Raw genomic sequence first — 72,089 nt, 5'->3', positions numbered from 1 at the left:
CAAGGAGTTTGATTGGAGAGGAAAATGAGGTCTGTCAGGGACTTTTACATGACTCACAATTCAAAATCGCTTTTCCTTAAAAGTCAGTGCAGTCAGTTAGCATTCAGTGGGCCAGAGCTATGAGCATTTACTCTAGAGTATTCTAAGGGGTAAATCTCCACTAAAATCTACCTGCCACCACCAAATTCTGCCAGCACTATAAAACCACAGAGAACGTTTCTATTTAAGCAAATGGGGCCAAATCCCCAGTCTAGCACTGGTGGTTCAATTTTCCTACAGCATAATAAAGTTACATGTCCTCATCGTGACCCTTTTCCACAAAGTGAAATACGACTGAAATAAGTTTCCAGCAGTCTGGTTAACATGCCCTGTTTAGAGTCTGCTGAACCTGTCTAAGTCTAGAGATGAAGCCATTTACATTGCTGAAAAAGGTCAACATGTAAACTCTTCCATATATTTAAAATCTCAACTATATTGTAAACACCTCTTAGTCTCTTTGTTTCATAAGTATGGATCCTTTCCATCTCAGGGCCTCCCACATTCAGGAATCAGCTCACCAAAGGTACTTATTGCTCACTGACAGAATGTGAAAGTCATGCAAACATCTTCTCATTTTTTTTCTATTTCCCTAGTTCTTACCTTCTTCTTTTCTTCTCTTCCCCAATCCCCACCTACTATTCATATTATAAGTCTCTGGCCTTTTCCCTTATGGACAAAGCCTATCTAATTTCATAATTTAAATAGAAGCTGGTAGATGGTAGAATAAAAATAAAACCCCATGCCCCTCTGAATCACGATTACCAGGCATTATTACAATGTTGTCACAGACATGGATACAGAGTGCCTTTGAGCTGGCGTATTTCACATAACCCTCCACAGAGTCCTACAACTCCTCAGAGGTACTTCGGGAGTTCCACAGAAACCATCTGCCGATGAATAATAAAGAAACTAAGAATCATATCATTCCTTGCTTTTATCTGGGGCATTTATTAGAGTTCCTCCTAAATTACAATTGATTTTTTTTTAAGTACATGACTTAAGAAAAAGTTTGAAAACAGCTTACAGTCCAGCTTTCTCATTTTACAGATGGATAAACTGAGGCCCATAGGAGGCAAAGGAGCAGGGTGAAAGTAAGAAAGTTCCTCAGGTTCTATACAGCAAGACCACATGACAAGCAAAACTTTATAGATTGTAAGTGGCCTTGGATTAGAGCTGAGATCATAGCTTCACAGACTTTTACCATCTTGAGTCTGTGGGCATATAAATATCTTTTAGGCACTCTCTCCATGGCAACTCCCATGAAGCAGTCTAAAACTGAATTGACTGCTGTGAGGAGCTTTCATATATTCCTCAGAGCCTCACTTCCTGAACAACGTTAGTCAACAAACCCTGGTCTGTAATAGTGAAAGACTGAATATAGCCCAGACATCTATCCTTAGACAATGGAATATTTTACGGCAATAAAAAAGAATGATTCCTTATTTGCCGATGACATGATCTTATATAAGAAAATCCTGAAAAATCCACAACAAAGCTACTAGAGCTAATACATAAATTCAGCAAAGTGGCTGGGTACAATATCAACAGCCAAAAATCAACGGTGTTTCCATACATAAGCAGTGAACAACTGGAAGAAACAATCAAGAAAAAGATCCCATTCACAATGGCAACTAAAAAAATCAAATATCTAGGAAAAACTCTAACCAAGGATGTAAAGGACTTATATGTAGACAACTATAAAGCATGGCTAAAAGAAATCAAAGACTTAAATAAATGAAAGGACATTCCATGTTCATGGATTGGAAGACTAAATATTGTTAAGATGTCAATTCTACCCAAAGCAATTTACAGATTCAACACAATCCCAATCAAAATCCCAACAACCTTCTTTGCAGAAATGGAAAAGCCAAAGCCATTTTGAAAAAGAAGAATGAAGTTAAAGGACTCATACTTCCTGATCTTAAAATTTAATACAAAGCAACAATAATCAAAACAGCCTGGTACTGGCACAAGGACAGACACTTAGACCAGTGGAATCAAATTAAGAGCTCAGAAATCAACCTTCACATTTATGGCCAAATGATTTTTGACTAGGGAGAAAAGATCATTCAATTGGGAAAGAATAGTCTTTTCAACAAATAATTCTGGAAAAACTAGGTTTCCATTTGCAAAAGAATGAAGGAAGACTCCTACCTCACACCTTATAAAAAAATCAACTCAAAATGGATCAAAGACTGCGTGGTATATGAATATATCCCAATAAAATGAAGATTAAAAAAAAAAAAAAAAAAAAAAGACATAATGCTGAGCAAAATAAGCCAGGCACAAAAAGAGAGATATTGTATGTTACCACTAATGTGAATTCTGTGAAAAATGTACAATGTTTTATACTGTAGAATGTAGGGGACCTAGAGATACCAATTAGTGGAGGGGGAATGATAATCTAATAAGAACAGATAAACTATGGAGGGTAATCTCAATGTTATGGGAATGCTCAGGAATGATTATGGTTTATAAACTTTCTTGGATATAGTAAGATCATGTTGGAAGCAATAGAGTTATTTTAGGTTAAAAAAAAAAAAATGGATCAAAGACCTAAATAAATTTAAGAGTCAGAACTATCAAACTCCTAGAAGAAAATGTAGGGAAGCATCTTCAGGACCTTGTATTAGGCAATGGTTTCTTAGACTTTATACTCAGAGCACAAGCAACAACAACCATAAATAAATAAATAAATAAATAAATAAATAAATAAATAAATAGGCTTCATCAAAATTAAAAACTTTTGTGACTCAAAGGACTTTATCATGAAAGTAAAATGACAACCTACACAGTAGAAGAAAATATTTGGAAACCACATATTCAATAAAAGTTTAATATTCAGATTATATATAGAAATTCTTCAACTTAACAGCAAAAAGATAAACAACTGAATTTTTTAAATGGCTAGAGGACTTGAATAGACATCTTTCCAAAGAAGATACACAAATTGCCAAAAAGCACATGAAAAGATGCTCAACATTATTAGTCATCAGGGAAATGCAAATCAAAACCATAATGAGATAATATATCTCACCTATTACAATGGTTGCTATTTAAAAAACACAAAAATAACTACAAATGTTGGAAAGGATGAGGAGAAATAGGAACACTCATTCATTGCTAGTGGCAATGTAAAATGGTACAGTCGCTGTAGAAGACAGTTTGGCAGTTCCTAGGAAAGTTAAATATAGAACTTTATATTTATAAATGCCATATGACCCAGCAATCCCACTTCTAGGTATATACTCAAAAGAACTGAAAGCAGGAATTTGAGTGGATATTTGCACACCAATGTTCATAGAGACATTATTCACATTGCCAAAAGATGGGAGCAACCTAAGTGCCCATCAAGCAATGAATGGATAAACAAAATGTGATATATACACACAATGGAATATTATTCAGCCACAAAAAAGAATGAAGTTCTGACACACGCAACAACATGGATTAACCTTGAAGACATCATGTTGAGTGAAATAAGCCGTACACAAAAGGACAAATATTGCATGATCTCACTGATTTGAAACAATTACAATAAGCAAATGCTCAGAGTCAGAACCTAAAATATGGATTGCCAGGGCCCAGGATAGGAATAAGGGATACGGAATTAGGGCTTAAAATGTAGAGTTCCTGTTCAGAATGATGGCAATGTTTTGGTAAGGGATGGCAGTGATGGTGGCACAACCTTGTGAATGTAATTAATAGCACTGAAATACATATCTGAATGTGGATAAAAGGGGAAATGTTAGGTAATATATAGGGTAATAGAATAATTCAAAAAAAAAAAAAAGTCCATGAAACTCTTATCACTATACAAACAGTAAACTCTTAAGTTAAACCGTGGACTATATTAATTGTACAATTATAAAAATGTGCTTTCAGCAAGTGTAACAAATATACCACAACGATGCCTGGTGTTAATAATAGGGAGTATATGGGAATCCTGTACTTTACAAATGATTGTTCTGTTATCCTACAACTTCTCTATTAAAAAAAAAAAGGATGAGGAAGCACTTCAGGATAAAACTGAATTATCTCCAGGATATAATCATATTATACAAGTAAAACCAGGATGGTATATAATTTGTACATCCATAAAATATCTCTAGAAAGCTGTCAGGAGGGAAAATGGGTACCTGGTAGAAAGAGGTGGGAGATATTTCATCACAAACCTCTTTGTATCTTTTGATTGAATCATGTGACTGTATTCCCTAATTGAAAAATAAACAATTTTGTTTTAAATTTTAAAAATCCAGTTTCAAAATCTGCCTTGGGTTTTTGTTTTAGTATTTCCACTCTTTAAATCTATAATTTGTTTTCTCTTTACCCTCCATGGGTACCTCAATTTCCCTTCCTTAATAAAAAGAACCGTTTGTCCCTTCTTCATTTGATTTTATAGTAAACTTGCTTCTGGCTCTAAATTCCATTGCTCGAGTTCATAGTATCCAATAAAGTCAGGCATGGAAGATTGCTGCTTCCTGAGGTCTGAAAACACTCAGCTTTCGCATCTCTTTGGCTCCCCTACATCCTCCAGTCTAAGGCTGCCAAGTCCTTTCGGTGCCCTGTTCAAACGCCACCTGGTCCCACATTGGTCGTGCCTGAACCGTTCTCCCAGGCAATCGTTAAGGCCAGTGCTTCACATCCTTCCAACGCCCACTCAAAATGTATCCTTCAAGGTAAAACTTCCAAGAGCAACTGAGAATTTAAATTTATAATCACTCTCTCAGCAAAGACCTATTGTAGTTAAAATTTATTGTAGCTAAAATAGGTGCATTATATTCCAGCCTTTCAAGTGGAAGGTGTGGGGGAATCTCGCCCTGCAGTGCCCCCTACTGGTTGTTTTAAGAAGAGGCTAACAGGGAATGGAGGGAATGGCAGTGCCTTCTTAAGTGTTGCTGAGGGTAATAATGTAGGTGGTGGGTTGGTTGGTTGATGTTCCCCCCACATACCTTTCAAATTGAGTATCATTTTGGTACACATTCCATCCTGGTGACAAGTTTACAGAACTGTCTGTGAGTCACATTCTCGACAACTCAGTGTTAACAGAAGGGAGAGGGGCTTCAAACTTCAGGTGGATAATGTAAGACCTCTCTGGGGAGAGAATCAGCAGTAACTTGATTCTTCTTAAGAGCTTTGCTCCCAGCCCCAAACAGCACATAATGTGTGTTTCATCTGCCAAAAACCCTATCCTGAAATTCTCTGGCTGGGTCCCCCTCCCTCCACTGTGGATTTTCCTTTTCTTTCAACATGCAAATAACCCTGGGAGGGTTAGCTAAACTGGTTTTGCATTTGCTTTCACGTGCATTACTGTGAACCAAATTGGTTTTCTGTAACTAGTAGAAAGCAGCAACTTGATTTGGGGTAGCCGGGGCTAAGCAGGTTAGGACTCCTGTTAAGGAGTTTGAAGTGTGCAAGGAGAGTTCAGGGGTCTCAGGGTATCCAGGAAAAGCAAAAGGACCCTGAAGGAATTCTACCTCCAGTACTGTCCTTGTGAGCACTTAAGCAGAGTGTTCAGATGGGACTCTTCCCATAACAGCGTGTCAGCTCTGTCCCAAAGCTGAGACAACAAATGCCAAAGCCATCCAAGCAGGATTTGCAAGAGGGTGGCCCTAAAGTGGTTCTAGCAGTGGGAGCCTATCACCCACCCCTGGCAATATAAAAAAGAAATGTAAAAAATTCATTAGAAGAGGAAGAAGTTAGTAGTTGGGATTTTCCTCGAAGACAGTTGCTGGTATCCCCAAAATCCCTCTGCCATCATGGACAAGGAGAAGAGGGTGCTTCCCCCACCTTACACCAAGTAAGGGACTCTCTTCAAGAGAACAACTCAGAAAGTGTGTCATTCATTCTCTGGAGAATTGGTGGCTGACACCTGATTGTCCCTGAAGCGTTAAAGGTGAGAGACTGGCGGGGGTGTCCTGCCTGGTGGCAGAGACCGGACAACAAGGGGAACAGCCTACCTTTCCAGATTTTGGTGAGGTGACAATAGTCAGTTTTCCCATAGGGCAGCTACAAATCCCACGAAAAAGAGCCAGACTTGGGTTATCTTAAATGGACCCCTGGAGGAACAAGGTTACCCCAGCAGGCGGCAGATCACCAGGAGCCAAGGGCCAAGGGGAGAGACACAATGTATGGATGCAGAAGCCACTGCCCACATCAGGGGAACTGCAGGTGGTAGACCCTAGGGAGGGAGTCTCTGAGAGACCCAATGAAAGGACCCTTTCCCCCCAAGAGTAAGCACCAGTACTGCAGCATCCAACTCTCCCAGGTGCCCCGGTGCCAGGTTACAACTATCCTACCAAATAAGGACTTTCCTGCCCTTTCTCCTTCCCTCCAACAACCCTGAATAGCATTGTGAGTGGGGTGGGAGTAGAGGAACAAGATGGGGAAACAGAGGACCCAGCCATGACCTTGCCATCTCCACATGGGGAGAAAAGGAAAGGGGAAGGGAGGGGAGCGGAGGAAGAGAGGAAGGAGGAAGAAAGGGGAGAAAGGGAAGGACAGAAGGGTGGGAAGGAAAGTGAACCAGTTCAAAGCCAGTAATACAGAAAATAATTTTAAATTTGTAAAGGTCAGGGAAGAAGCTTAATTCTCATCCAATCTCCTGGGGTACTAAGGTCTCAGAGAGAGAACAGCAGCTTTTCTCTTTGCAACTCACATGTTCAGCCAAAGTAAAAAGTAGATCAATATGTCTTTACCTAAGCTTCATGGATGAAGATGTTGAGTCAGTTAGTGACAGGGAATTAACTCCACTTCCTTCAGCTTTCATTTTTGACTTCCCTTTCCGTAGGTGTTCTTTAAATATGAAGACAACAAAAAGAATCTTTTCTTTCTTTTAAAGCAGTCATCAACTGACAAAAAATAATAATAATAATAGGCCATATTAATGATAAAGGGCCAATACACTATTCACATGCCTTTGAGTCTGTGTGGATTATAAAGAATAATTAACTTTTTGACCTGGACTTTAGACTTCAAATAACGCAACCCAAGATAGTATAACATTTTCTAATAGCCATGTCACATTACCGAGTTATTTTGAATTTGAAGTCTACCTAACAGTCTCCATGTGAATTCCTAAACGGCTGGATTTCCACCTAGTCTATACCTGTACAATTGATTATTTGAACCAAATTGTGGGACTTTACATTTCTTCCTTTAGTCATTTTATACAATAAATATGCCAGGCACAAGACTCACAGTCAAAGAAACTTCTACTCGAGTGGGAAGGCAGTACTATATGAGAAGTGATGTAATAATAGAGATGAGAATCAAGTAAAAGTCCATTTTGCTAACTCTGGCTCATTCTTATAACCCATAGAAATCTTTTGCTTGTATTTTTCAGTGAATAACTATCCAATCCAGTTTTATCTTAACCACAAATTTAATAAACATGTTTTTATATTTTTGTCCAAACTGTTACATTTCAATAACATCAGCTGATACCTAAGAATCAAAGCTGGGTTTCACTGTTTACTGCAGTGAGTTGAATGGTGTCCTCCAAAAAGATCTGTCCACATCCTAACGTCCAGAAACTTTGAATGTGACCATATTTGGAAAAAGGTCTTTGCAGATGTAATTAATTAAGAATCTTGTGATGAGATGATCTTGGATTAACTGGGTGGGCCCTAAATCCACTGACACGTATCCTTATAAGAGACACCCAGAAGGGACACAGAGAGAAGATGGGAAGCCCATGTGAAGCCAAACAGAGAGACTGGCATGATGCAGCCATGAGCCAAGGAGAGCCTGGAGCCACCAGAAGCTGGAAGAGGCCAGGAAGTGTTCTCCACTAGAGTCTTGGGAGGGAGAGCAGCCCTGCTGGTAGCTTGATGTTGGACCTCTGGCATCAAAAAGACTGAGAGAGTCAATTCTGTTGTTTTAAGCCACCAAATTTATGGTAATTTGTTACAGCTGTCACAGGAAACTAAATTACTATATGTTTGACCGCTACCTGTTATGTGCCTCCTTGTTGCATACATTCGTAGAAGTTAGATATTGTGGTAGATAGACTTATGAACCCTGATTTAGATATGTTCTTAATCTTCATCCTCATTCCTATGGGTATGACCCCATTATAAATGGGCCCTTTTGAAGACATTATTTTTAGTTAAGGAGTGGCCAACTGAAATAGGGTGGGTCTTATTCCAGATTACTGAAGGCCTTATAAATACGAGAAAATAGAAGTCAGAGGGAACCTGGGAGGAAAAGGAGAGGACATCACCCTGTGATGGGAAAGTCAAAGAACCCCAAGGATTGTGGCAAGACAGCACCAGAATGCCACGGACCCTGGAAGAAAGCATGGTCTTGCCAACGCCTTGGTTTTGACTTCTGGCCTCTGAAACTGTGAGCCAGTAAATTCCCATTGTTTAAGCCAAACCATCGTGTGTTATTTGTCATAGCAACCTGGCAAACCGAGACAGATGTTGTATGGAAGGGACAGTCAAAGGAGTATATAGACCCCAAGGACACATTTTAACAGGCATGAACACAAAAATGAAACAAGCCTGAGGGGAGAAGCAGTGGGAGAATAAAGAGCTTCAGATTAAAGAGGAGAGCTGTGAATGGTAAGGGTTCTGACTTGAGTTCATCCAATGGGCAGCCCTAGGCTCTTGGACAAGGAACTGGTTTGATTAAAGTCATGTTTTTTAAAGTTTAAACTGGAAATAATGGGAGGTGGCTAAAGTCAAGAACACCATTTAGAAGACTGTTCCAAGAGTCCAGACCTCAGATCAGGCTGTTTCAGAGGAGGCATCAACAAAACATCGAGAATTTCAAGATGACATCCAGATGTCAAGCATCAAAGCTGGAATAAAAGGCAGTGTCTTTGTGCAAACTGGAAATATTGGAAAGAAAAGTTATCATGAATGGCAGCTTAACCAGAGCCAATTTAAACATCTGAGCAGCACCTTGTTGGTACGTGAGCAAATGGCCTCAATTTTCAATAACAGCTAGGGGGGTCGGAATCTAGTTCAGTATTCTAAGAAAATCTGTGCCCTTTTACTTAGTGATTTTCCATCTTGGCCATCCTGCCCCTCCCTTTGCAACAAGCCTCTCTTTGGGATTCTCAATAACTACGAAATAAGCCTAAACCGGGCATGAAAACAAGCTCTGATACATTCGGCCAGAGACTCAAAGGGCATCATCTAAACAAGAACCATGCAGCAGCTATAATGAAATTCAAGAAGTTGATAGTTGAGAAAATGTAATTTGCTCTGCCTCTCCAGTCATGAGATTTTCATCAGAACTTATATGGAGGGGGGTGGCATGTGAATGTCATTAAATCAGTAGATGTTTTAGCCCAGTGAAATGAAGAGCTGTTAGAAGAAACAGATAGTAGGCAAATGAGGAGGGAGGAGGCAGGCATGAGCACTACACATGTATATTTGTCAAATATATTTATTCTAGGGTAAACAACTTTTTACTGCAATTTTGCTAAAGGCCATTAAAGTAACAATGCAATGAAAGTTCTAGGATTGAATCAGACCCAAAACCAAGTCCAGCAGCTGGGACAGAACTGTATGGAGACCATACTAGAAGAGTAAATAGTATGAATCAAGATATAATGGGTTACTTCATTCCAGAAATGTTTACTGAGTGCCTGCTATGTGCTGGGCCCTATCCTAGATGCTGGGAATAAAGGTAAACACGAGAGTCAGTTCCCCAGCCCCTTAGGTGGCTTACCTAAAGCAACACAACTTCCCAATACAGTCAAAGAGATCCAAGTGTTGTTAGGTCCTACAGAGGTGAACAGGATGTGTGCTTAAAAAAATATTAATGAAATGTAAAGAATGAAAAGGAAATTCTAACCTCTGAAACTAATTTTAGTAGCATGAGTTTCGAGTGCTTTCAGAATTGGGTTTTTCCTCTCTAAAAGGAGTTCATGGATCTTTGTGATAAAGAAACTGCTCTATATATTGATTGTGGTCATAGTTACATAAATCTACTCATGATAATTGCATAGAACTATTTATACATACACACATGCAATACAGATATACACACACCCAAATAAGTGCATGTAAAGGTGATGAAATCTGAATAAGGTCTGTGGAATGTATGCATGTTAATTTCCTGGTTTTGATATTATAGTTATATAAGATGTCACCACTGGGGGAAACTGACAGAAGGATACAGAGGACCTTTCTGTACTATATATGCAGTTCCCCATGATCTATCATTATTGTGATGTAAAAAGTTTTTGAAAAAGGAATTTGAGAGTAAGTGCCATCATAACTTTTTTTTCTGACCCACCCAGGCCATAGATGGTGTGATTCTCCAGGGTTTTGAGGCTAGACACTTCCCTAAAGGAAGAAGGTTAAGGCACACAGCTCCCTCAGAGTCCTGGAAGTCAAGTCTCCTCCTTGGTGGCCCCTTTAACTATCTCCAAGATGTCCACACATAAAAGGCCATGGCCACCACCCGGACTCTGACTCAGGAAATTCCTCTGGAATGCCTTCCCATGCCCTACTTGGAGCTGCCTCACACATCACGCTTGGTTCTCAGTTCTCTTGGCTTCTCACCTTGGCTCCCTCTTGGCACTGATCTGGAACTTCATGGGGTCAGATCCAGGCATCATCCCTTGGAGCCTTTGTTCTGGTTTTATGATCATCTAGCAACAATCATCAATGATTTGTACTTCCAGGTGGATTTGCTCGCTGGGAGGGAGTGCACAGAAAAAATAACCAATATTTATTATCATAGTTATTACGTCTCTCATTGTAAGTAAATCAGTTTCCATTCTGGTTCAGCATGAGCTAAGTTAGTCCCTCGGTAGAGGAGAGTACTCACAACTCTGGAGCAAGACTGCCTAGGTTTAAATCCTGGCTCTCCCTTCCCGGCTCTGGGACTGTGCGTACTGCCACTGAGGCTATGGGACTTCAAGCAAGAACCTCAACTCTGAGGCACTTTCTGTTTCATCGTTTGTAAAGTGGGTGTACTAACAGGACTGACCTTGGGGCTGACCTTGGGGCTGCTGAAAGGATTAAATAAAGTACTCTATCTAAGGTTTTAGAGAAGTCCCTGGCACGCTGTAAGGGCTAGGTAGTAGTTGTCATTATTACTGCACAGACATTAATAAAATAAATTTTGAGATCTTTAATGCTAGGAGGTAGACACTATACCTATAAGAAATGAGCTACCCCCAAGCACTGCCTCACTAGCAAACCCAAGCTGAGAAGTTAGCCCGGCTCTGGGATTCTCTGGTCTGCACGATCCTATAGAATTGACAGTTGGCCTGCTTGGCAATAAAGAAAAGACACAAACTAATTGTAAGATATGTCCACCAAGGCCAAAACAACTTGGCAAGTGGATCAAGGCAGAGAAACAACCTGGAAGTTCTGACAAACATTGTTCTGCTAAATGATTCACACATAGGATAAGGAGAGTTGCAAAGACAATCTGTAAATATTCCAGTAGCAGGGCTCTGAGAACAGGTACTATTGCTTGGAAAAAAGAAAAACACACAACGAATTAATACTTCTGTTTGCATGGAGTTAGAGGAAGTGAAACTGTCTCTGTGATAACAGATCAGCCAACTGTCCAAGCCAAGTTGACTGAATAAACTAATGAATCAATTCAGTCAATTAACCTGACAATTTAGTGAAAGACTGAGATAACTGTGTTCCATTCAGGCAAGAGTTAAACACCTTTTACTATAATCACAGCCTTATCTGTAGCTCATTTGCCAAAAAAGATAAAAATGTCAGTTCACCCAGGAGAAGATACAAGTTACAAACTGCTTACACTATGCAATAAACCATTCCATAAAATTACCAGTGCATACCAGAAATTAGGAATGGAAAGAGCTTAAAAAGTCAAGCTATAGCACCTGCCAGTTTCATTATTATTAATGTGATTTGGGCTAAGTTGCATGAACAAAAAACACACCTTTAATGGTGGTCAGAGCACAATTAAACACCAAAGGAATGAATGAGAGCAGGAAATGGGATAATTAGGCAGTGACAGCCGGATGAGACTGATTCCTACTGATCCCTTAAGTCAACTGGGGAATTGATACGGCTGTTTTTCTCTCTAGAGGGACATAGTAGACATTGCTGATGACCCCTTTTGTACTCCTTGCCAGAAGTCACTGTATCCCTGGAGGAGCTCCAAGTACAAGAATCCTTATATCCATACTGGCGTAGGTCTAGGATCTCAGAAGTTGACAACATAGAACTGTGCATAGAAAAAAGGATACAATTCCAAGGACCAATGAGATCTAGTAGAACTCTCCTAACTGCCTATCGGTGGCCGAGTTTCTCAGATGAGGGATTTGGATATGGAGCTAGAACACAGAAGTGCCAAATAATAGCCAATATTTGTTGGGTGCTTACTAAGTGCCAGGCACTCTTCTAGACACTTACATGCATTAACTCACTTAATTTTCAGGAAAGTAGTGTTATTAGCTTCATTTTGCAGATGAGGAAACTAAGGTGCAGAGAGATGAAGTAACTTTTCCAATATCTATAATAAGTATGTGGTAGAGCTGGAAATTTTTTATCAAAGCAGTTTGGCAACAGAGTTTATTTACTTACATATACAACGGGGCCAAACAAAAGTATCTCCCTTAAATAGTGCACTGTGGTCCAAACAAGGGACAAAAGAAAACCATCAAGTCCCCTTGGACTTGGAAGTACCTCCAAAAAGTTGTCAGGGCCTAGGGCCAGTGTTTGCTCTTGTGGGAGCAAATTGAACAACATCTTTATAAGATTTGGAATTAAAGAAAAAGGAATAGAGTGAAGCCATAAACAAACACCCACCCACGTACCACTCTCCCTGGAAGGAACCTTGGCCCAGCACTGCAGGTTGACCACACCTATGGGGCTTCCTGCCTGTGAGGCATATGCAGAGCGAGTTGCTACACATCTGTTGTGGGAACACAGGCTCAGGCACAACAGAAACTTTCAGCAAACAACCGCTTTATTACTTCCACTGCACAAAGGGTCCAAAACTGCAGGGGAAGAGATATCATTGGAACCGGTCTCCTGAGATGGCCCAAACTGCTCAGGTTAGGGTTGGTAGATGGCAGCTCCACAAGCCCCACGTCGCATCAGAGAAGGGAGACAAATCTATACGGCTTGAATGTGATATGTATCCTCCCCAGGGGGAGGGGGCCCTGCTACTGAGAATTCCTGCCTTGATTGGCATCTGGGGCCGCTTGTTCCTGGTTTCTGGGTTTAAGGTCTGGTGGGGCTTTTTCATTAGATGCAACATCTCCTCCAGGTTGTGGAATGGAAACAGACTGAAACATTGCTGCACAATAAAAGAGGAGGCGATGGGGGTAGGTGAGGGCTGGGTGATGGCCGCTGAGCATGTGTCCGTGACTTCCCCAGCAGCATCACTCACACTGTAAAGCAGCTTCCTGGCAGTGCTGGAAGCCCGCAAGTCTTCGTAGGAGGAAGGTCAGACTCATAAATCAGCAATGGTGAAGGGCAACTCCCCAGGGAACTGTTTGCATGCTCGTAGCACCTGTGAGGGCCTGGCCCCAGCAAGACAGGGGTGGTCACCTCTCCTGTTTCACAAAGCAGCTGAGGAGGCAAAGGGTGATGAAGCCTGCAGGCACACAGGAAAGACAGCATCTTATCAAAGGGAAAAACTGTATCCAACTGAAAGGTAAAATTATTTATTATTAGTGAGAAATTAAATAATTTGGGAGCAGAGAATTGGCAATAGAGTATTCTCTTGTGGAACAGTCAAATCTGAGCACACATGAGAAAAAGAGTTAGAAGGGAGATAAATGAAGTTATTTGGAAAAAGAAAAGAATACATTTTTAAAGTTCATCAGCCCCATGTCTAGCTGCAGTTAAAAACGGCCAAAACCTGAGAGTGTTTGCAGAGGGAACTGACTGGAAAACCAGAGCGGTATCTTCTGCTCAGAGTTCTTGCTGGACCCCTCTGAGGAACACAGAGGCCATCTGTCCTTGATCCCAGGAAGCAAACGTCCTGAGCCGGGAAGGCAGTGCCACCCAAGCCAGCTGGGCCTTTCAAAGGCAAGGAGGAGGACGGGGCAAAGGCAGTCCAGCTGTTTCTTACTGAGTTCAAAAATGTCCACAAAGCCACACACAATCTTTTAAATGACAGAACACACTGAATACTGAATGTGCCAAAGGAAAAGGTCCCCTTAGGGTACGACTGCAGGGAAGTTTACCTTTTCACTTGCAATGATTCAGACACGAGGGATGCCATTCAAAAATGAGGAAGAGGGTGAAAGGGGTCCTGACAGAGCTCATGGATGCAACATATGGAATAAGTTATCGAAGAAAGTGGCTCTAACAGAGTTTGTAAATGTTAAGGAGGGGCAGCTACACTTCTTTTGGAGACAGAGAAGACTGAGGGTGTGGTGAAAAATAGTGAAATGGGATTAAGATAAACCAAAACAGAGGAGAAATATTGGGCCAGATGAACTTTCACCTTCCCTAAAATGATTTATGTCCTTATGAACAGCTAGACTGGACTTGATTTCTGGGGGTGAAGGTTGCCTGTGAAACTGCATGACTCCAGCATTTCTGCAGGAATTCTGGGTAAAGCTACAGTTCTGCCGAAAGAACCAACATCATGCACTCATGGTGATGAGCTTTATTACTTAAGCTGGGACAAAACATTACTAGGTCTTAGATTTGATTCCCTCACCCTGGGTAAAAGAGGAGAGAGAAAAAGGGCAGGTGGGGGATGGGGGAGCACCTGATTATTCTTTCTGAGGAAAGAAGTGGTTTGTTTTTTAAATGTTCTAGTCTAGTTTTTTATCTCTATTTCAGGGAAGAATAGTTTCTGTCTGTTTGATTTCTGACTTATTGGTGTCAGAAGTTGAGAGACAAAGCTGTGGCTAAATGCATGAGACCCAACAAGATCTAATCGGTGGATGTCATACTAGTTTAGGCCAGAGAGGGTCGGGCAGAACAAAGATTGTCAGCACAATGGTAATCAAAACAATGCTGTACTGACTAACTATCATAGGGGAAAGCAGGAGCCAGGATCCCAAGGAGATAAAATACAAGGCTGGGAACTTTTCCTGGGTGACAGGTAGTAAATGAGGAGATGGGGGGAAATCAGATTTGCCATGACTGAGGCCCAAAGAGTCAGTTGAAGGTGGACCCTGAAAGCTTTACCAAGGGTTGAGATCTGTGAAAAGGTCACAAAATCAATTTAGTAAATTTTTCTCCAGAATTTTGAAAAATTATATAGCATAAGATAAGACAGAATAGGGTAGGTTGGGATATGATAAGATATAAAAATAGACTACACTAAATTAGACTAGAAGAGTGCATTCACTCTGTACTAAGGATAGGTATCGATTAACAAAACTTTTAATTCAGTTGTGTGTATGTGTGTGTATGTAACTGGGTCATTATATAAAAAATTCACATCTTACCATGAATCAAAAAAAGGTCTAAAACCATCAGTAAGGGTATGCTCCAAGGGAAATAGTGGGGGAGGGAGGAAGGGGTTGTAAAATTCAAGAATATTAAAGTTCTTAGCAAATACTGCTACACATCAATCCCCCTCCTTAAAGAATGAAAACCCAAAAGAACAAAATATTGGAACCAAGGTTCTAGCATTCGTGACAGTGAAGAAACTGGCATCTTCAGGCCAGTAAATTTTTTTTTTTTCCTAAATTGTAAGGGAGAACGAATGAGAGAGTAGGAGGAGAGGGATTTAGTGCGCTCAAACCTTGGCTTTGCGTGTTGTCTTACATGGATACAACTTCAAAGGTGGGCAACAGATTTGCAATTAGATGTCTCTGCCCCACCACCCACCTAATGTGAGTTCTTGGTAAAGGTCCTGTTTGTCCTCTGTAAATTAGCACCCAATACATGAATGCAATTAGTATCCATTCCCCTCTCCATGCAACCGTGTGTTCCCAGAGGAAACTGACTCCATTCCCAGCTCCAGGAGTGGCTCCTGACTGGCTGTTCCACCCTTCCAGCAACTGGTTCAGGAGCCCGTTTTTGCCTGCCACTGTAAATCATCCCTCTGTGGGATGGGCACATTTCCTAAATTGATCAGTTGAAGAGAAGGCTTTTCTGCTAGACATGAATAATGGTATGGGTAACCCCAGTTGCTCCTGACAAGAGTTCCTACCAACATGAGGGAGAGTAGCCTTGGATGGAGCCAGAACTGTAGATGACAGAGAAGACAGACAGAAAGAACCCCGAGTCCTCACTGATCTGCAAGTTTCACAATCCTGAGACCACCACATGTCTGGATTTAGAGTTAGGACAATAATAAATGTCCTTATGGGTTAGTGCCCTTTGAGTCAGGTTTTCTATTGCGGGCAGCTAACTAAATCACAATACAGCAGAGCTGAAGTGAAGATTCAATCAGATGATTGTAAAAACATTTTGTCAACTGCAGAAAATCTATACAAATAATAGCTCTTTTCAATATCATAAATTGTCAACTAATTTAGGTAGAGGAGGTTTCTAGAGAAATTTTCTGATAAGCCTCACTTTTCCCCTTTTGGCACCATGTTTGCCCTTTCTCTTGGCCTCTGAGCGGGGATTGTACTCTGTACAATACCTAGTGTGTTATCAGCACTTAATAAATGCAAAATAACATTCTGTTAACTAACAAATCTCCACCAGATTTTACTAAAGGCTTTGGAACCTTCAGGTGAAACCAATTGCACAAAAATAGTAGTTTAATTATTACCTTATCCATCTCAGTAAGGCAGACCGTCCATCTGCCTTAGGGCCGAAATCTCAAGTTAGACCACTGCTGAATTGTTTAAGATTAAATGCTCAATATGTGGTCCATAAAGGCAGATTTTGGAAGGAGCCTACCATCAGCTTCTCTACATATCATTATCTTGAATTATTTTGTTCAAAGACAAAGCTCAACATTCAAAACCCCTAAAGATGTCAAATAAGAAGATGTCAAAAAAAAAAAAAGTTCTGGCTGAAATGAAGTTACAAAGACAACTAACTACTCCCAGGAGCTACAGACAAGCAATCAGAAGTATTATCCATAAATGGTTAATGAGAAGATAGGATGACACGGCTTTGAGAAGAGCTAGAAGGAATCATTAAGTCACAAAGGGTCGAGGTCTTTACGGCTGTCCTTCCAGGGGCTCTCTGACCCCTTGGCAAAATTATCAGCCCAGGACAAGTTCTAGATACCAAGGGCTATGGTGAGGGGGCCACATTCGCCAGACCACAGAGACCCCTTTATAACATTTCCCAAGGGTAAAATGTATCTACTGGACTTACATTTTTCAGAACTAAGGAATGCACTCAAGTAATCTTTCTATTGTGATGAAAATCTGCCCTGAGGCAGCTGCTATATACTAACCAGGCTGGCATCATTTTAAAAATCTCATAAGTTCTCAATAACACCTTCAAGGTGAGTTATCATTATCTCTGTTTACCATTTTAGAAAAAGAGAGTTTAAGAGATTTTCCAGTCCACAGAATCAGGATTCAAAACCTGGTCTATCTGGCTCTAAATGATAGATAATAATATCTAAAACTTATTCGGTACTTTCTATTCACCAACTGGTTTTTAAAAACAGTTTATACGCAGAAAAGTATACAAATCACAAATATACAGCTTGGTGAATTTTCCTGAACTGAGCACACATAGTCATACCCAAACAAGACAGAACAATTCCAGCACCCCAGAAATCCCTTCATGTTCCTTTCTAGTCATTCTTCCCCACTAGGGCAGTCATTATCCTATTTTCTAGTTTTGCCTGTTTTTGAACTTCATACAAATGGAATCACGCTACATTTACTTTTTTGTATTTGGCTTCTTTTCCTCTACATTATGTTTGTGAGATTTATCCATGTTGTTACATGTATTTAGAGATTGTTCATTTTTATTGCTGTATAATATTTTATTATGTGAATATGCTATGTTATATTTATCCATTCTACTATTGATTAGCATTTGGTAGCTTTTAATTTGGGGCTATTACAAATCCTGCTACTACTACCTGTCTTTTGGTAAATGTATGTACCCATATCTGTTGAGTATATACCTAGGGCTGAAACTGCTGGGTCATGGGGTATGCATAGTGTTTCACTGGTAGACACTGATCAGGCACTGCCTAAGTACTTTACATGTATTAACTCATTTAATCCTCATTACAGTCCTAATAATGCAGGTACATTTTTACAGAGGAGGATATAGAGGCACACAAAGATTAAGTAACTTAGCCAAGATCTCACAACCAATAAACAGATGACCTGGCATTTAAACTCAAAAAGTCTAGGCACAAAGACTATAGCCAAAACCATCACCTTGTACTCTTAAATCAAAATTAATTCTAGAGGGAGGCGGGGCAAGATGGCAGACTGGTGAGCTGTATGTTTTAGTTACTCCTCCAGGAAAGTAGGTAAAAAGCCAGGAACTGCGTGGACTGGACACCACAGAGCAATCTGTCTTTGGGCATACTTCATACAACACTCATGAAAACGTGGAACTGCTGAGATCAGCGAAATCTGTAAGTTTTTGCGGCCAGGGGACCCGCGCCCCTCCCTGCCAGGCTCAGTCCCGGGGGAGGAGGGGCTGTCAGCTCCAGGAAGGAGAAGGGAGAATTGCAGTGGCTGCTCTCATCGGAAACTCATTCTACTGATTCAAACTCCAACCATAGATAGACTGAGGCCAGACACCAGAGACTCTGAGAGCAGCCAGCCCAGCAGAGAGGAGACGGGCATAGAAGGAAAACAACACGAGAAGCTCCAAAGTAAAAGCAGAGGATTTTTGGAGTTCTGGTGAACACAGAAAGGGGAAGGGCGGAGATCAGGCCTTGAGGCGCATATGCAAATCCCGAAGCAAGGCTGATCTCTCTGCCCAGGGCACCTTTCCTTAATGGCCCTGGTTGCTTTGTCTATTAGCATTTCAATAACCCATTAGATCTCTGAGGAGGGCCGTTTTTTTTTTTTTTTTTTTTTTTTTTTTTTTTTTTTTTAAATCCTTTTTGCTTTTTCTAAAACAATTACTCTAAGAAGCTCAATACAGAAAGCTTCAAAGAATTGAAATTTGGGCACGTCAAGTCAAGAGCAGAACTAAGAGAGCTCTGAGACAAAAGACAATAATCCAGTGGCTGAGAAAATTCACTAAACAACACAACTTCCCAAGAAAAGGGGGGTGTCCGCTCACAGCCACCATCCTGGTGGACAGGAAACACTCCTGCCCATCGCCAGCCCCATAGCCCAGAGCTGCCCCAGACAACCCAGTGTGACGGAAGTGCTTCAAATAACAGGCACACACCACAAAACTGGGCGTGGACATTAGCCTTCCCTGCAACCTCAGCTGAATGTCCCAGAGCTGGGAAGGGGGAGCAGTGTGAATTAACAGAGCCCCATTCAGCCATCATTTGAGCAGACTGGGAGCCTCCCAACACAGCCCAGCAGCCCAGAACTGCCCTGGGGGGACGGCACTCACCTGTGACATAGCACAGTCATCCCTCAACAGAGGACCCGGGGTGCACAGCCTGGAAGAGGGGCCCACTTGCAAGTCTCAGGAGCCATACGCCAATACCAAAGACTTGTGGGTCAGTGGCAGAGACAAACTGTGGCAGGACTGAACTGAAGGATTAGACTATTGCAGTAGCTTTAAAACTCTAGGATCATCAGGGAGATTTGATTGTTAGGGCCACCCCCCCTCCCCGACTGCCCAGAAACACGCCCCACATACAGGGCAGGCAACACCAACTACACACGCAAGCTTGGGACACCAATTGGGCCCCACAAGACTCACTCCCCCACTCACCAAAAAGGCTAAGCAGGGGAGATCTGGCTTGTGGAGAACAGGTGGCTCGTGGACGCCACCTGCTGGTTAGTTAGAGAAAGTGTACTCCACGAAGCTGTAGATCTGATAAATTAGAGATAAGGACTTCAACTGGTCTACAAACCCTAAAAGAACCCTATCAAGGACAGCAAATGCCACGAGGCCAAAAACAACAGAAAATTATAAAGCATATGAAAAAACCAGACGATATGGATAACCCAAGCCCAAGCACCCAAATCAAAAGACCAGAAGAGACACACCTAGAGCAGCTACTCAAAGATCTAAAGATGAACAATGAGACCCTAGTACGGGATATGAAGGAAATCAAGAAGACCCTAGAAGAGCATAAAGAAGACATTGCAAGACTAAATAAAAAAATGGATGATCTTATGGAAATTAAAGAAACTGTTGACCAAATTAAAAAGATTCTGGACACTCATAGTACAAGACTAGAGGAAGTTGAACAACGAATCAGTGACCTGGAAGATGACAGAATGGAAAATGAAAACATAAAAGAAAGAATGGGGAAAAAAATTGAAAAACTCGAAATGGACCTCAGGGATATGATAGATAATATGAAACGTCCGAATATAAGACTCATTGGTGTCCCAGAAGGGGAAGAAAAGGGTAAAGGTCTAGGAAGAGTATTCAAAGAAATTGTTGGGGAAAACTTCCCAAATCTTCTAAACAACATAAATACACAAATCATAAATGCTCAGCGAACTCCAAATAGAATAAATCCAAAAAAAAACCCACTCCGAGACATATACTGATCACACTGTCAAACATAGAAGAGAAGGAGCAAGTTCTGAAAGCAGCAAGAGAAAAGCAATTCACCACATACAAAGGAAACAGCATAAGACTAAGTAGTGACTACTCAGCAGCCACCATGGAGGCGAGAAGGCAATGGCACGATATATTTAAAATTCTGAGAGAGAGGAATTTCCAGCCAAGAATACTTTATCCAGCAAAGCTCTCCTTCAAATTTGAGGGAGAGCTTAAATTTTTCACAGACAAAGAAATGCTGAGAGAATTTGCTAACAAGAGACCTGCCCTACTGGAGATACTAAAGGGAGCCCTACAGACAGAGAAACAAAGACAGGACAGAGAGACTTGGAGAAAGGTTCAGTACTAAAGAGATTCGGTATGGGTACAATAAAGGATATTAATAGAGAGAGGGAAAAATATGGCAAACATAATCCAAAGGATAAGATGGCCGATTCAAGAAATGCCTTCACGGTTTTAAACGTTGAATGTAAATGGATTAAACTCCCCAATTAAAAGATATAGATTCGCAGAATGGATCAAAAAAAATGAACCATCAATATGTTGCATACAAGAGACTCATCTTAGACACAGGGACACAAAGAAATTGAAAGTGAAAGGATGGAAAAAAAATATTTCATGCAAGCTACAGCCAAAAGAAAGCAGGTGTAGCAATATTAATCTCAGATAAAATAGACTTCAAATGCAGGGATGTTTTGAGAGACAAAGAAGGCCACTACATACTAATAAAAGGGGCAATTCAGCAAGAAGAAATAACAATCGTAAATGTCTATGCACCCAATCAAGGTGCCACAAAATACATGAGAGAAACATTGGCAAAACTAAAGGAAGCAATTGATGTTTCCACAATAATTGTGGGGGACTTCAACACATCACTCTCTCCTATAGATAGATCAACCAGACAGAAGACCAATAAGGAAATTGAAAACCTAAACAATCTGATAAATGAATTAGATTTAACAGACATCTACAGGACATTACATCCCAAATCACCAGGATACACATACTTTTCTAGTGCTCACGGAACTTTCTCCAGAATAGATCATATGCTGGGACATAAAACAAGCCTCAATAAATTTAAAAAGATTGAAATTATTCAAAGCACATTCTCTGACCACAATGGAATACAATTAGAAGTCAATAACCATCAGAGACTTAGAAAATTCACAAATACCTGGAGGTTAAACAACACACTCCTAAACAATCAGTGGGTTAAAGAAGAAATAGCAAGAGAAATTGCTAAATATATAGAGACGAATGAAAATGAGAACACAACATACCAAAACCTATGGGATGCAGCAAAAGCAGTGCTAAGGGGGAAATTTATAGCACTAAACGCATATATTAAAAAGGAAGAAAGAGCCAAAATCAAAGAACTAATGGATCAACTGAAGAAGCTAGAAAATGAACAGCAAACCAATCCTAAACCAAGTACAAGAAAAGAAATAACAAGGATTAAAGCAGAAATAAATGACATAGAGAACAAAAAAACAATAGAAAGGATAAATATCACCAAAAGTTGGTTCTTTGAGAAGATCAACAAGATTGACAAGCCCCTAGCTAGACTGACAAAATCAAAAGAGAGAAGACCCATATAAACAAAATAATGAATGAAAAAGGTGACATAACTGCAGATCCTGAAGAAATTAAAAAAATTATAAGAGGATATTATGAACAACTGTATGGCAACAAACTGGATAATGTAGAAGAAATGGACAATTTCCTGGAAACATATGAACAACCTAGACTGACCAGAGAAGAAATAGAAGACCTCAACCAACCCATCACAAGCAAAGAGATCCAATCAGTCATCAAAAATCTTCCCACAAATAAATGCCCAGGGCCAGATGGCTTCACAGGGGAATTCTACCAAACTTTCCAGAAAGAACTGACACCAATCTTACTCAAACTCTTTCAAAACATTGAAAAAAATGGAACACTACCTAACTCATTTTATGAAGCTAACATCAATCTAATACCAAAACCAGGCAAAGATGCTACAAAAAAGGAAAACTACCGGCCAATCTCCCTAATGAATATAGATGCAAAAATCCTCAACAAAATACTTGCAAATCGAATCCAAAGACACATTAAAAAAATCATACACCATGACCAAGTGGGGTTCATTCCAGGCATGCAAGGATGGTTCAACATCAGAAAAACAATCAATGTATTACAACACATTAAAAACTCGAAAGGGAAAAATCAATTGATCATCTCAATAGATGCTGAAAAAGCATTTGACAAAATCCAACATCCGTTTTTGATAAAAACACTTCAAAAGGTAGGAATTGAAGGAAACTTCCTCAACATGATAAAGAGCATATATGAAAAACCCACAGCCAGCATAGTACTCAATGGTGAGAGACTGAAAGCCTTCCCTCTAAGATCAGGAACAAGACAAGGATGCCCGCTGTCACCACTGTTATTCAACATTGTGCTGGAAGTGCTAGCCAGGGCAATCCGGCAAGACAAAGAAATAAAAGGCATCCAAATTGGAAAAGAAGAAGTAAAACTGTCATTGTTTGCAGATGATATGATCTTATATCTAGAAAACCCTGAGAAATCAACGATACACCTACTAGAGCTAATAAACAAATTTAGCAAAGTAGCGGGATACAAGATTAATGCACATAAGTCAGTAATGTTTCTATATGCTAGAAATGAACAAACTGAAGAGACACTCAAGAAAAAGATACCATTTTCAATAGCAACTAAAAAAATCAAGTACCTAGGAATCAACTTAACCAAAGATGTAAAAGACCTATACAAAGAAAACTACATAACTCTACTAAAAGAAATAGAAGGGGACCTTAAAAGATGGAAAAATATTCCATGTTCATGGATAGGAAGGCTAAATGTCATTAAGATGTCAATTCTACCCAAACTCATCTACAGATTCAATGCAATCCCAATCAAAATTCCAACAACCTACTTTGCAGACTTGGAAAAGCTAGTTATCAAATTTATTTGGAAAGGGAAGATGCCTCGAATTGCTAAAGACACTCTAAAAAAGAAAAACGAAGTGGGAGGACTTACACTCCCTGACTTTGAAGCTTATTATAAAGCCACAGTTGCCAAGACAGCATGGTACTGGCACAAAGATAGACATATAGATCAATGGAATCGAATTGAGAATTCAGAGATAGACCCTCAGATCTATGGCCGACTGATCTTTGATAAGGCCCCCAAAGTCACCGAACTGAGCCATAATGGTCTTTTCAACAAATGGGGCTGGGAGAGTTGGATATCCATATCCAAAAGAATGAAAGAGGACCCCTACCTCACCCCCTACACAAAAATTAACTCAAAATGGACCAAAGATCTCAATATAAAAGAAAGTACCATAAAACTCCTAGAAGATAATGTAGGAAAACATCTTCAAGACCTTGTATTAGGAGGCCACTTCCTAGACTTTACACCCAAAGCACAAGCAACAAAAGAGAAAATAGATAAATGGGAACTCCTCAAGCTTAGAAGTTTCTGCACCTCAAAGGAATTTCTCAAAAAGGTAAAGAGGCAGCCAACTCAATGGGAAAAAATTTTTGGAAACCATGTATCTGACAAAGACTGATATCTTGCATATACAAAGAAATCCTACAACTCAATGACAATAGTACAGACAGCCCAATTATAAAATGGGCAAAAGATATGAAAAGACAGTTCTCTGAAGAGGAAATACAAATGACCAAGAAACACATGAAAAAATGTTCAGCTTCACTAGCTATTAGAGAGATGCAAATTAAGACCACAATGAGATACCATCTAACACCGGTTAGAATGGCTGCCATTAAACAAACAGGAAACTACAAATGCTGGAGGGGATGTGGAGAAATTGGAACTCTTATTCATTGTTGGTGGGACTGTATAATGGTTCAGCCACTCTGGAAGTCAGTCTGGCAGTTCCTTAGAAAACTAGATATAGAGCTACCATTCGATCCAGCGATTGCACTCCTCGGTATATACCCGGAAGATCGGAAAGCAGTGACACGAACAGATATCTGCACGCCAATGTTCATAGCAGCATTATTCACAATTGCCAAGAGATGGAAGCAACCCAAATGTCCTTCAACAGATGAGTGGATAAATAAAATGTGGTATATACACACGATGGAATACTACGCGGCAGTAAGAAGGAACGATCTGGTGAAACATATGACAACATGGATGAACCTTGAGGACATAATGCTGAGCGAAATAAGCCAGGCACAAAAAGAGAAATATTATATGCTACCACTAATGTGAACTTTGAAAAATGTAAAACAAATGGTTTATAATGTAGAATGTAGGGGAACTAGCAGTAGAGAGCAATTAAGGAAGGGGGAACAATAATCCAGGAAGAACAGATAAGCTATTTAACGTTCTGGGGATGCCCAGAAATGACTATGGTCTGTTAATTTCTGATGGTTGTAGTAGGAACAAGTTCACTGAAATGTTGCTATATTATGTAACTTTCTTGGGGTAAAGTAGGAACATGTTGGAAGTTAAGCAGTTATCTTAGGTTAGTTGTCTTTTTCTTACTCCCTTGCTATGGTCTCTTTGAAATGCTCTTTTATTGTATGTTTGTTTTCTTTTTAACTTTTTTTTCATACAGTTGATTTGAAAAAAGAAGGGAAAGTTAAAAAAAAAAAAAAAAGAAAAAAGACAAACAAGGAAAAAAAAAAAAAAAAAAAAAAAAGATGTAGTGCCCCCGTGAGGAGCCGGTGGAGAATGCAGGGGTATTCGCCTACCCCACCACCAGGGTTGCTAACATGACCACAGACATAGGGGACTGGTGGTTTGATGGGTTGAGCCCTCTACCATAAGTTTTACCCTTGGGAAGACGGTTGCTGCAAAGGAGAGGCTAGGCCTCCCTGTATTTGTGCCTAAGAGTCTCCTCCTGAATGCCTCTTTGTTGCTCAGATGTGGCCCTCTCTCTCTGGCTAAGCCAACTTGAAAGGTGAAATCACTGCCCTCCCCCCTACGTGGGATCAGACACCCAGGGAAGTGAATCTCCCTGGCAACGTGGAATATGACTCCCAGGGAGGAATGTAGACCTGGCACCGTGGGACGGAGAACATCTTCTTGACCAAAAGGGGGATGTGAAAGGAAATGAAATAAGCTTCAGTGGCAGAGAGATTCCAAAAGGAGCCGAGAGGTCACTCTGGTGGGCACTCTTATGCACACTTTAGACAACCCTTTTTAGGTTCTAAAGAATTGGGGTAGCTGGTGGTGGATACCTGAAACTATCAAACTACAACCCAGAACCCATGAATCTCGAAGACAGTTGTATAAAAATGTAGCTTATGAGGGGTGACAATGGGATTGGGAAAGCCATAAGGACCAAACACCACTTTGTCTAGTTTATGGATGGATGTGTAGAAAAGTAGGGGAAGGAAACAAACAGACAAAGGTACCCAGTGTTCTTTTTTACTTCAATTGCTCTTTTTCACTCTAATTATTATTCTTGTTATTTTTGTGTGTGTGCTAATGAAGGTGTCAGGGATTGATTTAGGTGATGAATGTACAACTATGTAATGGTACTGTAAACAATCGAAAGTACAATTTGTTTTGTATGACTGCGTGGTATGTGAATATATCTCAATAAAATGATGATTAAAAAAAAAAAATTAATTCTAGAATTATACCATTCTGTTATTTTGCTAACCCTTTTCCCCCTACCAAATATTGATTCAAAGATTATAGCACAGGGGAGGGGAAAGGAGAGTTTTTGCTTAACGGGTGCAGATTATGTTTGAAACAATGAAGTTGGGATAATGGATGATTGTGGTGATTGCACAATATTTTGAATGCAATTAATATCAATGAACTGTACACTTGAAAGTGGTTAAAATGGGAAATTTAGAGTTGTCTGTATGTTACTGCAATAAAAAAATTTTTTAAAGAAAACTTATAGCGCATACACACAAGATAATTCTGGGAGTGATGATGGTAACAGGATTGATAACATTGATTTAAAAAAAAACAAACACAAGTTGGCGACATACACAGGCAGTTTATGTATATATGAAAGGATTGATTAATGAAGGATTATTTTTATTACTTTTAATAAATTAATTTATATTTTATAAAAATACATGATAGGCAAGACATCCTTAGTGAGATACACAGTACCATACATTCTATATTTAGAAAATTTGGAGCCATACTCATCCCAGCTCCTCACAGCAAACTGCAATTTGACACACTTAATCACTCAATATGTTATTCCTGTTATGCATTTGGGGCGGGGTACACTCTGGGTGGGAACACATGGGGTGGGCACATTCCCCATCCTTACGGATCTCACATTCTTGTAAGCAAGGTTAGGAATAACTAAGACAGGTGGTACTGATAACCCCACCAATGTAGTTATAAGGCTATAGATACTCAACAGGGGAGTAAACAACTTCTCAAAGGTTGGAAGGAGAGACTTTGAAGCGGTGGTGGAATATCAGTTGTCATAAAGGATAAGGTAAACTTTTTTATAAAGGCAAATTACTTCAGGAAAGAAGTAATGGAATGAGCAAATGCACAGAGACAAAAAGACACCAAATGTTTCTAAAGAACTGCCACTAGTGGAGTGTGTCATACCAGAGCACATACTGGGCATGACGACATCACTGCTAACATCTGCTGAGTACACACTGTATACATGCTCCTCTGACCTCACAACAGCCTGATGAGGTACCATTACCTACTTTTACAGATGAGAGTGCAGAAATATAAAAAATAAAGTTACTTGTTCAAGACCACCATTATACTCTGCTGCCTCTTTCCAGTGGTAATGGAAAATGGATCTGAGAGAAAGCTAGTAACCTTCCATACTAACAAATGTGGACTTCATATGGAAGCCCATGTGTAGCCATCAGAAATTTAGTAAGAAGCTAAGGTTATAATCAAAGCAATACTCTAAGAAGAGAGTACTGAACATTGTGGTCACTTAGGTCATGGAATCTATTTGAATAGGTTTTGACCAGCACTATTTAAAAAAAAAGATAAAACTAGAATGGAATGGAGTGGAGTGGAATGGAATAGAATAGAATATGTTGAAATGCATCTCACATAGAGAAAAACAGTTTTATAAAGTTTTTGTTCTATTTTAGATCAATAACATATAGGCAGTAGATTATTAGATAGACAGATAGATAGATATAGTGATAGACAATAAGGAGAGAGAGATACCTAGATGAATACATAGATATAGATAGACAGCAGAGAGAAGTATGTGTAAACTGTGCTGTGATCTATAATGTATTTCTTACTGTTGGTTGAGGTCAAAAAGCATGACAGCCTCTAAAAAGATTGCTAGGAAAGTTCCAACAGATGGCAGCATAAGACTCTCCAGGGTTCTGCTCTCACACAGAATCTTCCAGCAATTAGCAAAAACTGGCAAAGCCATCATCCTCAGAACTCCGTAAAATAGTTAGAGGGTTTCAGTAACTAGACAAGTGCCAAAGCAAGAAAAGGCAGCTTTAAAAAACAGAAAGAATAAAAAACATCAGTAGGAGAAGTTCATGGCCCCCTTGCTGGCCCCTCCGACACACCTTCACTGGTGGCGTGGAGCTAGCCTGTGTTCCCATTGGGAGCCCATGGCCTGTTCTGAAAGGAACAGAGTAACCCCACTGTTGTGCCTATATGTTGGTGCCCATCTATCAGACGGCAGCCTGAAACAGTGAAGCAGCAAACTCATCTCTGGCTTGCCCTCCCAGAACTTGCCCTGTAGGCAGAAGTGGCTTGCAGACAGCTAAAGCAGTATAAAAAAAACAATTAAATCAAAGTGGCCTGGAGCAAAGGATTACCTGCTTTAAGTCAAACAATAGAGCAGCAGAGAAGGGGAGAAAGTCTATTTCACAGGAAATAGAGGGGACATTTGAATTCCTGTAAAAGGGTGAATTCCTAGGGCCACAAGCAAGTACAAGCCCAGGACAAGACACAGGCTCAGAAAAGACTGAAAGGACCCTGCACTTCACCCTCACTTCAGACTGATACTCTTGATATGAGGGTTACACTCTGAAGGAGAATACCAGCCAACACAGAGCCAATTTCCAAAGACTATGAAAAGTATTTTGTGCATTGGTTTGTTTGTTTTTGTTAGCTCCTGTCACTCAAGAAAATCTCTATCATACCAACAGCTGGATACAAACTTAAGGAATAGACAGCTCATGGATGAAATTCCAGGGTTAAAAATTTTAAATATTAAAATGTACAGGGGGCAACAAAAGATTACAAGACAAAGAAACAGGAAATGATGGCCCATCCAAAGGAACAAGATAAAAATCCAGAAAACATCAATGAAGACTATGACTGTGGACATACAAGACAATGACTTTACAAAAATTATCCTCAATCTGCTTAAGAAGATAAACAAAAACACAGAGAGCCAAAGGATATCAGGAAAACAATGAATGACCAATATAAGAATTGGAGTTGCTAAGCCCAACTCGGGAAATAAATTCATTAACCTCCCCCCATGTGGGTCATGATCCCCAGGGAAGTGAATCTCTCTGGTGACATGGGACATGATTCCCAGGAATGAGCCTGACCCTGGCATCGAGGGACTGAAATGCCTTCTTGACCAAAAGGGGGAAAGAAAGGTAACAAAATAAGGTTACAGTGGCTAAGAGATTTCAAATAGAATCAAGAGGCTATCCTGGAGGTTACTCTTATGCAAGCTCCAGCTAGATATCCCAAATGGCCACAGTATGCCAAGCCCTAGCCAACAGTAGTCCCAAAATACCTAGGTCCCTATCTGAGACTCTATAAAAGTTTCACTCACTAAGTTTATCTCTCAGAAACTTAAATCCACCAGTGTTCCTATGCCAGACAAGGTCTAAAACCCAGAGGCAACAGCTTCTTTAAGAACAACAACCAGATGCAGCCCCCTTCCCCATAATGTTGACACCCATTTTCAATATGAACCAGTTAGAGTGGTCACTGCCTAGAAACCCCTGAAGATAGAGAAACTGATGAAATGAGAGGAAGGGGTAGCAACAGACAAGATAGGATTTAACAAAGGATTATGAACACTGAATCTTTATATAAATATTTTTTAGATGCTATGGTATTAGAATAGCTAGAAGGAAATAACTGAAATGGTGGAACTGTAACCCAAAACAGTCTTTGAAATTTGTTCTCTAACTACTTGTTAAATTGTACTTTGAAATTTATCACTGTTATATATATATGTTAAATTTCACAATAAAAAATGCATTTAAGAAAACCAAAGAATTGGAGTTGAAGACCACAATAACTGAATATCCCTAAAGGGTTTCAACAGCTGATTGGAGCTGTCAGAAGAAAGAATCAGTGAACTCAAGACAATCGAAATGATTCAGGCTGAGGAGCAGAAAGAAAAAAAGAATGAAAAAAAAAAAGTGAACAGAGCCTAAGAGACCTGTGAGACACCCTCAAGTGTACCAATGTATGCATTATGGAAGACCCAAAAGGAGAGGAGAGAAAGGGCAAAAGGAACATTCAAAGAAATAATGGCAGAAAGTTTCCCAAATTTGATGAAAGACATGAATATCAACAAATAATAAGACCAATGAACCCCAAACAGGATAAACTCAAAGAGAACCATGCCCAGATACAAAATAGTAAAACTATCAAATGCCAAGCAAGGACAAGTAGAGTTCTGAAAGCCACAAGAGAAAAGCAGTGTGATATATACAATAAAATTAAGTACCCACTTCTCATCAAAAAAAAAAATAGGGAAACAAAAAGGCTGTGGGATGAAACACTTAAAGTGCTGAAAGAAAACAATTGCCATCCAAGAATTTTATATCCAGGAAGACTGTCTTTCAAAAATGAGTGAGAGATTGTGACATTCCCAGATAAACAAAAGCAGAAGGAGTTCAACACCACTAGAACTGCACTATAGGCAAAGCTAAAGGGAGTTCTTCAGGCTGAAAGGAAAGGACACTATTCAGTGGATCAAAGCAGCATAAGGAAATAAAGACCTACAATAATGGTAACTATATGAGTAATTATAAATGCCAGTACTATTGCATTATATTTTTGATATGTAATGTCATTTTTTTATTTCTTACAGGTTCTAAAATGAAAATGCATAAAAAAGTAATGATAAATCCATGGTTTTGGACACCTAATGTATAAAGATATAATTTGTAGACAGTACAACAAAAAGGTAGGGGTGTATAGGAACGATGTATGTGTGAGCTATTGAAGTTAAGTTGGTACCAATGTAATTTTTATAGATTTAGGGTGTTGAATTTAAGCCCCATTGTAACCACAAAGAAATTACAAGAAAAATACATTCAGAAAGAAATTAGAAGAGCCTCAAAATGGTACACTACAACAAATCAAAGAAATATGAAAGTAGGCATTAAAGGAAGAATTGATGGATAAAAAGAAAAGGTATATGACTTAAAAAGAACAAATGTAAAATGGCTGAAGTCCTGCATTCTTAGTAGTTACTTTAAATGCAAATGAATTATTTCTAACCAAAGATATAAAGGACCTATACACAGAAAACTACAAAATATTGCTAAAAGAAATCAAAGAAGACTTATATAAATGGAAGGACATTCTGTGTTCATGGATTGGAAGACTAAATATTGTTGAGATATCAGTACTACCGAAAGTAATTTACAGATTCAATAAAATCCTGTCAAACTTCCAACAACCTTTTTGCAGAAATGGAAAAGTAAATCACCAAATTTATATGGAAGGGTAAGGGGCCCCAAACAGGGAAAGCCACCTTGAAAAAGAAAAATGAAGATGGAGGACAAACACTTTCCAATCTTAAAACTTATTACAAAGACACAGTAATCAAAACCACATGGTATTGGCACAAGGACAGACATATAGACCAATGGAATAGAAATGAGAGCTCAGAAATTAACCCTCACATTTATGGCAAACTGATTTTTGACAAGGTGGCAAAGACCACTCAATTGGGAAAGAATAGTATCTTCAACAAGCAGTGCAGGAAAAACTGGATCTCCATTTGCAAAAAGAAGAAGGACCCCTTCCTCACACCCATTTAAAAGTTAACTCAAAATGGGTCAAAGACCTTAATATAAGAGCTGGAACTATCAAACCCCTAGAAGAAAACTTAGAAAAGCATCTTCAGGACCAGGTAGTAGGCAATGCTTTATACTCAAAGCACAAGAAACAAAAGAAAACATAGATAGCTAATGAAGGTGTCAGGGATTGATTTAGGTGATGAATGTACAACTATGTAATGGTACTGTAAACAATCGAAAGTACAATTTGTTTTGTATGAAAAAAATAAAATAAAATAAAAAAGTGGACGTTTTCACTTTTAAATTTCAAAAAAAAAAAAAAAAAAAAAAAAAAAAAAAAAAAAAAAAGAAAACATAGATAAATGGAACCTCATCAAAATTATAAACTTTTGTTCCTCAAATGACTTTATCATGAAACTAAAACGACAACCTACACAATAGGAGAAAATATCCAATAAAGGTTTAATATCCAGAATATATAAAGAAATCCTTCCACTTAACAACAAAAAGGCAAACAACTCAATTTAAAAATGGGCAAAAGACTTGAACAGACATCTCTTCAAAGAAGTTATACAAATGGCCAGAAGGCACATGAAAAGATGCTCAACATCATTAGCTATCAGGGAAATGCAAATTAAAATTACAATGAGATACCATTTTGCACCAATACAATGGCTGCTATTAAAAAACAAAACAAAACAAAACAGAAAATAACAAGTGTTGGAAAGCATGAGGGAAATAGAAGCACTCATTCATTGCCCGTGGCAATGTAAAATGGTATAGCTGTTCTGGAAAACAGTTTCGCCGTTCCTCAGAAAGCTAAGTATAAAACTACCATAAGACCCAGCAATCTCACTCTAGATACATACCCAAAGGAATTGAAAGCAGGAACTTGAACAAATATTTGCACACCAAAATTCATAGCAGCATTATTCACAATTGTCAAAAGATGGAAGCAACCCAAGTGCCCATCAACTGATGAATGGATAAATAAAATGTGGTACATACATACAATGGAACATTATTCAGTCATAAAAAGGAATGACATCCTGATGCATGCAACAACATGGATAAACCTTGAAGACATCATGTTGAATGAAATAAGACAGACACAAAAGGACAAATATTGTATGATCTCACTGATTTGAAACAATTAGAATAAACAAACTCACAGAGTCAGAATCCAGAATACAGGTTACCAGGGCATGGGGTGCATATAGGAAATGGGAAGTTAAGTCTTAAAGTATACAGGGTTCCTATTTGGAATGATGGAAATGTTTTGGTAATGGATAATGGTTATGGGAGCACAACACTGTGAATGCAATTAATAGCACTTAAATATATATCTGAATATGATTAAAAGGGGAAATGTTAAACTGCATACATGGTAACAGAATAAAATTTAAAAAAAAAAAAATCCATGGAACTACATTACGCAAACAGTGCACCATAAGTTAAACCATGGATTTTAATTAATAGTACATTTATTAAAATGAGTTATTATCAGTTGTACCAAACATTCCACACCAATGCAGGTGTGGGGTGGTATACAGGAATTCTAAATTTTATGCATAACTTTCCTGCTCTTATAATAAAAAAAAAAAAGTGTAAATGAATTAAAGTCTTTAGTCAAAAGGCAGAGATTGGCAGAATGGATTTAAAAAAAAAAAAAAAGCACGACCCAAATATGTGGTGCTTACAAGAGACTCATCTTAAATATAAAAACACAAGTAGGTGGAATGTGAAAGGATAGAAAAATTATACCATGCAAATAGTAACCAAAAAAGAGCTAAGGTAGTTATATAATATCAGATAAAATACACTTGAAGTCAAAAAGTGTTACGAGGAACAAACAAAGTTACTATACTGATAAAGAGGTCAATTCAACAAAAAGACAACAATTAAAAATATATATGCACCTAACAGCAGAGCTCCAAAATACATGAAGCAAATATTGCCATATTTGAAACAAAAAATAGATGGTTAATAGTAGGGGACTAAAATATAATCCCTTTGATAATGGATAAAACATCTAGACAGAAGATCAATAAAGAAAGAGAAGACTTGAATGATACTATAAACCTACTAGATCTAATAGACATATATAGAACAGTTTGCCCAACAGCAACAGAATACATATTCTTCTCTACTGCACATGAATAATTCTCCTACATAGACCATATGTTAGGTTGCAAAATAAGTCTTCATAAATTTAAAAATATTGAAATCATACAATGTATCTTCTCTGACCACAACGGAATGAAGACAGAAACGAATAACAGAGCAAGAGCTAGAAAATTGACAAATGTGTGGAAATTAAACAACACACTCCTAAACAAGCAATGTGTCAAAGAAGAAATCACAAGGACAATCAGGAAATATCTTGAGGTAAATGAAAATGAAAACACAACATACCAAAATATATGGGATACAGTAAAGGCAGTGCTGAGATGATGGCTTACAGCTCTACATGCATACATTAAGAAAAGAAGAAAGATCTCAAATCATTAACCTAACATCACAATTGGAGGAACTAAAAAATAAAAGAACAAACTAAACTCAAAGCAAGCAGAAGGATGGAAATAAACGATTAGAGTGAAGATAAATGAAATAGAGAAATTAAAAACAGTAGAGAGAATCTACAAAACCAAAATTTTGTTCTTTGAAAAGATCAATAAAATAAAAAAAAACTTTTAGGTAGACTGACAAAGAAAAAAAGAGAAGATGCAAATAACTAATCAGAAATGAAAGAGGGGTCATTACTAAAAACCCCATAGCAATAAAAATGATTGTAAGAGTATCTACTATGAGCAACTATATGCCAACAAATTCAAAAACATCGATGAAATGGACAAATTCATGGAAATATACAAGCTACCTAAACTGACTTAAGAAGAAATAGAACATCTCAACAAACCAATAACGAGTAAAAAGATTGAATCTGTTATCAAAAATGTCCCAAGAAAGAAAAGTCCAGGATCAGATGGCTTCACAGGTGAATTTCACCAAAAATTAATACCAATCCTGCTCAAACTCATCCAAAGAACTGAAGAGGAGGAAATACTCCTTAACTCGTTTTATGAGACCAGTATCACCCTCATACCAAAGCTACATAAAGATACCACAAGAAAATCATAGACCAATATCTCTTATGAATATAGATGCAAAATCCTCAACAAAATACCAGCAAATATAATCTAACAGTGCATTTAAAGAATTATATGCTATGATCAAGTGGGGTTTATCCCAAGCTTGCAGGAGTCATTCAATATAAGAAAATCAATTAATGTAACAGACTACTTTAACAGAACAAAGGGGGAAAAAAAACACCTGATTATCTCAACTGACACAGAAAAGGAATCTGACAAAAATCAGCACCGCTTCTTGATAAAAACACTTAGAAAACTAGGAATAGAAGGAAACTTCCTCAACATGATGAAGGGCATATATTAAAAAAAAAAAAAAAAAAAAAAAAAAAAAAACCTCTACTAACTTCACAGTCAATGGTGAAGACTGAAAGCTTTTCCTTTAAGATCAGGAATAAGACAAGGATGCCTACTGTCACCACTGTCATGCAACATAGAACTGGCAGATCTAGCCAGAGAAATTAGGCAAAGAAAAGAAATAAAAGGCATCCAAACTGGAAAGGAAGAATAAAACTTTCACTGTTTTTATGACATGATCTTATATATAGAAAATCCTGAAAAATCTACAACAAAGCTACTAAAGCTAATAAACAAATTTGGCAAAATGGTAGGATACAAGATCAATAGCCAAATATCAGTAGTGTTTCTATACACTACTAATACAAAATCTGGAGAGAAATCAAAAAAAAATGATTCCAACTAAAAGAATCAAATATCCATGAATTAATTTAACCAAGAATGAAAAGGTCTTATACACAGAAAACTACAAAGCACTGCCAAAAGAAATCAAAGAGAATTAAATAAATAGAAGGGCATGCCGTGTTCATGGGTTGGAAGACTAAATATTGTTAAGATGTCAATTATACCCAAAGCAATTTACAAATTCAACACAATCCCAACCAAAATTCCAACAGCCTTCTCTGCAGAAATGGAAAAGCAAATCATCAAATTTATGTGGAAAGGTAAGGGGCCCAAACAGTCACACTTCCTGACTTTAATACTTCTTACAAAGCAACAGTAATCAAAACAACATGGTATGAGTGTAAGGACAGGCATATAGACAACTGAATAGAATTGAGAATTCAGAAATAAACTCTCACATCTATCGCCAAATGATTTTTGACATGGGTGCCAAGTCTACTCAATGAGGAAACAATTGTCTCTCCAACAAATGAGGCTTGGAAAACGGGATATCCATATGCAAAAGAATGAAGGAGGACCTCTATATCACACCACATACAAAAATTAACTAAAAATGGATCAAAGACCTAAATATAAGAACCAAAAATTCTAAACTCCTAGCAGAAAACACAGGAAAGCATGTCCAGAACTGTGTTAGGCAATGTTTCTTAGACTTTACACCAAAAGCATGAGGAACAAAAGAAAAAATAGACAAATGAGACATTATCAAAATTAAAAACTTTTGTGCATCAAAGGATTTTATCATGAAAGTAAAAAAGACAACATACAGAATGGGAGAAAATAATTGGAAACCACACATCCAGTAAGGATTTAATATACAGAATATATAAAGAATCCTACAACGCAACAATAAAAAGACAAACAACCCAATTTTTAAAATGGGACCAAGACCTAAATAGACATTTTTCCAAAGAATATATTCAAATGGCCAAAATCATGAAAAGATGCCCAACATCATTAGCCATTAGGGAAATGCAAATCAAAACCATGAGACACCATTTCACAACCACTAGTATGGCTACTATTAAAAAACGGAAAATAACACATAACTTTTCCTCCATGTCTCTATTTCTTCAGCTGTGATGATTTAATGCAATAAGTTGTTAAAAGCCCAGAATATGGCAGATGTCCAATAAATTATATTATCGACATGAAAATACTATAACTGACAAAATCATCGTTACGAAGCATGCTGAGGCCTCAATGCCAGGCTGGCGAGGGGACAGAAATCATTCCAGTATGGCCCAAGCCAAGAGTACTCACTTAACCTTGGGCTTATTCATGGGCAGGGAGTCCATCAGATTAAATCATGGTATTTAAAGGAAAGTTTGGGTCCAATCCAGCCTGACGCTTATATCCCAGGGGCTGAAAATGGGGCCTGGGGAGGCAATAAGAATTTGTGGGCTGTGGGTAGCAGAATTGGATTCTGGAAAGACTCATTCATGTTAAAGTACAACCTTAAGCCAGGACCTAGAGAAACAAAGGGCCGATCCCCCACGAAGAGGGGGCCACCATGGGCCAGGAGTTTGATAGGGCTCTAGCAAGGATTTGGGGTTAGGACAAAGTTTCAACCCAAGAATAGAAAGAATTCAATCTACAGGTAGAACAGAAGCCCTGTCACACATGGGTTCATGAGGGAGACTGCAATGTGGCATTTTGCTCAGTGGATCCCAGACTTAGGCCATCCAGACCAATTCCAGATCTATCATGATGGGGAAGAAGCAGTCCTGGGTTGGCTCAGGGACGGATGTGACTCATTCTGTAGGAAGAATATTTCAGTACCCACAGCCAAATGGTGCACAAAGGAACTGAAGAGCAATCAGTGACATCTGCTAATAAATGATCAATATCTTCTAGAGCTTCACCACATCTCTGATGTAGTCTGAGATGATGCCAATTTCAGAAGGAAAAAAAAAAGCCCAGAACATATACTGCTCCTGCTGGAGAAGGAATCTGTCCCATGGGCCTGAGACTGTTAACTCCCTTCATTCACATGCCAGCACTGGGGGCACAGAGGTGAGACCAGGCCTTGCCCCACCAGAGCTCACAGCTCTTCTGGCCTTCCTACGTAGCCCCCGCATCCACTCCTGGAACTAAGACACCCTCCCATCCTAAGCTCAGGGAGACTCATTCTCTCTCTCATCCAAGAGCTTCTGTGGTGTGAACAGACCATTTAGTGCCCATATTAAGAAGAATGGAGAATTAGGGAAAGGAACTTATTATCTCTACAGGCTTCTGTTCTAGTTTGCTAATGCTGCAGAATGCAAAACACCAGAGATGGACTGGCTTTTATAAAAAGGGGTTTATTTGGCTATACAGTTACAGTCTTAAGGCCATAAAGTGTCCAAGGTAACACATCAGTAATCAGGTACCTTCACTGGAGGATGGCAAATGGCGTCTGGAAAACCTCTGTTAGCTGGGAAGGCACGTGGCTGGTGTCTGCTCCAAAGTTCTGGTTTCAAAATGGCTTTCTCCCAGGACATTCCTCTCTAGCAAGCTTGCTCTTCTTCAAAACGTCACTCACAGCTGCACTCCGTGAATTTCCTCTCTCTGAGTCAGCTCATTTATATAGCTCCACTGATCAAGGCCCACCCTGAATGGGCGGGGCCACGCCTCCATGGGAACATCTCATCAAAATTATCACCCACAGCTGGGTGGGGCACATTCCAAGCAAATCTAACCAGCACCAAAATTTCTGCCCCACACAAGACCACAAAGATAATGGCATTTGGGGGACACAATACACTCAAACCGGCACAGCTTCCAACTCAGAAGTCTGAGAATCAGCCTCATTAGAATACTTTGGGGATTCCCTGGACCCCCAAATTAGTGTCATAATAGGATTTCAATTTATATGTTCCTCAAAAGTCACCCTCCTCCCTCCCATCCTAGGCACTATAGGAGAAACAAATACGAGTCAGCTACTTAAAGTTCCTGTCTTTCAGGAGCTTATGCCCTTGTGTCTAATATGAAGTCTAGAAACAGTCACTAATGTTCAGAACAGTGGGTATATTAGAGGGGCACAGAGTACCAGAGGATACGATATCTTTTTATTGATATGTCAGTGCAGGCATGAAAGGATTCCAAAATGTGGTGGTCTGATATTAAATTTATATCATCAATTTTATGGCCACTAGCAATAATCTTGTCCAGAAAAACCAGGATGATAAATAAAACTTCTCCCTCTACATGTCACATTCTAATGCAATGAATGATTGCAGTGAAAATCTCTGAATAATCAAATAATTGCTCAATTATTTCACCTCTCTGGCCTTGACTGCTTCATCATTAAAATGAAAGAGTTTTATACATAATCACTGAAGACCTTTCCAGGCCACAAATATTCCTCGGGCAGTTCAATGAAAGGTAGATAGCCCTATTGGTCTCATCCTTAGGGACTACCATGAGCTTTTTGTGTAGGTAGAAAACTTTTGGATTTTCAGAAACCAAGATACCATTTTTTTAAGGCATAAAGATTGATCAACATGTAGAAATACGGTCTGCTTAAAACTTCAGGTGCCTCCCTAAAAGGGAATATGGCTAATCCAGAAAAATTCAAGACTGACAGGCACCAAACTTAACCCAGACCTGTGCGACATTTCCAGTCACTTCCTTCAGTTTGGTTCTCACTTTGCTTTCATTCTAGTACCCAACTGAAATTCCTACGTCCCTCACAGATCCCCAAATGACCCTTTCTTCTTTTCCTTGAATCAGGTTTAACTTTCCAAAGGCTGAAAATCATAAAGCAAAACCTGATATGAAAAAGGAAGAAGGGAAGAAGGAGCTGTACCCACAAACTGTAGAACTGGAAGGAATATTTTAATGCAAAAGCCTCAAAAAGAGGTTGGGCTACGGACTCCTAAGGGGGCTGAGGGTTGACTGGTTTGAGCCACATACATTAGCACTTGCTTCCTCGTGCTGATCTGTTTGTTGGTTACTATGTGGAAGGCGATAAAATATCCATTTGGGTGGGGTCAAGAATTATTTCTCACTCCTGTAGCACATCTGTGAGTACTGGCTTTTTGAATAAATGACCTCTGTGCTGTCAGAGACTGCCGCCCAACTCTGAACCTAGCCCTACCATATGGACACTTGGGGCCAATGAAAAATGGTGTCCGACGGCCCCCAAAGCATGAGAAGTTCTGGCAAAAAGTGACAGGTTTTATCCAAGCTGCTGAAGAGAAATGTACTGACTAGGAAGGCTAAGGAGGTACATGCCTTCGGAACGTGTCTGTAGATCAAAATACACCATAACAGATTCTTGGGAGAGCCCCTGGCAGCCATGTTAACCTCAGCATTGTTATCATTAAGAGACTCTGCTCATTTCTGGCACCTAACACTGGACACATTGACAGCACCGGGATTGATGGAGAAGGAAAGAATCTGTTTTGCAGCTTAAAAAAAAAAAAAGGGTTCTCAGATTTCCCAGGCCATTTGAAATCGCGCCAGAGAAATATTTGATTCCAGCATTCTTAAGCTCTTTGCGATGATGCCACAAGTGGTGTCCCCCACATGTGATGATGTATTTCAGAGCCAGAGTTTTCTCAAGATGTTCCAAACCTGCAGGCTCCTGATCCTTTTTCAAATTACCAAGATGATAGTATCCCGGAGAGGGTTGTGATTAGTCTAAACTCTCCACAGCTGTGAGAGATGAATGTACACATTCCAATAAAAAACTCTGCATGTTCTGGACTGAATTTACCTACATGACATCGAGGCCTATCTCAGGGACCACTTAAAAGAACTGGAGCTGCCTCAGTGCTATTCCGTTTCTTCCAAAACATCAGCTGCTGGGAGGCTCGCAACTGTTGAGGAAGGATGCCTCCCCTCCCACCGAGGTCACTGCCTAGCAGTGGGTATTATTTAGAAGGCCTGCAGTGTGTGGGAAGAAAAGCAGCGCCGGGAAAATTAAGTATATGGGAATTCAAAGAGGCCTTACAATTCATTATTTGAATAGCCAGGAGGATTATAAAACACCTTGTAACAGAGAAGCTTGGCCTGGACAATAAAACCAGCTCTATCACCACTTCCAACTCATTCATAATGGTGCTAGCAAGAAGGCAGGCTCAGAGCATTCTTCCATTGCTTAGAAAAGCCAAATAGGGCTTCGTTTTCTTAATTTGGACAACTTCTCCCTAAAATGCTCCCTTAAAATCCAAAGAAAGCATAATAGTACATGGCATGCCCCTTTTACCATGTGTAAAGATTCCATCTCTGAAAGCTCTTGCTATACTCCCTCATGAAACATCTGATGCTCCGCATGCTTTAAAGACTTGGAAAATGCTTAGGAGACAAGGATTCACAACACTGTCCAACCACATTAACAATTATAGAGGTAATAAATAAGATTCCCAATTAGGGACTCTCAAAATTCCAAAAGGAATTCCTCAAGGAATTAATCCCTCAAAAGGAAAATATCAAAGGAAAACATGATATGGTTTTTAAAAAATTATCTTCTAACACCATATGCATTAATGCAGAGGAATCTTCTAAAGCCAAGTGCACGTTCATCACGATCCACTATTTAGAGTCCACTGAAGCTTCCCTGGTTTCATGCTTGGTATCTGGAGATTTTTGATATTGCACTATCCATCACTTTACAATTCTTCACACAGCCCTATACATATGTGTCACACTTCTGTGATAAGTGGCATTTCTCCTGTAGACTCTGAACTTGACTTTTATTTCTCTGAGGCAAACCAGGAGGAACGTGACAAAAGTCAGTAGACCCGTTAGAAATTTAATTGAACTATAAACAAAATTCTCAAAATACCAAATTCTGGATGATCTATATAAGATATTTCATTAATAAAGGGATGGGAGTGGGGGAAGGAGGGAAAAGTTCCAAATTTTTTCTAATATTCATGCAAACAAAACACAGAACCCGAAACATTTCCTCTTTTATCTTTTTAGTCTTTCATATATATATTTTACATGCTAATAGATTCTTTCAACCACTGATAGCATACCACCTCTAGTTCATCTGTTCTAGTGAAAAATCAAAACACTAATTTAAGCCTGCCAACAGGCTATGCACTACTCCCTCTGAAACTCGGAAACCATGATGCTAGGACAGCTTCAATATCAATTTCAGAGAGTTAAATAGCTTTCTCCTGTCTTTCTTCTGGAGGCCATTTCCAGATATACTTACTAAGCTTGGGTTGACAGTAGCCATCATCACTACCACCCCCCACAGCCCCGCTAATCAGAAGCTCTTCCACAGAGTCTGAAGCCAACCTACAAGGAGAAAAACAACGTTGGCACTGAAGCCAGATTTTCGGTGGCTGGGTGGCTGGGACACATCCAGGGGAGGTCTGAGGACCCCACATTGAGCCAAATTCTCAGGTCTGCTGAATAGAAACTCCAACTCTGTCAATGGACCCAGAACCAGGAGATGATGCAAAGAGAGATTCAAATACATGAAATTGCTTATTTATATGCTGTCTTGTTTCAAAAAAGGATTTAAAGTAGGCAACTAAAATGCATATAATGTAGGAGGAAAAAATTTAAATAAGTTAAATGGAAAATCAAGGAAGGGTAAAGTAAGTTGTAAAATGCAGATCCTGGACATTATTGTAGGATCCCTAAAGAACCTCTTCTTCAAAGAGGAACAGACCTTCAGGCAAGCCCTAGGCACCTGCTCTAGTTAGTATAAAATAACTCCCCTCCCCACAAGGAGATCAAACTCCAAGGCCAACTTGAAAGAACAGAATGAACCAAAGCCCGTTCCCTCCTCCCTCCTTAGTATTTTTATGCCCTCTTCAACTCCCTCCTGCCTTCTCTTTCTCACAAAGGCAGGGACAACCAGATCCTTCTGCGATTCCCTGACTGATCAAATTCCCCACAGTAATGATCCACACAACGAAGTCCTAGATTCAGAATCTAACTTCTCTTTCTTTATTTCATCTGCCAAAACTTATCCCACTGATGTTACAGTCTTTCAACACTCCATTCTCTGCTTTTTAGGTAATCATTAGCAAATCCTACAAACCAGTCTCTGCTAAGGTGTAAATAATAATAACAAAATGTATTACTACATTTTAACAGGAGACAATGCTCTACCAGAAAGAACAAATCTTTAATGGGGAAAGGACAAGGAATTTAAGGAAAGCCTTTGCGACTGCTCACTCCACCTACTTGCAGGGCTGCTCTGGTTATTCTCCTGCTACCTGCAGCTTTGTTTTAGCTGTTACAAACCCAGCATATTGTATGATTTCCTACCCAGCAGTTGTTTTTTTGTTTGTTTTTGTGTTTTGTTTTGTTTTCAAATATTTAACAACCTGCTCTTAGGGGGAAAAGCCCTAATATGTAGCATTTGCCAATTTCCCTGATGTAAATATACCCAATGTGCTGGTTTGAATGTATTATGTCCCCCAGAAAAAGCCATATTCTTTGATGCAATCTTGTGGGGCAGACATATTAGTGGGGATTAAGTTGGAACGTTTGGATTAGGTTGTTTGCATGGAAATGCACCCTACCCAACTGTAGGTGATAACTCTAATGAGATAATTTCCATGGAGGTGTGGCCCCACCCATTCAGGGTGGGCCTTATCAGTGGAGCTATATAAATGAGATGACGGGCAGCGGGAACTCAGTGCAGCTGTGAGTGACAGTTTGAAGAGGCACTACAACCAAGAGGGACACTTTGAAGAAAGCACAGGAGCTGCAGATGAGAGACAGTTTGAAGACGGCTGTTGAAAGCAGACTCTTGCTCCAGAGAAGCTGAGAGAGGACAAATATCCCAAGTGCATCTAAGAGTGACATTTTGGAGCAACTGCAGCCTAGAAAGGAAAGTCCTAGGAGAAAGCCATTTTGAAACCAGAACTTTGGAGCAGACGCCAGCCATGTGCCTTTCCAGCTAACAGAGGTTTTCCGGACACCACTAGCCATCCTCCAGTGAAGGTACTCGATTGGACACTTTATGGCCTTAAGACTGTAACTGTGTAACCAAATAAACCCCCTTTTATAAAAGCCAATCCATCTCTGGTGTTTTGCATTCTGGCAGAATTAGCAAACTAGAACACCCATCATGGCTGATATCAAGCAACCCAAGTGACATTATTGAATGGGAAGTTAGGAAGAGAGGTGCAATTGCACATCATTATATAGTATTCCCACCATGTGAGTAGGATAAATGTAAATAACCTCAATAACATAAATTATAGTAAAATAACTAGTATGCGATGAGTTTTGAGTATTACCCTTGTTTTTAATAGAATTAATTTAATTATAGGTTCATATAATTTAATTTTTTATAATAGTTGTGCTAAATAACTAACAAAATTCATGAAAATTTAAAATTTAGCTCTAGTGAGCAGGTACCATTAGCTCCAGCACACCACTGCAGGTTGCTCTTCAAGGACATTAAAGATATTTTGAATAAACTACAAACAAAATATGTGAAGCTACTAAGTCATCAGGATCAAACTAGCCCCAGAGTTTCCAAGGATGCCAGCCTCTTTGCTGTACCACTTTAGAAATAAAGAACAGGTCACACCATGGAGAATATTTATAGGAACATCATTCATGCAACACCTTACAATTGTTTCGCACTTTAGACTTTTCAAAGTAGTGCTTTTATGGCTTGGTGGGACAGTCTGACCTGCAGAATGATTTTTAAATCTGTGGGTAACAGTATTTTAGTACCTAGTGGTTGGAATGGGAGTCCTGGAAGCCGCCTGTCAAAGAGAGAGGTGGAAGGGTGGAGATGGGAGCGATACAACAAGGCCCGAAACCTGGTCCGCTGCCCCACGGTTCCCGGTTCCTTCCTGGAAGTGGCTCCATCACCGTGCAAGGAGGTGTAAAACCGTACGGGGCTTTCCTTCCTTTCTCTCCTGTGTTCTGAGCTAACTTTGGAGATTTGACTAGAATTCCGTTTTCTCTACCTGAAAAAGAGGATTAAACGAGCCGTGTTCTCAGTGTCTTTTAAAAGTTAAAATAGTAAGAGCCACAAAATTTAGAACACTTTCACAATATTTGGTTTCTTAAGTCTCCAAACATCCTTGTTATCGCAGTAGACATTTACGCAAAGACTCTATATAGAATCTCACTCCAACTGCTGTACATACAGTAGTCGTGGCCGAGTGGTTAAGGCGATGGACTAGAAATCCATTGGGGTCTCCCCGCGCAGGTTCGAATCCTGCCGACTACGAACATAAGCATTTTTGCAACATGGGTAGTTGGTCTTGTTTTGGTACGTTCTTCCTCTCTTACCGATGAAAGTAATTTATGTACCGCTGAAACACAAGGGGTACACAGAGCTGGGAGACGTATAGATTTGGGAACGGGATAATCGCGTGACGGTGGTTACAGCTTAACTCCAGGAGTGGGAGATGGGACAAAACACGCCACACAAGCTGCAAAATAGAGAAGCAACGTGTCTCGAAGTCTCACCGGAACCGGCATCTCCGACCTCCAACCCACGAAAGCCCTGGGCTGCCCGGGCCTCGTGGACGCGCAGCGTCCTGCGCGAGCGCGATAGCTAAGAGTCCCCGACATTGTCCCGCGCATCCAGCGGGAGGACACGCGCATGCGCGAAGGCGGGGGCAAGTGAAAGAAAGGGCGCGCGGGGAGGTCTTCGCGTTGCCCCTGGAAACCACCCGACTCTGCAGCTACGCGAGCGGAAGAAAGACTTGACGTTTCAAGATGGCGAAGGAACTGGATGATCTCTTGGATGAGGTCGAGTCAAAATTTTGCAGACCAGATCCACTGAGACTGGGCATCGTCGAGCGGCCTACAGGCTGCGGCAGCACCTTCAGCAGCGACCGGAACAGAGCCGAAGCGAAAAAGAATCTCAGGTTAACGGGCGGGAGGGGTGGGCTGCTCTGGGAAAGCCTTCTCCAGGCCCTAAAGCTGCCCCTCCGCCTCCCGACCGAAAAAAAGAACGTGCCCCGCCGCCGACCTCCAGCCGCAGCCCTCGATGGGGCTCAGACCCTCATTCCCCACCCCTCGGGACAGCTCACACCTCCGTCTCCCTGTCGGTGAGGACTCGGGCATTTCATCACCGAGAGCCCAGACTCCGCCCCCGGCAAACCCGAGAGCCAAACCCGCCTCAGACCCGCGGCTATCACTTAGTCTCATTCACTCAATCTGTGGAGGGAGTCCAGGGGGTCCTAACTGAGGGGTAATTTAGGCCGCCCTCTCCCGAGCCCCGAGAGGGCCGCGCTTACCAGGGCAGATTTTGCCTCCATCTGGCTGAGCAGTACTCATCCCCTTATGAGAGATTTCCCTACCGGGAGCCTCATCCTATTGCCTCTGACCGCTCTCCCCAAGCAAAGCAATCCTTGGGCCATTTGTTAAGCCGAGAGAAGACATCCTGTTCTGTTTTATGACATACTTGGCTGAGTTTTGTTTTGTTTTGTTGAAGTTGGATGAAATTAAATTTGTGATAAAAGAGGTTAATTATTATGAGTTTTGTATTGTCCAGCCACCTTTATTTTCCCCATGGCCCCCGGGCAAGGGTCTTAGGGGGATCTCGAGCATCCAAATCGAAATTTGGAGACGTTTCTTAAGTCTTTTGGGTTTAGGTCCAAAAAACTAGGTTTCAAATATTACATGGTATAAGATAACAAGACTTCCACCTTCCCCTTCCCATCCCTCCCTCCCCCCCCCAAAAGAAAAGGGCCAAAATTAGGCATCAGAGTGATACTGTGCTTCAAAGTGATGATTTGGGAAGCTCTGCAGTAACTCCAGTTAGAATCTTTTGGAAACCGCTTCTGGCCTAAAACAGTTTGGAAACGCTTATGGAATTACACAGAAACAGCTTAAGAACCACCCAAGAAAGTCATCTTGTTAATTTATGGGGTGTGGAGGGGATTGGTTTGTCTTCTGCTTTGTTTTGTTTTGAGGGTGTACTCCATTACTACCCTATTCATAAGATTTAGATCCAGTGATATTTGTCTGCTTATAAAAATTCACCCTTAGAAGATAAAAACATTGATAAGATTCTATAGGAGTTTATAAAGAGAAGTTCTAAAAATTAGTTGGGTGGGGTCAGCATATTAAAAAATAAATACAGAGCCAACTAAAATGACTACTATGAATGGACTAGCACCCAGCTGGTTGAATGTTTATGGAAATATCACTCTCATTATCTTAACCATGTATGCTGGAAATCTTTATCTGCCATTCCCAACACATCCACCGTCTCTAGCCCACACAATGTTACCATGCAGTTTCTTTTATTCTTTTTATTCACTCCTTCAGGAGATGAGGATTTATCAAAGAGCCTTTTCAACACCTGTTCATCTTAGAACTAGAGTGCAGAGGAATAGGATGTCTGGGAGCAGGCTGCTCAGAATAGAAAGGTTGCTAGCTTGGATCCTCTCCAAACATGGGTCTTTTCATCCCTCTTTCCATAGCCTGATACTGCGCTACTACACATCCATAATGCTTCTGGCACCCATTCCACCACTTAATACATCAGATTTTTCGATAATTTATGAAAGCTCTAGCAAACCAGTACTATTGTCATTCATGTATTAAAACATTTCATCAGGCAATGTAGTTATAAATTATGCAAACAACAACAAAGGCCCAAAACATAATTCCAAATATAGCCCCTATCTGGAATATAATGTCAGACATTAAAATTTTGCCCTAGGCTAAAACTGACAGGTAAAAGCTAGGAACTAGTTTATGTTTGCACAAGAGCATGCCTAACAATTGCATAGCAATAGAGCCTGTAATTCTGTTCCTTATAAGAGTTAAAATACTGAAATTTCCTGTTAAAATGGTACCTCTGCAAATTATAAAATAAACGACCATGCTACATCCCGATACCAGAAAAAGCTGCTAATGTAAATGGTCAAAACATGAAATTTGTTGAGGTATTCAAAATGATAAAGAGAAATATATGGTTAGTAAAAAAGACAAGACTGATGTGTCTACTACAGTAGGAATAAAGTGGTTTAGGATGATACAGATGGGAATATTTAAAGATAATACTTTAACCTCCTAGATAATAGCTATAATAATAATAATAGCCAACATTTATTGAGTCTCTTCTGTGTGCTAAAGGCTTTATATGCATTATTTCATTTACTCTCCACACCCCATGAAGTGAAGGGTCAATACTATTATCCCATTTCACTGACTAAATTGAGGCTTAGACAGTTACTTGCCAAGTCACATTGCCAGGTCTACCAGGACATAGTGGAACTAGATTTAAAACCAGCTATCTGCTTCCAAAGCTTTTATATATATATCTCACATTAAAGAGAGGTTTAAGTTTGTATATTTCTTTTATTTGAATTTATATTTTATTTTCAGCAGAAACTTTTTTTTTTTTTTTTTTACACATAATGAATCATTTAATTACAAGTGAAATTAAGAGCTACAAGTGAGGTGAACCAGAGACTCTGAAAGTTTACAACAGGAGGAGCTAACATATTCTGGGGGTTCAAAATTGCTCCTGGGAAAAGTGACTTCTAAGCTGAGATCAGAAAGGAAGGCTAGAAATGGCAGAGCAGAAGGGAGAAGGGGTGGGGACATTGAGGGAGGCATGGCCCTGGGGTGGGAGGCTGCACGGTGAGGCATAGGAGCTCAGCGAAAGCCAGAGAGGACCTAGGGATGCTGAAGACACTCGAACATTTGTTTGATCTGGTCCAGATATCCACTTGTCCTTAGGCAGAGGCTTCCCACGGACCTCTACTTCTACAGCTGGCCAGGCCTAGGCTCATCAGATGATGGGGCCCCCACTCTAATCTGGGAAGCAAGGCCCATATAGGCTCCACATCCCCTGAGCCCTGACCCTTCCCTGGGCCTGATGAGTGCCCCCAAGGCACAGCTTCCCTCACTCGGGCTAGTTGGGTTTGTGGCTTGAACTGTCTATTCCTCTGGACCCAGTCTGCCTGGGTTAGGATCCCAGGTCCATCACTCACCAGCTGCGTGACCTTGGGCAAATTACCTAACCTTCTGGGCCTCAATTCTCTCATCTGCAAAATGGGGTTGATAATGATAGGAGTTTGGGGGTTCTTATGAGGTTGAAATGAGCTGGCATTTCTCAAGCACTTAGAAGAGTGCCTTATTTCTTTTATTATATATAAAATGTAATTCTGCCCTGACCAATAAATATCAGGATCAGAAACAGCTCTGAGGAGGGAGGGAGATGTGTCAGGGGAAGAGGGGTCTCAGGACTGAAAGAGGAGAGGAGATACAGCTCTTATGCAGGCAGCAGTGGGGGCCACACGCCTGGCTTCTCCAGCCTTGAGGCAAGTTTGGTATCATAAGCTTCTGCGCCTCCTCCTATGTGGCCGTGAGCTCCTTGCTGATATTCCTCTGGCTGGAGAGAACCTCTTGATCCCCCAGAATTTCCCAGAACTCTTGTCGTATGCCTTTGCTTGGGGATTCTGGGGACATAGAGATTGATTCTCTCTCTGTCTCACCTTCTGTTTTCTTCTATATTTTGCATCCCAAAAGGGAAGGAGCAAAATGCCTCTGCTTGGGGCTAGCTTTTCTGTGCAAACTACAGAAGGTTACCTTCCAATCCTTTGTTAATGGAAAAGAACCAATCCTTCCATCTGGGTGGCTCACAGTCAAACACATCCTGTTTGTTCCTCAACAACCTGGTGCAGATGGCAGAGCTGGGCCTATGCTATGGATGAGGAAACTGAGGCCCAGAGAGCTAAGGGCACCTGTGCTGGGCCAGAGTCCCTGTTGTAAAGAATCACTGTCAACTCCATGATGTGCACGGGGCCTCATAATTTACAAAGGACCTCCACATCCAGTCTCATGCAGGAGCATTACAAACCTCTCATGGTGAAGATTAGATGAGCTGAAATGTTTAAAGGGCTTGGAGTTTTGTCCTTCCTTTAGAAACATTCCTTGCTGTGTTATCACAGTCTGTTCTCAACACAATAGCCAGGGGGATCTGCTGTGTGCCTAAAATTCCACCATTAGCACGTCTTGCTGGTGTGTTAAGAAGCTTCTCTTCATCTTCATTTGAAGGGCAAATGCCTTGTCCGTGGTGATGTGTTCATTCTCAAGCACCTTTCTGTGATCTGTCTCCAGCCAGTGAGCCTTCTTTTTGTAGAAAGGCTACTGGTGATTTGGGACCCCTCTGTCACATGGGAAGGCACATGGCAGCAGGTTTCGTTGCTTTCAGCTTTTGGCTGCCCGGTCTGTGGCTTTCTGAGCCTCTGTCTGCATCCTTCTCTCTCAGCTTTTCTTCCTTCTCTCTTAGCTTCTCAGAAAGTATATCTTGAATTAAGATTAGAATATAAGAAGCAGAGTTGAGGGAACCATTGATAGTTTATTAAAGTTTATTAAGATTATTATAAGCATCAAAAGACACAAATAATTATACTGCCCTTTAAAATAGTATGAGTTCTCAATGAAATGATGGCACTTTTTCATTACTGTAGCAAAGCATAGGCAAGTGTAGGAATCAAGAAATTGTGTGATCTAATGCAGACCAGAATATTATGTAAGCTGACAGTTTGGGCCCCTGACAGTGCTGTTAGGCTGATAAAGTTTGATGCTTCTGATTCTTGAAATTGTGAAATTGCATGAGAGAGGAGAACTCAGAGGGTATGTCCTGAAAACCAAAGGAGGAGAGTTTTAAGAGAATGTCTTAGCAATCTGTTGTCATAAAAGGAATTTAAAGAATTGGTACCAAACAGCATCAAATGCTTCAGAAAGGTTAAAGAGGACTGGAACTGAGAAAATCCATTGGATTTAGTGATTTGGGCAATAATAACCTTTGAGAGAAGAGTTTCAGTAGAGTTGAAGAATGTACAAGCCAGAAATAGAATATTACACCAGGAAGGAGTTTTAAATAGTTGTCTAGATCTCATTTTTACAAGATAAAATATCTGAGGTTCAGAGAGATTAAATAAGTTAAAGTAGGTCAGTGGTCCTTAACCCATAATGAGGTTGCCCACCAGGGGGCAATGTCTAGGGACATTTTTGATTGTCACAACTGGGCCTTGAAAGGGGTGCTCCACTGACATTTAGTAAGTAGAAGCCTGAAATCCTGCAAAACATCCTAAAATGCATAGGACAACACCATCCCCACCCGCCCCATCTAATTATCCAGCCTAAAATGTCCCTCTAACCTGGGAAACAAGGTTGACAAATACTTATCTAGTTTACCAGCTGATGCTAAACCAAATCTACTTATAAGGAAGTAGAAATAATAGATACAGTCTACTCTTCAGTAGTGAGGGGGTGGGGGGTTTCAAGGGTACTTCCTTAAAGAGGATAAACCTGAGTATACTTGTAAGTCAAGGGAAGAAGCCAGAATAGACTGAAAGACATTAAAAAATCAAAGTTAGAGAGGGAACAATTGAAGAGGCCAAGTCCTGGATAGAGATGGAATCAGCAGTTCAGTATTAGGCAGCTGTCTCTGACTTTCTGTCTCAGGTTAAATTGTCTTACTCCAAGCAATAGCAAGGAACGGCTAAATTTCTGGATTCAGAATTTTCAAAGAGTAAACAGGTTTCTAAAATTAGAGTTTGACTTAAAAAAAAACCTGTCTTCTAATAAAACAAAAAATTTAATAGTCCAATTAAATACACAACACCTGCAACTTATTAAACTCTAAAGAGAGTCTAGTATAGTGTTAGGTGTATGAACTACCCTAGATTCAATTCCAAGCCTCTCCACCCTCTGTCTTTCATGACCTTGGGCAAGTTTCTGAATCTTTCTGTGCCTGTTTCTTCAACTATAAAACTGGGGTAAATAAAGATAATCCCCATCTAAAGCCTTCAAACAGTGCCTGGCATATAGTAAGTATTCCATAATAATAGCTATTGAGCAGAAGTTCTGTACGGTAACAATTTATATCAGTAATTCTGTGATAGCTTTCCCAGCAGAAGGTAAAGTGGTATTTGAGATATTTTGAAAAATAAAAAGCTTTTTTTTTAAATTGGTCATTTGATTACATAAACTTTGGTCCCTCTAATAAAGAGATATGGTTATTTGACTTACAATGGAACCCTTGGGAAAAAAAATTAGAAATAAACTGATTAAATTATCTTTACAATATCAGGTTATACTTATAATTGTACATATTTTGTGTTCTCCAAATAACTGGTTGATGTAATTTAGAAAAGTACATGCTCAGCTTTCTCTTCAATATAATGTATAGCTTTAAATGTTTTAACTATGCAATAGAAAAATACATATGTGAATTTGTACCTGATACACTATATCTTTGTTTCAGCAAACTCAGGCTATGTTCATATCAGGAGAAAAGTTAAATTAATTAATGTCATGCTTATGCATCTGTAACAACTCTAATAATGGACTTTATTTAAACAGAACTCTCCTGATATTGGTTGACTTTATCTGCTCTTAAGCTTCAGGTTTGTTTATTTTTTTTTTTTCAGATCAACAGAAACATTTAAAAAAGAAGATGATCTTGACAGTATTATTAATGAAATATTTGAAGAGCCCAACTTTGACAAAAGACCTGTTGTAAGTCAAGTGTTATAAAGTTGCAGTAATTCTTGTGTTATTTCAATACATGTTTAGAATAGTCTGAAAAAAAACAAGGCACAAGTAGCTACTTATGGTCTTCTGAATTCTGGGAAGTACAATTATTTAAATAAATTATTATAGTTTGAATTCTAGAAAAAATAAAATATCAGAAACTCTTAGCATGTGTTTTACTCTTCATTTCTCAGCAAGAATGAGATACTGGAAAAGGTTTAAGAGCTAAAGTCAACTCACAGATTGAGATGGTCACTTGTATTTATTTGTTGACTCTAAGAACACTTTTCTAAAAGGCTAAAAACAAACTACTTTTATTATAGGCATGTACTCAGCATCTTAGATGCAGTGCCATTGCTATTACCCCATCAGCCAATGGCAATATTTTAATTTTTTAAATGTTTATGTATCTATTTCAGTCTTATAAGAAGTTCAAGAGATAATATAATAGCCATCTGTATATTTACCACCCATACTGACCATATATTAACATTTTGCCATATTTGCTTCTCTAGATCTTTTTTGAAGTCAAAAGTATAGATATAATTTAAGGCCTCTCCAAATCCTACTCTATTGCCTTCCTTCCCAGACATAACTATTATGCTTTCCATCCATGCTTTTATACTTTTATTACATGTGTATAAAACCATAAGCAATACATTACCTCATATATAATATATTAGGCTATTAAACTTACATAAATGATTTTATACTATATATGTCCTCTTAGAACCTGCTTTTTATACTCATTTTGTTTTTGAGATTTATTAATGCTGTACATGAAGACCTATTTATTCGTTTTCACTGTTGTATAACATTCCATTGTGTAACTCAGCCACAATTTATTTATCCACTTCCCTGGTGATAGACATTAAGATTATGCCCAGTTCTTTGCCATTACAAACAATGCTTATCAGGCGTCTTTACATTCTTTTGCCCATGTACAAGGGTTTATCTTAGATGTGTAAACCTAGAAGAATTCCAAGGTCATAAGATGTGCTCATCTTCAACTTCTCTACCCCTTGCCAAATTCTTCTCCAAAATGACTGCATAGTTTATACTCTTTGCACTAGCAGTGTATGACATTTGTAGACTTTAATTTTCTCCAGTATGAGAGTGTGAAATATATTCATTAGGTTTAAAAGAAAGAAGCCAAATAGAAATCTAAATTCCAAGGACCGCAAAGAAAAAAATCCAAGAAATAAATATAGTACCAAAGAGTTTTTTTTTTTAAAAAAAGGGGAGACAGGGAATATTAAAGGAAGATAGTGAACTGAGAATTGCTAGGTAATGGTGGTATTAGGGGCATGGATATAAGCCACTTACATTTAGCCAGACCAGAAATCAAATGACTAGTTAAGATTTTAAGATCTGTATTTCTCTAAATTTAAGATTTTCAATTCATCTAAGATAAATTAATAAACTAACAGCTTAGTTGATTAATACGCTAACACAACAGCAATGACATTAAATATTCTGCATCACAAATGCTAAATAGTAATGCTGCTTTAATTAATAGTTTTTAAAAGTTGATGTTTTTATTGTTATTCATTGATCATTTTGAGCAATTCATTATTGAATCCTACAGGTTGCATTTCTATGTGAGGCATCTCTTCAGTCACAGGCATTTCAAAAGGACAAGATAAATACTTCTCTGGTTTGATTTTAAGATATACTAATTTGAAACAAAAGTAGCTCTTACAATTAAGAAGAAATAAACTTTTATGCAATTCTTCTGTATGCTTCCTCTTTTTTTTTTTTTTTTTTTTTTTTTCCTGTTAATCCTTATATACAGTTTTCCAACCGCAAGGAAGAGAGCAACCCAAATACCCTCTGGAGGAAAGCAGGTCTATGTAAAGCATGTATTGAATGAGGTGTGTCTGAATGGCTGATTCATGCCTACATTGCCCTTAGAAGCCATATTATGCTCCAAGAGTATTGTCCACCTCCCTTTCCCATTCTGTTTAATTTCAGAACTGCTTTCAAACCCACACACAAAAATCCTGGAACCAGCAACAACGTCACCGTGTGCCAGCTTAGTGTCATAAGCCTGAGCCTGGTTGTAGGGAATCCTGGGGTCTGTGAAGCATGTTCACACCTCCCTCCCCACTCCACCCCCTGAAAAAGAAGAGTATCAGACCTATTATTTTCCAGACATGCACCAAAGTTTTGTAGTTCTGGTTAACATCAAATAAAAGAGTTAAAAGAAACAGTAAAATGAGAAATTTTTGTCTCCATTAAATTTCCTCATCCACTAGGTAAAATGAAGGCATGTCTCTGCATAGTTTAAATTGCCTTTTCTCCCTCTCGCTTCCCCTTCTTGGTGGTGGTCCTGGTATGTGGTTGGTTTATGTTGTTTTGTACCATATACCGGTTAACACTTAATAAATGCTCACTAATGATGATGTTATGTAACCATATAGGAACTACTGTATGATTGTAACTAAGTAGCTCTACATTTTCCTTGAATGTCTGTTGGCTGATACCATTCCATTTGATCAAAATTAATATTCCTGAAGTTAACCAGGAGCTTGGTTAGTTTATTTTTAGTTCAGATGAGTACCATTCACAGCCTTTAAAAATGGGTCTCTCTTTTTCTTTTCTTTTTTTTTTTTTTCTTTTTTGCCTCCTCAATTGAATTTTTCCAGAATGAAGTTTTAAATAGCACGTCCTTCATATTAAATCACTGAACTCCAGTATTAACTGAAGAGTTATAAAGTGACTCTAAATCTTAGCTTGCTAATAATGGCAGTATATCAATTTCCTAGACTAAAAGTTAGCAAAGTAATTTGCAAATTCCTCAGAGAGTTCTACTTCCCTGTTTGCCTTTAAAAGGTTTTGATCATTGTTTTTATTTCAAAAACTTAAAAATGATGCCACAAAAAATTTTAAATCATCTGAAACTATTCTTATTATAAAATAAAGAATATTAGTTTTCATGTTATAACTCTCTGAAGTTACCCTTGCTATTTTATTATTTTGTTTTTTCAATAGAAATTAAATTCTAAATCTTCAAGTAACACATCTGTCAGAGCTTCCATTCAAGGCCTTGGTAAAAGGTAAGTTGAGATTGCTTTAGTAAATTATACACACTGGTGAGCAAATACTATGAGCATAGTTTGGTAGATTTTGTTACCATTTAAACAACAGTAACATTGAACAATAAAGCACAGGTTGGTGTTCAAGAGAAAGACCAATAGCAATATCTTCAATGTTCTTATAGACTGTGACCCAATAGTGTAAAAAGAAACCGAATGGGAGATTATTGCTATTGTAAATAATTTTCTGCCATGTGAAAAAGTGTGAACAGTTTCTCAAAATTAATGTTCTGTTATATTCTTTAGTATTTACTTTGTCCCTTATATTATTTGGCAAACACATTTTTCTGTGACTCATTTTAACTCCTCGAGTATTCCTGAATGTATAAGTTATATCCAATAAAGCATGCCCCTGGAATAATTACCTCTACTTTGAAATAGTTGGCTTGCTAGGAAAAATAGACAATTTGATTACAAGAATGTAGAGTCAACAAGGCTAAATTAAATTCTTGTATTTCTTTTTTGTTGTGATTTCATTTTTCTCCCATCTGTTGAACACATCTAGCTGCAGTCCAGTGTACCTTGGTGGAAGCACTGCTCCATGTGGTGTTGGAACAAACAGTTCACAGAGGTAGGATGTCAGAAATATACTCTACTTTCTTAATTAGGTTTTTTCCAAATTGGTACCCTGTTTTTAAGACATAATTTTTGTCATCTGGGCATAAATTCCTTTTATAATGAGAGGTATACTTTATTAGTCAACCTAAGAGCACTTTATTAAAATGTGTGGTATTCTTGGGAGATGGCTATTTAAAACAATGCTGTTGGGTATGTGTTTGTTGTGTTGATGCCCTGTTCTGTGTCCCACTCAAAATGGATGGATCACTCCAGACCCAGCTCAATTTACACAGGATACCAGGAGAGTGAGCTTTTGCCTTTCCATTGTTCCTTCCAGACAGTGGAAGTCAGCAGTTAAGACAGGTGAAGCAGTGTGGTCACACATTTTTTGTTACCCACACTGACTTGACCAAACAAAGTATGAGAAGCTACAGCCTGCAGTAACCAAAAAGTTGTCAAGCATAGACACTTGATTTTACTTATTCAAAAGCAGAACCTCTCCTTTCTTTGTCCCTGCCCATCCACCACTCTTCTCCACCCACGTTCCCACTCTGTTCCTCTTTCAGCGAAGTTTATGGTCATGATGCCACTTTCCCTACCCCATATTAGGCCCATACTCCTCGAACATGTCTTTATCATGTTCCTAATATGGGGAGACAGATCGGTTTTAAGCAAATATTTCTACTATCCTATTACACTTGGTTCCATTTTTGGTGGAGGCCTACTTACCTAGTTTACTTTTTCTGTTTTTGCTTAGCTGTTTCTAAAACCCTGTGTGATTCTCTGTTTATTTTTTTAAGGAAGGAAGAACTGAAATATATTATTGCATGTTGATCATATTTCTGGTGGGATAATTGTTATATTGAATAACAGAAGAGGGATCTAAAAAGACCTTGTTGGAGGACTGATGTGGTGCTGGCCTAGATCCTAGGAAGCCTGGCAAGAAGGGCTATAGGACCAAGGTGAAATTGGGAGTCTGGGGAAGTCTTACATCAGGAACACCAGGCAGCAAATAGGCTAACATAAATCCAATGGGGTGATGCCCTGCTCTAAGTGCTATAAATAAGAATTGATGGCAGTTGCATCACCATGCGTTGAGGAGTGTCTACACAAAGAATTAGAGACATACACTGCCCATAGAGAAAAATAGAGTCTTGTTGCTATCATTCCTGAATTATCCTTGTCAACTCCATTGGCCTTGTCTCATTTTCAGAGTCATTCCACCTCCAATCTAGGCTTCTGTTGAGTCATTCATGAACTACAACAGTTTCCCAGTTTCCATCCCTCTCCCATCTTCTCTCCTGTAGTCTCACCCACCTATTGCATTAAGGATAATAGTCCTGAAAGACTGTTTCGAGTTCAGAAGGTAATAAGAGTTGTCATTTTTCTCACATTAACTCTGAACTCACTATGTGCTTTACCAAATTGTTATCCTTGTTCTTCCCCTCTCTCTCTTTGTTCCTTCCCTCCAATGAAAACCTGGATCAAATACTCCACTTCCACTGGAACACCTTTCTTCTTCTACTTTCTACCAGCACTTTGCTGCCTCCGAGTATTTTTCCATTTATTCCCTGTCCCCTGCTGTCTTATCTGCTTAATTCATTCACTACAGATTCATTTTCTCATTCTATTTCTTATTTTCTTTTCATTTAATATTCTTTGAATGCTCACCACATCCTAGACCCTACGCTAGGCACTAGATGCCAAAGAAAGTTAAAACATTGGCTAGTAGAGGAGCAGATGAAGAAGCAAATGATTACACCTGTGGCATTAAGAGGCTGGGCTCTGATGGCATCTGCCTGAATTCAAGTCCTGACTCTGCCACTTACAAGCTGTGAAGCTTTGGGAAGGAATGTTATCTTCTAAAATCTCGGTTTCCTCACCCATAAAAAAATGTGCATACTCCACGGAAATACTGTGAAGATTAAATGAAATAATGTATGACAGTTCTGCCTGTAGTACAAAATAGCTAGCTACTGTATGTATTCTAGTTTGTGATTATGTATGTGTCTTTGTCTTCTATTAGTCCTGCCTTCTCATTATATCTCAGAATATATATCAGTGTACTGTCAACAATCCTCTATTCTACTACTGCTTTTCTATTTTATCTCAGGAAGTATGTATCAATGTTTACCTCCAGGTACCTTATGGTTTTAAAAATGGCCTTTAAAAAATGTATTCTGGTTTATTTCCAAAGAGTAAATATTTTGTCAAGATTTTCTTATATATGTATATATGTGTATTTTGATTTAGTTCTAGCATAGAAAAGTCTTGTTCCGAATGGAATTTCAGTAGACAAAAGAAGGGCCTGGTTTTAGTGTTTGAGGATCCTATCACATAGCATTGATCCTTAAGAATGCCAAAATCCATCAAACCCCATTCCTACCTTCTGCACAGCTAACAGAGGAGAAAACACACTATCTGCACATATACGGACATGTAAATGTTTATAGTTGATTCCTCACCCATCACAAAGATACCAATAATTGACTGCCCCTTTCATGACACAGCTCTGCACCCAATGCAAGATAAGCATTTACATATTTATGTACCTATTGTGTTGAAAGATAAACATGTACATATTTAAAGCATTTTATATGTGAAGCATTTTATGCTTTTAAGAGCACTTTTATATATGCATATTGGTTCATCTGCTCCACAGAAGAAAACCCAAGATCTAGACAGAGCAAGACTGTTTAGCCCCATTTTATTAATGTTAAATTTACCAACACCTACCAGGTCTTAGGGATTGAGTTAACAAATTGTGATGAATAAATGGATATTTCCCTGCCCTTATGGAGTCTCCAGTCTAGGTGAGGAGATAAACTTTAAACACATAATTCCACAAATAAAAATTTAATTCCAATGTAATATATGGTGTGAAGGGAAAGTAAATGTAATGTGAAGGGAAAGTCAATGTAATATGTGATGTGAAGGGAAAGTAAAGGATACTATAAGCTTGGATTCATTAATGAGCATTCATTAATGAGCATCCTAACTAATATGCTTCATGGAATGCTTCCCTAAGCAAATAACATTTAATTAAACTAAGATGTGAAAAATGAGTGGGAGTTAAGCAAAGGGAGCCATTAGAGGCAGAGAGAACACCATGTTGGAAGGAAAGGAGGCAGGGGTATGAGAGGAACAGAGGGTCAGCCACATGGGCTGGAGCACAGTGAGTAGAGGATAAGAATGGCTCCTGACGAGGCTGGAGAGGTATTCAAGGGACAGATGATTGCAGGTCCCATAGTCCTCTGAAAGACTTTAGAAAAAATATATCCTAAATGCAGTCAGAAGCCATTGAGACCTGGATGGTAGCAGTGGGTGTGGGAAAAGATGTCAGATTTGAGATAAATTTAGAATATAGAATATAGAATTGACAAAAATTGGTGATGAAATACCTATGGGAGCTAGATCAATAGTCATATTTTAATATTCTTTCATCAACAGTAACAAATGTACCACACCAATACTATGAGTCAACAATAGGGAGGGGAAAAGGGTATGAGAGGATTTGGATTTTGTTTTTTATTCTTATTTCTTTTCTGAAGTAATGAAAATGTTCTAAAATCGATCATGGGGATGTATGTACAACTATGTGATACTGTGAGCCACTGATTGTATACTTTGGATGGTTTGTATGGTATGTGAGTTATATCTTAATAAAATTGCAAATACACCCAAATAATAATAACTATGGGAGGTAAGAGAGAAAGTTGTCAAGAATGACTCCCAGGTAATGTGCCTTGTCTGAAGTTACCTAAAAAAATTATTACAAAGCAGGAACCCAAATGTATGCTTTGTCTAGTATATCAGTTCACACAGGAAGGTCATGTGAAGCATTTAAGAAGGAAGAATCTTAGCTGCTTTTGCTCTTGCTGCTGCTGTTATTTTCAAACTGTCCAAATAGCAAGACTCCTCAGCCCTGCATTTAACTGGGGATTTAACTGACAACCGCAGTCTGGGCAGAAGGCTATGCTGAGCTGAATACTGAGCATTCTCACCATAAACATCTCTAAAATAGTAAAATTTCTACTTAATATCTGGACAGAAGGACAAAGCTGGTGGTGGCACCTTCATGTATATATTTCCTCCACATTTTAGAGGAGATTTATCTTTCACTGGGCTTGATATTATATTTTGATAGATATGCTTAGAAACAGAGAGAGAGAATGAGTTATAGAAGAGATGTATATTTAAGCCCTGTTAATAAGCACTGATTTACATGCACAGGGCTTACAAGAAATTGGGTATACTCCACCTATTTTCCATTTTTTTGTTTGATTTCTGGATAAAACTCTTTCCTGGGATAATAGTGAATGATTTTAGAGAGTAAAGATTTGAGTCTTACTAAATTAGCGGAAAAGAAAAAGAGTAGTAGCAGGAAGACAGGTGGCATTAATAAGTGATATAGATGAGACGAAAGCAGTATTTTCAAGCCAAATAGAATTTTATTCTGCTAATTATTTTTTAAACTATTTGCAAGACTGGATTATTCCATAGACTGGTACTAATTATGATCTAATAGAGTGAATTGTAGCAGCAGAATGATTTCCTAGCTGCAAGTTAGTTTTATTTTTCTCAAAGGACTGTGTTTGTAGGAAAAATGTGGTAGTGTGAATAGATTTGAATAAACTACTAAATTTTAAATTAAATTAAAAAGCTGTATTTAACATTATGGTTGAGATTTTACACATACAAAATGTCAGGAAATTCTAAATTATAGTTCCCACAACAGCAATAATTCAGCCAAATTGCACATATGTATTAAGGCATTAAGGTTAACACTGTGCAATCATGTAATAAACTACATATGCATAAGAAAGCAGCTTTGGGAACACTCATTTTGCATTTACTGACTTGTACATTCAAAATTTCAGTTTAAATGTGTACAAATGTAGTTGTGTTGAATTCCAAATGTACAAATATAACTTCATAAACTGCTAATAGTTTGGAAAAAGTATGGAGCTGCTTATGAAACTTGTATAGATTTTTAATGTTTGGTTATTGTCATGATTAATAACATTTCTTAGAAATATAAAGCATTTATTTTCAAAGAAACTTTCAGGTCAAAAAACATTTGAAATTTTGAAGGTAACATATCTGAATTTTGGAGGGAAATAAATGAAAAAATCTAAATATTTTAACATTTTTTAACTATAAACAAAACAAAATTAAAAATGAATAAAGATACTAATCTTCCTCTCTCCCCTCTACTCCCCCCACTCCTGAGATAACCAGTGTTAGCAGCATAGTATGTAACCTTCCACATTTTTTTCCATGTCCTCACAAACTTATAAACACCTATGTAGGAATTTTGAGGGGTTATTTTTCCAAAACTAGGATCAAGCTACGCACTTTACTCTGCACCTTACTTTGGGCATCCCTCGAGGTCAGTAGATAAATCTAATTCGTTCTTTTTACTAACTGCCTACTATTCCATATTATGAATACACTGCATGATGTTATTCAATCTTTTCCCCTTTTGATAGATATTCAGGTGGTATCCAGGTTTTTGCCACTTCAGCAGTGCTGCAGTAAACATTCCTGAGATGTGCTCATATACTAATGCATTTATTTATATGAAATAGGTTCCCCCAAATAGGATTACTAAGGCAACATCAATGTGTGATTTTAATTTTAAAATACTGCCAAATTTTTTTTCCAAAAGCTTATAGCAAATTCACAGACCCACCAGAAATATAGGAGAGTGCTACTTTCTGCTAACTTAATTAGTTAAAAAATATATCTTGTAGTTGTTTTAAATTTCAGTTCTTTATATAATATCTTGACTCTTTTAACAAACACCATGTGCCAGGCATTGTTATAAGTACTCTACCTATATTAACTCATCACATCTTCCTAATAATTCTATGAGGTGGATAAGTACTATAATTATCCCCATTTTACAGATAGGAAAACTGAGTCACAGAGCTATTAAGTGTTACTTGACTATGATTTATAGCTAGTAAACAGTGGAATCAGCATTCCTGCTAGGCAATCTGTGACCAGAATCCATGCTCCTAACTGCTCTTCTATGCTGCCTCTACTAGTGAGATTGAGTATATTTTATGTTTATTGTTTGGATTTCCTCCTCTGTAAATTGTCTGTTTATATCCTTTGCCCAGTTTTCTATAGGTTCTTTTTTTTCTTTGTTGTCATTTCTAAGTGCCCTTGGTATATATGTATATATATATATATAAGTATCTGACCTTGTGTTGAAACTTTCCTCCACTCTGTCAAAAGTTTTCACTTTGTTTTTAGTATCTTAAAAACTTTCTTATTTCCTTTTAACTTTTAGATGATCGAACCTATCTATACTGATTCTGGTTTTTAAACATTTCGAACAATGGTAGAGGTGTCTTTTTTACTTTGAAATAAGTCAGAATTACACAAATCAAATTGTTTACAGCAGCAATTCATAGTTCTTTTTTATCTTGATATATATCATTTCACTGCTAAAGTTACTAATGTAATATATACATTATCATGTTTTGAAAATCCCTTGGCATTTCAATTCCTCATATCTTCACTGAGTACCTATCATTCACTGAGTACCTATCACCAAGTATCATGCTAGCAGTTCTGTCTTCCCTCTCCTGTGTCATCAGAGTTTTGCTACTCTTTACTGGATTTTACCTATCAGCATACAAACATACTGTTTTTTACCTTGCTTCTTAAACATAACCTTCTCTTAACCCCACTTTTTCTGCCAGTTGCCACTTAATTTAAAAGGAACTGCTGAGATCTACCTTCACAATGAGCCTTACACAGACTACCCTATTTAAAATGGCAACCCAATCACTCCCAGTACTTCCAATTTTCCTTACTTACTATACTTATTATTTCATTCAAGCACTTTTGCACCTTCTATTATACTACATAATTTAGTTATTATGAGTATTGTTTATTTCTTCTCTCACTAGAACCTAAGCTCCCTGAGGACAGAGTCTTTCTCAGTTTTATTCACTGATACATCATGAATTCCTAGAACTATTCCTGGCACATAGTTGAGTCTCAATAAATATTAAAACAGTGAATGAATAAATTATGCCAACTAGTGGGAAAACAAAAACAAACAAAATACTGTCCCAACACTTAAATAGTTTATAGGGGAGACAGATACATTTCAATATAATGTAGCAAATTCTGTGTTAAAGGTATCCCTTAATATACGGAAACTTCTCCAGGTGGTATAAAACCAACACGGTAAATTTCAGTAGGAAGGGAAGCAATTAAAGTTAACTGAAGTAAAGATGTCTCTCAGAAACAATTTGAAAACCACTGAACTAAAAGATCTACAAATCCGTTTTGTTTATTTATATCTGTACAATGTACATATATGCTTATATGTATTAGATCTTAATAAAATAAGTAGGGTTTTTTGCAGCAATTTAACCTGAAAGTTCAGATGTGTAATCGGTCCTTTAACCCAATTATTTGTAAGCAAATTAATCTCTACTTTGTGGTTATTTATTCAGTAATCTGTAATATGTACTGTATCCTATGAATCACCATATTGCCATATTTAAACACACAAATAATCATTCAAGTATGGTTCTTTTTTTTTTTTCCACAGAACATGTGACCATCTGCGATGTATAGCTTGTGACTTCTTGGTAGTAAGCTACGATGACTATATGTGGGACAAATCATGCGATTACCTGTTTTTCAGGTATGTTTCTAAAGAACCTCACTCTGTAAAAAACGTACCAAGTACAACTTTATATTTCTTATTTTGCTACAGTGTCTCTTGGTGAACTTGGCCTGATGATGTCACCTCCACCACTTCAGTATGGCTGTCATCCATCTCCTCATTTACATCTGTTTGTTGTCAGCCTAGGTAAAGACGCTGTTACCTCTGGACGAGAGTACAGCTGTAGCCTCCTCACTGGTTTTTCTGCCTGTGGTCTCTCTTCTTTCAGACCATCCTTCCCTTGCTCAGACTTATCCTAATGCTTATCTCTGAGTTTGCCCTTCTCCTGCCCAACACCCTTCTACTTAGAGAATAATACCCAAATTCTTTAGCATGGCATTCGAGACCCTCTACAGTCCAGACCCTGTCTATCTGTCTATCATCCAGCCTCATCTTTCCACAATATACTTTTCACCTTCATAAGATTTTAGCTACATCAAAGTACTCAATGCTCTGATCCCCAAAGACGTTGTGTAAACTGTCTACCTCCTGGGACACCTTTCTACCATTTTATCTGTCTAAACCTTATCTGTCTCTCAGAGTACAGTTCGTCACACATCTTCCATGATTTCATCACCACTTTCTCACCTTGAAGTTAAACTCTTCCTTTCCTGTGTGTCCACAGCACTTCATACCTGTTATAGCACTTAACTGTAATAGAAGATTGAAGATCATAGGTTGGTATGTCTGCCTCCCTCTTTGTGATCAGGAATGGTGTCTTAATCATTTTTATAATTTGTACATTTCTATACACTTACTGAATATCTAATATTTTTAAGATGTTACAAGTTATTAGAATGTATTTGAATTGTAATTTCAGATTTTCAAATAAAAAGTAAGAGCCAAAAATTAATAAAGTAAATATATCTTGTATTTTTGTCCCCGTAAAACTGTGCCTAAACAACTATGTTTTCAGAAACAAGTAATCAGAATATATTGCAACATTTTCAAGAGTAAAGAAAAGGATGAGCGTCTCTCTTCCATACCTCTTCTAGCTTCTCCAGCCATTCTCATGGGAATCCAAAGGAATGTCTCCCTTAATTTAAAAGCTTTTAAAATTTTTCACATTAGCAACCACTTTGAAAATCCTATGAAAGCTTTGACCCCTCTCCACAAGAAAAATTAAAATGTACAAATATGTGGAAAAATTAAAATTTTAAGAAATTTCACAGTCCCCAACCCAAACAAAGCATAGTACAGTGCCAAGATCCCAGGGCAGGAACCCCTCTCTTTAGGTTTGACTTAGCCCACATTTTAGTCTCATAGTTTGAAAACTGAGCTTTAATTTCAGGTTTACTTTGCCTTTTCTGACTTCTCTAAACCTTCTGCTATTCACTGTCTTCTGGTCAATCTAATAAATGGTTAAGATGAACCATCAATTTTTATAAAATTAGTAAAGGATAATAGAATGCATGCCAGAACTATGGTGAGCAGAAGCATAAAGTAAGATTATTGGTGACTTAGTTAATACTTGAGGAACTTGCAGTCCCTCAAAGTCATCAAGAATGTCATTTGGTTTACTCTAGATCTGTAGCTGCCTGGTTAAAGATAGATAGATAGACAGATACGTAAATTTTTTAAAAATAAAAATATGACAACAAGAAGATTTATTATCCTATTTAAAATAAACAAATAAAAATACTATCTCAGCCCTCAAGATGCTTAGGAATCTGTTTGTGAGATAAAGGAATGAACCAACTAAAAAGTAACGCTGTCACCACCATTAGGATATAAATCATTGATATGATATTTTTTATTTTGTAATGCTTATTAGCATTTATTTATCTAACACATTATCCAGCACTTAGTCTGTGGCACTCTTAGATACTGAACTCACAAGATGAGTATGACCCAGTTTCTGATTTCAAATAATGAACAATTTCCAAAGGGAGAGAGACTTAAGAAGAAACACAATGTTGTGTGACAAGTGTGACAAGAGGTAGATTAAACACTGGGTAAGGTGATGAAGGCCCACCCTGAGGCATCATAGAAGGTCTTACAGAGTCTTGAACAATGATTAGGAGTTTGCCCAGCAAACAAGCTGGAGACTGATATTCTTCTAGAAGGTGTTTTTAAAGGCAGAGTGGTGAAACCATGAAATCATGTTTGGATAGCTAAAAGTAGTTTGGATTAGATATAGCACATGGACAAGAGACGGCTGCAGGTGAAGTAGGAGAGATCAAAAAGGGCCACAGAAGTAATACTGAGTAATTTGGACTTTATTCCATAGGCAGTGGGTAACCATTTAAGGTTTCTAATCAGGGGGGAGATCTGAATAGATTTTAATTTTTTAAAGGATAACTGACTACAGTATGGGAACTGGGCCAGCTTAAAATCATGGGGACTAATAAAGGAATGTTGTGGTAATCTAGTGGGAAAGAAATGAGTATGTGAATTATGGCAGTGAGGAGGGTGGAGAGGAGTATTTGAGATATATTTTAGAGGTAGTCCTGGCCAATTGGCTATGAAAGGTGAGGGGCTAGGATGATGAGTCCTAGTTTCTGTCATTCTTTACGTAGATGGACAATAGAACTTCCCATTGATAGATTTTAAGAAGAGATTTGCAGGAAGGGTTATATTTGTTCATTTATGGGAGGTGGATATTATCCAACCAACTGTTGAAACTGTGGCTCTGAAACTCAGGTAGGAAATATAACCTGTAAAGTGGTAACTGAGCCATGCAACTGGATAATACAATTCAGGAAGGAAACATGGAAGACTGTGAGGGAATACAGAGCTAAGGGATCATTTTGTTATGCTATGATAGGAGACACTTGGGTGTTTCTATTTTGAGGGTTAGGAAAGATTAAGATGTAGGAGAGGGAGGCTATGTGAGTGACAAGGTCCTGGAGGCCATGGGGTCTAATGGAGAGCAAGCTTTGGATAGGAGGAGGAGGGCCACCTCCTCTGTGACCAGGTGGAAGGAGGTAAGATAACCATTCATTCAGTGTTTGGGAAGCTAGGAAATTGAGGGCTTTTCACATCTGGTAGCCTGGTTTTGTGAACGAGGATGTGATCTGTTCAAAGTAAGGAAGTGGAGGATAAATGAAACACCTGATGTGGGGACTAGTCACTGAGGGAAACCAGAAGTGGGCAGTAACCAAAGAAAGGCAAGATAAAAGATTTGCAGAGTACGTTTGAATGTCCAGCAGAATATGGGAGCCATTTATTTTGAGAGGTATCGATCTGCACATTTGTTATACAGCAAAATGCTTGCTGTTTTATGGTCCTTATTTTACAGAGGAGGGAAATAAATGTATCATAGCTTAGGCAATTCTAGATCTTTCTAAAAGAAGTATAAGCTGAGCTGTATGTATTGATGCCTCAAACACAATAACTAAGATGCTTTTATTTTCCTATTAAATTATGTGTTTTCTTTGTGGGAAATGAATGGAATTTTTTTTCCAAAGCCTTTAAAATCTGCGAGTCTTAAAAACCATTTGAAATTTATTAATCAGTTCCCTGGCTATTCATGATTGCTATTCCTAAAATTTGTAATTAGGAATTCAGTTAAGTATCAAATGTTACATTAGTCAAAAGGTATTGCACATTGAATAAAGGATACTTCCTTAATTGACTCAACTTAGTTTTTGTTTTTTGTTTTTTGTTTTTTCTGATAAAAATTAAGATTTTTCAGTTCTTTTCCTAGCTCACCATAACCTTAGAACTCATCAGAGGCTCAGCTGGCCTGGAAAAGCTCTCAGGTTCTGTTGGGTTCTAACCTTCTAAACTGTACTTGAGTTTTGTACACTTTGGTACTGAATGTGGTGCCCCTTGACCACCAGAGGGCACTTTATAGCCTGCCTTCTATTACAGTGTCATGAATAGGTAACTGGTAATATTGGGTCTCTTTTTTTAATATTTATACATATTTCATCATTTCACTTTATATTTTTTTAATCATTTCACTTTGCATTTTTCCATTTTTATTCTGCCAAAAAATAGTTACAAAAACTCAGTACATGGATTATCATGAAAATCATAATTGATTTTCAGTTAATTGAACTTAACTTCTGTAGTTCTTTTTTATATTAGCTTTAAATAAGATTATCGTTTTCTATGATGGTCCTGCCCATTTATTTATTTTAGTATTATTAACAATTATTTCAGGATAGGCATTTATTTTGTTCCTGATAGTATAAGTAAACAAACAGATCATTGAAGCAAATGAAAGGTTCAATATGAGTTCAACATGTAGAACTCACAGGAACTTGTTCTCTATTACAGATATTTCTGTAGTTGATTCTTCAGTCATCAGAAGCCTGTCATCTTTATGCCTCCTATACCCCCTCCACTTGCTATATTGTAGGCTTTTTTAAAAATGGTATAGATAAGTATCTGAAGTAGGAGGCAAACCATCTTCCCCATTCTATTCCTTTGTCATCTCTGATAGGACAGAGCAATAATTCTTTAGCCCCTTCTGTCACTGTTCTACCACAGCCTTAATAAACAAGCTTAGAGGAGTGGCATCAGAATAGAACACCAAAGTATATCTGTTGTTTTTAATATAAGGGCACTAAGGCTGTTTACTGTTCAGACATAAATATAGGGAACATCTTTTTTTTTTTTTTTTTTAATTCATTAAGCACTGATCAAAGCCACTTTGCTAAAACCTTTGTGTTTTACTAATAGGAACAACATGCCAGAATTCCACAAATTAAAAACAAAATTGGTAAAGAAGAAAGGAACAAGGGCATATGCCTGCCAGTGTAGCTGGAGAACTGTTGAAGAGCTGACTGACCTTCAGACTGACCATCAACTTCGTTGGGTTTGTGGTAAACATTAAGAATGCAGACTCTTCACATTCAGACAAATGTATCCATGAGCGCAGTCTCCATTAATCATAATATTTCGGTAAAGGTACATAGCAATATCATGTCCTCTGGAAAAAGACAGTGAATTTCACTTAACAACTAGACAAAATTTTGAAGACCAGATGGACTGAGGGAAATATTGTGCTTGAAATTCCTTTTTGATATATGGACATTTCACTTGGTAATGTAACCGGTGATCAAAATTTTTCTTTGCTAGCCTATCTCCTGTTAAATAGAAGTTTAATTTTGGAGTTTGTAACCTTTCATTAGCAACTACAGTATTATTTACTGCTAATGTGCTTAGCACAAACATTCTTCCTTTATAGCAGTTAAAGAGGATAGCATCAGCCATTGCACAGAAGTCACTGCAGCAGTGTCTACATCACCTCCCACAATCAGGACTAAGATCATAAATTAGATGTGGCAGAAAACAAGTGATCAGTGGCTAACCTAAGGGTTTTCAAGAGTACAGGTATATTGTAATATCACTGCCTATGTCTGACCTTACTCACCAACTCAGTTTATTATGTATATTAATGATAGGTACATGTTACCATTTTTAGCTTATTTCTCTTCCTTTCATTTAAATATCAGTAGCTAAGTATTTATTTTGCTATTTTAACAAATACTCATACATATAAATATATATATATGTAAAATTTTTCGATAGATCTAAAACTACAAAGGAAAATCCTAATATAGAAAACAGGTCATTGTTGGATTTTCCAAGTGTTTTCTAACCTTTAATGCCTACAGGTCCATAATACGAAGTCAACAAGGTATTTTCTCAGGCAGCCTGTTGACTTCTCCAGTAGAATCAGGTAGACACATTTTTTATGAGTGTAGATGAACCAACAAGTAACCCGCCAGGCTCCTTCTTGACATTACTGTGACTTGAAAAGGCCTTACGATAGTAGCACTTCCAGGAAATCAGTTACCTCAAAATTACCAGACCCCAGCCCCAGCAAGAGATTCTGGGGGCTTTCCAAATTGCCAAAAACTCTTTACTGTGGGTGTCTGATATAGTTCAAATATGTGACCCAGGGCCTGCAAAAAGGGAATAATTGAAGCAAAGTTACCATCTGCTTAGTCTTAATGCTGAACCTGTTTCAGCCACCCTACTTAATTTAAGCAAGGAAGAAAGAGATCTGATTTTTAACATCCTTTCCCTAGCCATAACACATTTACATACTTGAAAACTTACTCTTGTAAGTCTAGCATTGTAACAGAACACATCTCATAGTGGCAGATGCTCACATTCTTGCACTAAGGATATTTTTATAGACCTTACTTTACAATAAAAATTTTTGCTCCTTAAAATTTATCTCAGTGTAACTGTATCAGAAACATGGATTTGGATTGAAGTCACCTATGTCAAAAATAGCAGAGCAACAAGATGAAACATATGGTTGTCTAGTAAAATTTGGTACACTAGTCATAATGGCAGTGCTTTCTGTTTGTTGAAATGAGCAAATTTATTAAATCATTAATTTGAAAAAATTTTTGTAACTTACTTTGCCTCTACTCTGAAGGGACAAAAATTGTCCTCTTTCATTTTTTTTCTTGTATTATTTCATTATAACTATCCTGTTAACTTGGATACATTGCCCATATTTGGCATTCTATAATGTAATAATTATGATTGTAATTCCCCAGTGTCAGAAATCTATATATGAGTTCACATTTTTATTGGTAATTTACTTTATAAGCTTTTTAGTATTATATTATTTTTAATCTAAAATGTAGAAAGAACATATTTTTTACAAAGGAATCAATTCTTATAATTTAAGCTAACATGCAACTATTTTAGTAGAAGAAAAGCATAGTTTCTAATCAACTATAAATTAAATTGCAACATTTGTAAAACTTTCAAGTTGTTTTGCCTATTTTTGTTTTCAAATTTTATAATCATTTTCTACCTTTTGCAAATATCTATCTTTTATCAAGTCAGTTAGCTACTTTATTTGAACTGTTTCATACTCTCACAGGCCCTTATCTTGCCTAGAGGAATAAATAATAGACTTACGCTGTATTTAGTTACATTTTCTTTATTTTATATTAAAATATTCATATGGGAATTGATTTGAAATAGTTTGATAATTTATTTTAAAACGTTGACAAACAAAAGGTTTTCAACCATCTAGTTAAATCAGAAAATTTATTTATTTTCATAGTAGTTGGGGCAGGCCATAAATTTAATCTGTGTGTGTGTGTGTGTACATGTATGTGCATGTGTAAAAGAAGGAATATTCAGAGAAGCAAGTGCAGGAAGAATAAGCCAAGTTGATATGGTAGTATGTATGTATCCAGACCCTGTTTTCATACCAGTAAATTTAGCACCCTTCTTTTCTTGGGCCAAAAGAAGTGGCATCAGACTATGAATTTGAATTGCTTTCCCTCCTTTTCTTATTGAGCAGATATGAAAAAACATAGAAAAAAATGTTAGCAGTAAATTTCAAATGCTGATTTTTCTCAGCTGTTATGTTTTAACAAAATCCTATCAGCCAGCATACAACTCCAAGTTATCTATTATTAAAAATAGTTTCTGAAGTGAAGAAAAAATTCAAAATATATTTCTTTAGAAGCTTTACATCTTGTGTTTCTTTGGTTTTTGACAACCATTTTGTGCTCTGATTGAAAAGTTGGCCTGGGATTTATAGATATACATATGAATGATAATTAAATGTTTCAGACTTCCCCCAAATGCCCTAAGATAATGGTTGACAATGTGAAGTGTTACGAAGTCAGACTTAAGAATTATGTCCCTTGGAAAGTTACTTGGCTTTTTGGGGGCTTCATTTGCCTCATCTATATGAATGATAGTACTTCCTTTGTAAGTTTATTATAAGGATTAAATTGTAACATGTGGAAAGGGACTAGCAAGTGTTTGGTTCAGAATAAGTACTCAGTAAATGTCATTTTTCCTTCTAAAAGTAATACTGTGTAAATTAAAATAATAGTGCAGCATGTTTCTTACAGCAAAGCATATGATGATCACATGTTTATTTATTCATTCCCTAAACATTTCACTGTGAGAAAAGTAAGCAGTGCTATCATTTTTAGCTTATAATTATGAATATTTACTTTATAACTGAATATTTATTTTATAGCTATGAATAGTGACTATAAACAAAGCCAGCTTATTTCATATAATTTGAAGTTACAATTTTCCTTTAAAAAAAAATAATGCTCCCCAGTAGCCTGCCATTCTCCTCTCTGCCTAGCTTAAACCTAAGTGGGGTAATCATGAAGGCATCTTGGCCTTCCACAGTTTCTTTTCAGCTTCATCTGCCTCTGCTTTCCATCTCCTCCAATCAAACTGCCCTCCCACTGTTCCACAGATATGGCTCTGGTTTTACTGCCTTCTTAATGTTCCTACCCTCCCTTATCTTATCCTATAAAAATCTCACTCATTTTTCAGGGCCTATATTTTATATATCAGCAGTTCTCAAAGTGTAGTTCACTTGCAGGGGACTCCCCAAAGTCTTTTAGGGTCTCTTCGAAGTCAAATAGATTTTCCTAACACTAAAACAATAGTTCTCTTTTTCACTTTCATGACATGTGCACTGATGATGCAAAAGCAGTGGTAAGTAAAACTGCTGGTACCTTACTCAGCATGATTCAAAGCAGTGGTACCACACATTGGCATGTTAAAAGAAAAAAAAAAAAAGCCAGATTCACCTAAGAATACTCGATGAAGGTAGTAAAAATTACTGATTTTCTAAATCTTAGTCCTCAAGAACACCTTTTTACTATTCTGTTTGACTAAATGGGAAATACAGACAAAGCACTTGTGCTACATACTGAAGAAGAGTGATTTCCTTGAAAAAGCACTTGTGCAACTGAGGTGTGAGCCAGAAAGTCACTTTTTTCATGGAATCTACTTTGCTTGAAAGAACAATCGATGGACAGACTATGGTTCTTCAGACTTGAGTATTCAGACTTGAGTATTAGGCATACATTTTCTCAAAAATTAACAAAGTGAGTCATCTCTAGAAAATAACTGACAATATGTTGCCAATGATGAAATTTAAGTCTTCAAGTAAATACTAGAATTTTGGAAAATGTGCATCTGCTACTCTGAGCATAACAGCTTTCTCAATACTTAAAGACTTC

At 38.3% G+C, this 72,089-nt stretch overlaps 1 protein-coding gene and 1 non-coding gene across 2 annotated transcripts; both read left to right on the top strand.

The window, feature by feature from the left end:
• The first annotated feature begins 44,442 nt into the window (after nt 1-44,442).
• Nucleotides 44,443-44,524, top strand: TRNAS-AGA. Its single transcript has one exon. It is a non-coding gene; the product is annotated as a tRNA-Ser (tRNA).
• Nucleotides 44,525-44,925: 401 nt separating this feature from the next.
• Nucleotides 44,926-71,643, top strand: C14H8orf37 (chromosome 14 C8orf37 homolog). Its single transcript, XM_037803064.1, has 6 exons — nt 44,926-45,170; nt 51,705-51,792; nt 54,802-54,866; nt 55,411-55,476; nt 63,043-63,138; nt 67,792-71,643. The coding sequence occupies exons 1-6, from the start codon at nt 45,019-45,021 to the stop codon at nt 67,943-67,945; spliced, it is 621 nt and encodes a 206-aa protein (XP_037658992.1). The 5' UTR covers nt 44,926-45,018; the 3' UTR covers nt 67,946-71,643.
• The last annotated feature ends 446 nt before the right edge of the window (nt 71,644-72,089 follow it).

The sequence above is a fragment of the Choloepus didactylus genome, chromosome 14, assembly GCF_015220235.1.
Source record: "Choloepus didactylus isolate mChoDid1 chromosome 14, mChoDid1.pri, whole genome shotgun sequence".
Lineage (NCBI taxonomy): Eukaryota > Metazoa > Chordata > Mammalia > Pilosa > Megalonychidae > Choloepus > Choloepus didactylus.
This window is presented reverse-complemented; position numbering and strand designations above follow the sequence as displayed.

Coding starts and splice junctions, on each gene's coding strand:
- C14H8orf37 (XM_037803064.1), top strand. CDS start 45,019: ATGGCGAAGGAACTGGATGATCTCTTGGATGAGGTCGAGTCAAAATTT. Junction 45,171..51,704: donor GAAGCGAAAAAGAATCTCAG/GTTAACGGGCGG, acceptor TTTTTTTTTCAG/ATCAACAGAAACATTTAAAA. Junction 63,139..67,791: donor TGCGATTACCTGTTTTTCAG/GTATGTTTCTAA, acceptor TTTTACTAATAG/GAACAACATGCCAGAATTCC.